Source organism: Triticum urartu, chromosome 5 (assembly GCF_003073215.2).
Source record: "Triticum urartu cultivar G1812 chromosome 5, Tu2.1, whole genome shotgun sequence".
NCBI lineage: Eukaryota > Viridiplantae > Streptophyta > Magnoliopsida > Poales > Poaceae > Triticum > Triticum urartu.
Genome location: NC_053026.1, coordinates 534172539 through 534244627, shown reverse-complemented (window position 1 = coordinate 534244627; position 72089 = coordinate 534172539). Strand labels below are relative to the sequence as shown.

General features: G+C 42.6%; 1 protein-coding gene and 1 long non-coding RNA gene across 4 annotated transcripts; both read left to right on the top strand.

The window, feature by feature from the left end:
• Positions 1-19667: 19667 nt before the first annotated feature.
• Positions 19668-54315, top strand: LOC125510450. 3 transcript variants are annotated; one of them, XM_048675630.1, is made up of 16 exons: positions 19668-19996; positions 21911-22180; positions 22264-22480; positions 22577-22819; positions 22905-23014; positions 49526-49621; positions 49704-49791; positions 50015-50244; positions 50478-50662; positions 50871-51070; positions 51307-51639; positions 51754-51855; positions 52518-52815; positions 53122-53270; positions 53346-53630; positions 53807-54315. In XM_048675630.1, the coding sequence occupies exons 2-16, from the start codon at positions 22068-22070 to the stop codon at positions 54005-54007; spliced, it is 2850 nt and encodes a 949-aa protein (XP_048531587.1). In that variant the 5' UTR covers positions 19668-19996; positions 21911-22067; the 3' UTR covers positions 54008-54315. The 3 variants fall into 3 exon arrangements, with proteins under 3 accessions (XP_048531587.1, XP_048531586.1, XP_048531585.1); XM_048675629.1 differs by lacking the exon at positions 22905-23014 and adding an exon at positions 48887-48996 and having other exon boundaries at positions 19669-19996; XM_048675628.1 differs by lacking the exons at positions 19668-19996; positions 21911-22180; positions 22264-22480; positions 22577-22819; positions 22905-23014 and adding exons at positions 42705-43230; positions 47724-48134; positions 48217-48442; positions 48545-48799; positions 48887-48996.
• Positions 24523-30048, top strand: LOC125510451. The gene is made up of 2 exons (XR_007284624.1): positions 24523-29480; positions 29610-30048. It is a non-coding gene; the product is annotated as an uncharacterized LOC125510451 (long non-coding RNA).
• Positions 54316-72089: the final 17774 nt, after the last annotated feature.

Sequence of the window (72089 nt, the reverse complement as noted above, 5' to 3'; positions counted from 1 at the left end):
AACTCCACCCATGAAAACTATGGGAGTAGACCCGGAACCTGTCCGTCAGGAGCCGACTGAACCCGTTGTTGAGCACGAAAGGGAGGTGCAACAACAAACTTTATAAGAAGTGCCAGAAGTTGAGGCACAGAATGTGCCAGAAAATGAGGCCCTTAGAAGGTCTACAAGACCAAGAAAGTCAGCTATTTCTACTGACTTTAAAGTTTATAACACAGAAATGGTTCATATGGAAAAAGATCCCACCTCATATGAAGAAGCCATGAGAAGCCCTCATTCATCGAAGTGGATGAAGGCAATGGAAGACGAGATGAAATCGATGAGTTCCAAAGATGTTTGGGACTTAGAGGAAATTCCTAAAGGAGCCAAAACAGTAGGCTATAAATGGGTCTACAAAATTAAGTATGACTCTAAAGGGAATATAGAAAAGTATAAAGCACGACTCGTGGCAAAAGGATTTACACAAAGTGAAGGGATAGATTACAATGAGACATTTTCTCTAGTCTCATGTAAGGATTCCTTCATAATCATAATGGCATTAGTTGCTCATTTTGATTCAGAGTTACATCAAATGGATGTTAAGACGGCATTTCAGAATGGTGATTTAAAAGAAAATGTCTACATGAAACAGCCTAAGGGTTTTATCATGGAAGGCAAGGAAAATATGGGATGCCGCCTGAAGAAATCCATTTATGGATTAAGACAAGCCTCTCGGCAGTGGTATCTAAAGTTTAATCAAATGATTAAAAGTTTTGGATTTAAAGAAGAGGATAATTGCATTTATGCAAAGTTTAAAAATGGGAAATATATTTTCCTAATCTTGTATGTGGATGATATCCTGCTTGCTAGTAGTGATGTTAGTCTACTACAAGAAACAAAGAAATACTTATCCTCAAATTTTGACATAACAGATCTTGGTGAAGCATCATATGTTTTGGGCATAGAAATTCACCGAGATAGGAACAATGGAGTCTTAGGACTATCGCAGAAAGCATATTTAGAAAATGTTCTTAAAAAGTATAATATGCATGCGAGTAAAGCCACACCTGCTCCTATAGTCAAGGGCGATAGTTTTGGAAAATTCCAATGTCCCAAGAACCAGTACGAGATCGATCAAATGAAAGCAGTACCATATGCTTCGGTAGTTGGCAGCTTACAGTATGCACAAGTGTGCACTCGCCCTGACTTAGCTTTTATCACCGGGGTACTCGGTAGATATCAAGAGAATCCGGGCATGGAGCACTAGAAGGTGGTAAAGAAAGCATTGCGTTATGCGCAAGGCACGAAGGACTACATGCTAATATACAGGAGAAGTGATTCCCTAGAGATAAAAGGGTATTCAGATGCAGATTTTGCGGGGGACAGAGATGATAGAAAATCCATGTCGGGATACGTCTTCACTCTCACTGGGGGAGCTATTTCGTGGAAAAGCTCCAAACTGTCAATAGTTGCATCATCCACGATGTATGCAGAATTCATAGCATGCTTCGAAGCCACGGGGCAGGCGATATGGCTAAAGAAATTTGTACCCGACTTGAAAGTGGTAGATTGTCTTCACAAACCACTAAAGATGTACTGCGACAACCAACCCGCAGTATTTTACGCTCACAACAACAAGTCGAGTAATGCTGCCAAAACAATAGAGATAAGGTATTATGTTGTGAAAGATAAAATCCAGGATCAAACTATAAGTCTCGAGCATATAAGGACGAAGGATATGCTTGCGGATCTGCTAACTAAAGGCTTACCACCCAATGTGTTCAAGGAACACCTAGCCGGCATGGGTTTAAGTGAAAGCCTTATGATTTCTGGATAGGCCCAAAAGGAACAGAATTTGCTTCTGAACATAACGTATGTTGTAGCTGTATGATTCTATCGGCAATTAAGCTGTGACGATGAAACATGCTCTATGTACCAATATGTGATGAAACAAATAAACTAGAAAGTATAAAGTTAAAAGTAAAGTTGAGATCAAGGGGGAGAATGTTAGGTTGATCTCTCTCCCGTTCGAACCCAACGGGTCGAACAGGCCCCTGACTCGCGTCCTGATTGGGGGCGCCCAACCAAACCATGGTTGGTGGGCCCCTGTGACCCGCGCTATATAAACAGAGGTGGGGGCCGGGACACGACTTACGAGGTTAATCGCTGCCACAATCCCCACCTACAATCCCTACCGATCTAGGGTTAGCGCGGTACTCATGGGAAGCACACCACCGCCGCCATCTCTCCGCCATCACCGGCCCCTACTTCACCATGGCCGGCGCTGGATCGAGTTCATCTGCACCAGCAGAAGGTAGGTTCACCGGAAGATCTAACCGACTCGATCCAAAGCACTCTATCATTACCTTCTGGGTGTCATAATCATATCGGGGTGGACGAATGAAGAAGGCTTGAACTATCTCGGCTGTTTTGATGTGGGTGGGTCTCACTAGTCGTTGATTGTAAGCGTTGCAACTTTGTCATCATACTGGTGATGGGTTTTCCCACGTGGTGTATTCTTGTTCTTTTAAGTTGTTTGATGTTACATTTGAATAAAGAGTGGATATATGATCTTGCAACATTGCAAGATGCAGAGGCAGTGAGGGTGGCCTTCATTTTTTTTAGAAAAGGAGGATGACCCCCGGCCTCTGCATCTGGGCGATGCATACTCACTTTATTAATTATTCTCACAAGACCTTACAAAGTCATACAACAGTAAGACTAAAGCCACCGTCTAAGCAACAAATGTCTCTACACCTATCCAGTTGATGAAGGGCGCAGATAGCCTGGGCCTAATACCAAACAGACATCGCAGCCAAGCCTAACATCTAAGACCTGAGACCCCAACCTAGCCACTTGCCGGGTATGGGACACACACTGGTCCGGCATGCTCTCAGAGGCCGCCGCCGCCAACTGCCACCGCTCCATCTTTAGAACTGTACTGATGCATCAACCTTGCAGTGAGGGCGGCCTTCTGTTGTATAGAAAAATAAAAGAGGCTATAGTGTAACACATAGGCATATTGGAGCGCTCACTTGATGAACGCGGTGAGGGGGAGATAAATAAACTATATTCAAATCTCTTCAAGAATTTCATAGATTAGGGTTTCGTTGGTTTAGAGGAATTTATATGAATATTCCAATATAACCATTTGCTTCAAAATTCATTCAACACCCTATTTTCTTAAAGGCGCACAAAATATTTCATTGTCTATACAATGATGGGACGAATGATTAGATGCGCTATTATGTTGGCCACGACCAATCTCACCATCTGCATGAAGCAAGGTACACATGTGCATTGATTCATGGATGCATAACTCAGTATTCATCACATATTGTATATATATTTAGAAAATCGTAGTCATTCACGTGATATATAGAACAGACAACAAAAAGTTCAAGACACACCCACAACAGCCCATGGCAAAAAAAAACAGCCCATGGCATGGCCTTCATACAGCAGATAAAAACCAGAAGGTTTCACTGATTCGAGCTTGCCTACAAAAAATTTCACAAGACGAGTTCTTTTTAACTAGTTGGATGTAGGAGAAGATGTTAAGTGATACATATTTTGTAGAAATAGGATGCATTGGGAATGCGAGTTAGAGGCACAACCCTTCGCAGTTCAGAAGTCAGAGGTTAGTATTGTGGCATAGATAATCGGCCATGAAGTCTCCCTATGGGCTACTACCCTGGCAGGGACGACCCTAGGGAGGGGCGCAGCATGCACGATCGCGCCAGGCCCCCAAAAACCAATTAAGTGTCATGTTCTAGGTGAGCAGGTAAGCTCAACGGGCAATTGCTAGGCAGAGACATGGGTAGCTAGCACGCATAGTAGGTAGCTGTTCCAGTCATGAGTTTTACGGTGCGTTCTTTTTCCTTTCTATCACGAGTTAGCATCTGCCCAGGCGTTCACGAGTTTCGATCGCAAGAAATTTCACAATCGAAAGGAAAATTGCTTAGCAGTTTCAGTTTCCTTCCCAATTTTGTTGATTTGGGTTTGGTCCACATCGCTCTATTGCTGCTAGTTCTACCTCCGATATTCCTAAAAAGAACAAAGAATGCCTTAAAATAAAATGATCTACCTCCGCCAACCCATCATCGCACCGATAGTAATAACCTTTACGTCTCTAAGGGAAAATAATTGAGGGTCGACTTCACCAAAGATAAAATAGTTATTAACATAAACATACAAGGAGGATGACGAATCCTATTGGCGTTCCGCATTCAACACCTAAGCATACTAGGATTCCTCCATATCCACGAGAACTAGGGGTTTTACTTGGACATAGAGACAACAAGCATCAAAGGGATAATAATGATAATCATGAATGAAGGATCAAAGTAGTATATGTGAAAATCCACCTAAGGTTTGGTATTACAAAGAGATCAATAGGGGGGTGGTGATGCTGCTTATTGATGGCAGAGTCTCTTTGATCGGGTTGATAGTGTCGCGGAGCCCTTCTATCGATTCCCCTTCGGACCCCTTTCGGATGCCAGGGTTCTTAGTTTTTGATCTCTTTGGTGACAGCCCCCCGTCGTGAACCGAAGCCACTTGGGTAAAATAATTGAGCTGGGGATGTGACGCCACCTGGTACAAGAACTAGTACGAGCAGACACACTTTGCCATCGTCTCTCCTTCAAGTGCTAGTGTGGATGGTACCAGGCGCCATCATCTCTCCTTGAAGTGCTAGTGTGGCTGGTTTAGACTCCGTTTGATCTCTGCTTCTTAAGGTAGGTTCCCATCACGCCAATAAATATGATTTTCACCCATATACTTGTATTTTTTTTCATTTTAATGCTCCAGATTCCCTCCTCGGTCAAGATCCTGATGAAATAGGACAAAAGGGTGCACGGACGCGGTAAAATGCCTAAAAATACTATGACTACAACACAAACTAAAGGTAAAAAATAAGGCAATTTTGGACTCATCACGTCAATCAATTGAATAATGAAATACTACCACGAGAGTAGTCTTTAGTTCTCCGCGTGATGCGGACATTTGTCTAAACCTCCTCCTTTATTTAATTAAAAGTGGTGAATATTTTATTTTGATTCACAAGAACTTGCAGCAGATGATCACCGCAATCAAATAGAGTTTTGTCTCACACAGATCAATCGGACCACCAATCACCACTACACGGATTGGACCCGGGCAACTACAGCCCACAAGCCATCAACAGAGAAACGGTCAATTAACTTTCTTTTTTTGAGAAACAGAAATGGTCAATTAACTAGTTAACTAGTTGCCCACACCGCTTCCGTTTCTCTCTTTCGGCCCAACCCAGTCTCACCAAAATCACTTTGTATATCACGAGTTCTTTTATTATCTACTAAAAAGGTTAACTGTTTTTGTGGAGTCTACTAATCACTACCGGACGGTCTAAAAAACTAATCACTACTGTTTGAAAAATGTTTAAATGATTCAGCAGCAGCAGCAGCATCCCAGATTGTGTCGCCTTTATTTTCACTCCTAAACTATATTAACTTCTCATGCGGCACAATCTTTTTTTGGCTTGGAGATCACATGCCAAACTGAGAAGGGTGCGATATCGCTTGCTCCTTTAGAGAGACAATGATCGGATCGGATCAAAAAGGAGAGACATGCATGAGAGAATAAAGTGACCATGGATTACGTAGAGGAAACATGTAGAACACACTCCACAAGCTTCATTTCGTAGGCATAAGCATATATTCTCATATATATTCGTTAGCGCAGCTTCTCTGTATATGTTTAGATCGTGGGCATCTAAATGTAGCTAGCTACGTATGTGGTGATGCTCCACAAATATGTGCGGGACTAATGGATAGCAAGAGGAGAATCAGGTGCGCGATTATGACAATGCATTCTCTATTACAAAAAAGGGTTTCCCCCGCTTTGTATTACGAGATACAACCAACGATAGGTGATGGGGCGGAAGCAGCACAATCACGCCCAAAAGGAAAGAAAGAGAAAAAAAGAAAAGAAACAAATGCCGATAACGGCGGATCGACAAAAACGACGAAGCCTCGCGACTGCGTCCACTGGAAATCGCCCCCCCCCCATGTTCCGAGACTCCGAAGCGCAGGTACCCATCAACACCTTCAAGAAGGGACGCGACGATGATGACGCTGCTGTCAAGGGTTTCCCCCCGGTACGCGGTGAGAAGATAGGAAGGGTAGCCCCGACACCCTCCAGGAAGGTCCGGTGGTACCCTCAGGCGCCACCGCGTCGGTGTCGGCCAAGCCAACAGGGTTTTCTCCTGATCACATCCTCCACCTCAGGCACACCGGAGCTCGCCACCAAAGCGACCACCTCCCTGCGCCAACACGGACACGAAGCTTCCCACGCTGTCTCACCACGACACCGTGAAGATGGCGTGCACAACGAGGAAGGGGAACCGGGACTAGGGCAGCAGCACCGTCAGCATACTGGAGGGCCCCACCTCCACCGTCCACGACGGGAGCCGACCGGACGCCAAAGCAGGAGCTTACCGGGCCCGTGGCCCCACAGGCCCGGCCCGGCCCTCAAAGGCCCGGAAAACTCCCTCCTTCGCGCCGCAGCTGGCACGCCATCGACATCGCTGCCCCCCGTCCGAGCTGCTCCTCCTCCTCACCACATAGACGACGACGAAGCCACGCCGGGGGCCGGACGGCAAGGACCCAGATGGGGCCCGCGGGCCCCGATCTGGGACGGGGGCGCGCCACCGGCCAACCTGCACCACCACGCCGTCACGCCGCCAAGGAGCCACACCACCACCGCGCGTGCCGCCGGCCACCGCAGCCGGGACGCCGGGCCGTCATCAAGCCGAGGAGCACCGCCGCCGCCCCCATGCCCCGAGCAGGGAGCCGCGCGCGTGGGGACAGGTAGGCCCCGCCGCCGCCAACACCACCCGGCCAGCGCCGGGGGCGCCCGTCGGCGGTGGCAGCGAGGGGAGGAGAAACTGGGGCGGCCAAAGGGGGGCGGGCTCGCGCCGCCCCGGCCACCTCCCGGGGAGGCGGCTCAGAGCGAATCCGGGGGAAGGGAGAGGGAGGGGGAGGAGGGGGGAGGTGGGCGGGGACGGCCGGCGGCCGGCGGTGGCGGTGGGGCCTAGGAAGGCTGGCGGCGGCGGGGGAGGGACATTCTGTATTAATGAACGAGCAGGGGTTTTCGATGTTGGCGCCGCCTCTCCTTGTAGCGCCGCTTCTTCTTCCTCCTCTCAACTCTCTCTTGTGGTTTCTCTCTATCTTCTCTTGTCTCACACAAGAACACACACACACATACACCAAGGAGAAAACTAGTGTTGCTTTGCACGACAGGCTCTCCTCCTCAATGAACACAAAAGACTACATTTTTTGCCCAGCCCTCTCGGCCTCTTCTCATTTCTCATTGTAGCATATATATATACAAACGGCCAGACTCATGCCACTAACCTACGCACGCACGCACTAGGCTGACCGGCACAATCGGCCACTATCCTACACACGTCTGCATAACATCATCTCCTCCTAGAATCTCTTCAGGATATGCATCACCTGCTAACTAACTCTACACTCGGTCATGCACAAACAGACTCAACGCATGCACGGCTACATGACCAACCTTTTAGCTAGCCCACTAACCAACCTATACATGCAGCTAACGACGACTCCATGCATGCAAACTAACCCATCGTCCAGCCGGCCAGTCTCGCTTCAACCATCTACGTGTGTGCCGTATCACACGACCTTGCCGCCTCGTGCAGCACTGCGGCTTCACGCCGCCATCGGCGTGAAACTCCGACGACTAGCTAGTACGTAGACCCTCTAAGTTACATGCATAACAAAACTAAATATGCAGATACATGAAATCAAGATTAGTGCCAACATTCACCCCCTAATGTTGATATCCTACTCTTCAATGCGGATCACCCACCGCCACTTGACGACGCCATCGCATCGCCGTTCACCATGGACGATGTTGCCGTGGATGATGTCCTCGCGACGCCGATCACACATAATCTTGTCACAGACGACGCCCTCGCAGCGCCGATCATGAGCACCTTGTCGTGGACGACGCCATCGCCGTGCCGTATTGAATTCATGCTCCAGCCAGTTGCTCCAAAAGTCCGAACTGATGGAGGGAGATGGGCAATATATTTCAACACTTCCCCTCACGTCTAGACTATTTTAGTCCTTAGACGTGGGATCGATGTAGGCCGCAGAATCGTTTTATTTAATACTGCGTTGCCAAGACCTCTTAGCTCGGATACCATATTAAATTCATGCTCCAGGCAGTTGCTCCAAAAGTCCAAACTGATGAAGGGAGGTGGGCAATATATTTCAACAGACATTACCATCATGGCGTCGACCACGCCATCACAGGAGTGGTCACCACTCCGTCTTGGACCATCTTGCCGTGGTCGACGCCGTCGCAGCGCCTGCCACCACACCGAATTGCCGCACGCAGAGATCACCTCTTGAAGTGGACGCCACCTTGGCGACACTGACCACCTCGTCATCATCATGTGGCGGCATCGCACCGCAACCGGCCACCAGCAGCATCGCGCCGCCGTCGGCCTCCACCTCACATAGAGTCGACCGCGCCACCGTCGCCGCCTCGGATCAACCTGGCTCTGTAAACCAATTGTTGGCGCCGCCTCTCCTCGTAGCGCCACTTCTTCCTCCTCCTCTCAACTCTCTCTTGTGGTTTCTCTCTATCTTCTCTTGTCTCACACAAGAATACACACACACACACACATACACCAAGGAGAAAACTAGTGTTGCTTTGCACGACAGGCTCTCCTCCTCGATGAACACAAAAGACTACATTTTTTGCCCAGCCCTCTCGGTCTCTTCTCATTTCTCATTGTAGCATATATATACAAACGGCCAGACTCATGCCACTAACCTACGCACGCACGCACTAGCTGACCGGCACACTCGACCACTATCCTACACACGTCTGCATAAAACGGAAAAGAATTCTATGAGGGCAGGTCTCACGCGAGACTCATCCTGATGGATGACACGTGGCATTCACAAATCACAAAGCATCCCTTGTGATTTGTGAATGCCACGTGTCATCCATCAAGACGGGTCTTATCTGCTAACCGTGAGACCTGATCTCATATAATTTTTTTCCGCATAACACCATCTCCTCCTAGAATCTCTCCAGGATATGCATCACCTGCTAACTAACTCTATACTCGGTCATGCACAAACAGACTCAACGCATGCACGGCTACATGACCAACCTTTTAGCTAGCCCACTAACCAAGCTATACATGCAGCTAACGACGACTCCATGCATGCAAACTAACCCACCGTCCAGCCGGCCAGTCTTGCTTCAACCATCTACGTGTGTGCCGTATCACACAACTTTGCCGCCTCATGCAGCACTGCGGCTTCGCACCGCCATCGGCATCTCGCAGGACTTGCTGTATCTCACGGCGGTCTGACATCTCGCCTTCTCCACACATCTTCATTGAAGCTCCGACGACTAGCTAGTACGTAGACCCTCTAAGTTACATGCATAACAAAACTAAATATGCAGATACATGAAATCAAGATTAGTGCCAACATTTCGAGGTTTATCCTTCACCATGAGCAGGGCACACGTTCCCTATGGCAAGCTGCTGCCGATGCATCAACAGCGAGATGGCCTCGTCCTTGCAGGTCAGATCACTTGAACGGGAGGGTAATCATCAAAAGCGATTGTATGGAGAGACAGGCCACAGGTAGCAGACCCGGAAAGAAAAAAAGGCCCCAGGTAGCAGACAATAATATAGGTGTTTTTACTGATCAATCAAGCCGCCATGAAGGTTTTACAAAAATAAAACAAAACAAGCAGACGAGCTTCTCTGCCGGTGTTTATTTTTACAAGGTTTATTACTTTATTTAACCCCTTGGTGATAGCTGGCCCTTCCCAACCATTCATCTTTTATCATCAGGTGGAGAGATGAAACAGCAAGCAAATGTACCAGCACGACATTGCCGCATTCCAAAAAAGAAATCTGGATCAAGTTGAACATGAACTGGTGGCTAGCTTGTGAGGTTATCCTTGGCGTCCTTCACTGCATAGTCTGATATATTATATTCACCATGTTTGGCTGCTAAGAATGATGCTCGAAATCAAAGAACAAGAATTGAAATTTGGTAACGAGGCTGCTTGATTGCAAGTAAATATGGAACTGCAGATTCTAGGGCCGATTCTGGGAGACATAATAGAACTAGAGGCAATTCAAACCTTCTAGGCGCATTAATCGGTGGGTCTCACTAGTTCTTGATTGCAAGTGTTGCAACTTTGTCATGATACTGGTGACGGGTTTCCCGTGTGCTGTATTCTTGTTCTTGTAACTTGTTTGATGTTACGTACATTTGAATAAAGTGTGGATATATGTATATTTCAATTGCAAGATGCAGAGGCAATGAGGGTGACCTTCAGTTGTCTAGAAAAATAGAAGAGGGGCTATAGTGTAACGCATAAGCATATTGGAGCACTCGCATGAATGCGGAAAGGGGATATAATTAAACTATGTTCAAATCGCTTCAAGAATTCTATAGATTAGGGTTTCTTTGGTTCTGATGAATTTATATGAATATTCCAATATGACCATTTTCTTAAAAATTCATTCAACACCCTATTTGTTTAAAGGCGCACAAAATCTTTCATTGTCCATTCAATAATGGGACCAATGATTAGAGGCTTCATTATGTTGGCCGTGATCAATCTCACCATCTGCAGGAAGCAGGGTACACATGTGCATTGATACATTGATGCATACCTCAGTATTAATCACATCTCATCTATATATTTAGAAAATCATAGTCATTCACATGATATATAGAGCAGACAACAAAAATTTCAACGTGCACCTACAACGACCCATGGCACGGCCTTCATATAGTAGATCAAAACCAAAAGGTTTCACCGATTCTAGCTTGCCCACAAAAAAATCACAAGTACTAGTTATTTTTAACAAGTTGGGTGTCGGAGAAGATGTTAAGTGACAAAGATTTTGTAGAAATAGGATGCACTGGGAATGCGAGTTGGAGGCATAATCTTTCACAGTTAAGAACCCCGACGTTCCAAGGCATCCTCTCAAAGCTGAGTAGTGTGGCAAATATAGTCGAGCATGAAGTCTCCTTATGGGCTACTACCACTCTTGCAGGTACGACCCTGGAGAGGGGCAGGGGGTACGACCGCCCCAGTCCCCCAAAAACCAGGAGTAATATTCCAGGCAAGCAGGTAAGCCCATTGGGAAAGGGCTAGGTGGAGACATCTAGGTAGCACGCCTAGTAGGTAGCCCTTCTGGTCACGAGTTTTACGGTGTGTTGTTTTTCCTTTCTATCAAGAGTTAGCATCTTTCGATGCGTTTGTGAGTGTGGATCGCAAGAAATTCACGATCCAAAGGGAAGGTGGGTAGCAATTTCAGTTTCCTCTTCCTAATTTTGTGAATTTGGGTTTGGTTCACGTCGCTCTGTTGCCGCCAGGTCTGCCTCCGATGTTCCTAATGAGAACGAAGAATTCCTTGAAAGAAAAATGATCTGCCTCCGATCTCCTGATTGCTATGTGATTATTTTGTCCGTCCTCTCCATAGCTTCATGCTCTTCTGCGCAGGTGAATCTTAAGCTCTTTTTTTCTCAATGGTTGTTTGGTCGTACTGAGTCACCATGTTGTGTTCTTTTCGTTGAAATTCTTGCTTGGTCAGTCAAGGATTCGGAGTGATTATTTGGTGCGGAAGCGAAACAACTTTGGTAGTCTTGGAATGTGGTTGTTCCTAAGTGTTTGCTGGCTTCTCGAAGCATGCATTGATCGAGAATTTGCGGTAAATTAGAGTGTGATAAAAAGTTTTGGTTTTATAGGTTTTGGCTAATAATTACAATATGGCTCATGTGGTCAATGTGTTAGGTCTTGTTTTCTTAGAGGGGATCGACTGGGATCTAGGTCCAATTAATGTCGATCTGCCTGCATGGTCACAGTTTCACAATGAGGGCATTTTCATGTTTGGCCGAGGCTAGGGTGGGGAAGTTCCCATCCTAATCGTCGTCAATCAACGCGGCATAGAAAAATTGTCTCAACCTGTGTAAGGGCTCGCAACGAGGAACAACAAGGCATAAACCGGTTCCATAGACAGAACAACACAGGGCAAAGCCCACCCTAATTGACGACATGTCGACCTGCAGCCATACAACGCAGCTCCGACTCTAACTAAGAACTCAGAAAAACGAAACCAGGCATGGCTGGCGCCATGGAAGATCGCCGAAAGTGCCGCCTGCAGCCAGTCATCGTACATCATAGGGCCCCGCCGCCGCAGTTTCGACTCCACAGCAACAAACAAAACCGAGGCAATACCATGGACACGCCGGAGAAGAGCCGACTATCGCAACCATTGCCGCGTCGCCGACATCGCTCCCGCCATCATCTTAGCCACAGAAGTCTGGTCGCCACAGTGATTCTCTCGGGGCCGCCGCCCCGACATCCACCGCTCCGTCGCGCCCAGCGCAATCCACCGGCATCGCCTTCTGGGGCCGCCGCCCCGACATACCACCGCTCCCCACAAGTAGCAACGCTGCACAACCCGGCTGCCCGCAGCCCATGCTGCTCAGGGCAATCGGTCGCAGACCACGAACGTCGCACCACATCCGGGGCCGCCGTCCCGACATGAAGTCAGACCGCCCCCTCTGGAGCGCGTCGACCGGACCGACAAGCCTGCCACCCAAGTGGCCCAAGATTGCCACCCAAGCAAGGCCGAGCCGTCGCCCCGCCCCATGGAGCCGCCCCGCGCATCACTTTCCGAGGCCGCCGCCTCGACACACATTAGCCGTCCGGGGCCGCTGCCCCGGCATCCACCAAACCCGACGTAGGGGAAAACCAGACACATCAAGTACAAGCTGACTCTCCCAAGCAACGCCCCCAAGGGGGAAACGACGAAGACGCCACCGCCCGCCCACTCCGGAAACATCTGGAGCTTAGGTTTTCACCCGGAGAGCCCAAGCCCCACGTAGAAGAAGATGAGTTTCACAACGGCGCCTCCAAGGAGGGAAAACGACGCCCGAGAACGCCGCCGTCGACGGCACCAGCAAAGTCAGGTCAAGGCTTTCGCCCGGAACACACACATCAATGTCATTATGGCTTTCTCTCCACCACCACGGTTGGAAGCAATCATATTCAATGGCCATCATGGGCTGATAAAGGGGGGAGCACAAGGATGAGAAAAGGTGTCTCATTTAGATGGGATTGGGATGCATGTGTCGTCATTACATGTGATCGGGAGTGGAGGAGGAAGACAAAGAAATAAGCAGCGGAAAAAATGCAAGCATGGTAATGGAGTCGTTAAGAGAGGAGAGGTGAAATGGAACATACAATGAGAGGGGTTCCAACGGAAAATATCACCACAAAACAGGAATTTGCGAGTAAATTGTTTTTTTACAAAAGAAAATGTGAGCATGAAAAAACGCAGAGCAAATTGAAATTAAGGGAGTACTGTTTGTGCTAAAGATAGAGTGTCAACGTATAATTAATTAAGACAGTTGGACCTGACCGAAAAACGAGTTAAACCATTGAAACTGTTCCTAGCTTGTGGACTCCCTCGTAGCACCAAAGCACAACCAGCACCAATGAACAGGATGGCGATGTATACTAATAATGAAGAATCAAAATATCAATTCAAAACTGCTGCCAAGGTGGGTTCATCGGCACTAGTATGAAATTAAATTGAAGGGGTATACGCCTTTTATTTTTTTTCATGCATGCACGTGCAAACTTGGATGACGATAGGAAGAATGGAAAAGCAAGCAATGACATGGGTCTATACTCTGTGCATATTTGGCGAGTGGCGGATACAAGGGTGGGCGAACATTGCATAGTACTTCCTCCGTTCCTAAATATAAGTTTTTATAGAAATTCTTGTATTTTTATATCCCTGCATAGTGTGCGAATAACTTTGAAAGATGGTCATTGGATGAAGTCAATCTGACGGTGTAGAGATGACGAATCCAAGCACTACTGGCCGTTGGATATCATCTATATTTCATTAGATTCTGCCACATGTACAATTTAGAAGACTATGGTTGAGCTTAAGCATAATGCACAAATCTCAAAACACAAACACTTCTCCTTTGTTATAGAATCTTCCATATCATAATTGCCCAAACTTTTTTCTAGATGAATTGCCATTATTTGTTTTACTTTATGCTTTACAATGCATAATTTCATGAATCTTAAAATAGATTAGCTTTTTTATTAAAATTAATTGATTTTGAATTAGATGAACTATAAGGATTAAATGAATCATCTACATCATGCATATATTACTCGAAGCTTACATGCTATAGTATGGTATTTATTCATAATTTGGTTGCCAAATCTTATGCGTGCAATGCACGTGTACCTTAATAATAGGAACAGAGGGAGTACAAATTAGTTAGCGATATGATTGCACGTACGTAAGTACTTGGCCCCGACAAATCCTATTGCGCCCACAGCTTCCAATTGTCACACAAATGCACAGTCAGCTAGCAAGTGATGCCTTTTTGGCTCTACGGAATCTTTGTTTCGGGAACCTTCTAAAAGGTTCCTTTTGGGTTTTTTCGGCTTCATTTTACAGTTATTTATTTTATTTTATTTCAAGAAATGTTTTCTAAATTTCAAAACGTTCAAGATTCCAAAAAAAAATCACCAATTTTTAAAAAGTATTCATGTTTTGGAAAATGCATTTTCAGAATTTTTCAAAATGTTCTCATTTTTGCAAAACATTTAGATTAAAAAATTAAAAAAAATAGTGCTCTTATGGAAAACCAGTAAAACCAAGAGGAAAACAGAAAAAAAACAGATTGGCTCCCCTAGCTTTTTTTTTAGCATCTGTAACCTTTATTAAATCTGGATGTTCATAGGGATACAGATGATGTCGGGCGTATTAACGAGCCACAGGTGGCGCCCGAGAGACAGAGAAGCCGTAGCTTTTGCAAGAGCATGCACTTCAAAATTATGCTTTCTATTCTCATGAACAAAACGGATATTAGGGAAATTTCTAGCCCTATGGTTTATCTCACTCAAGACCGAAGCGAACTGACAAGGAACTTCCCCGCCGATCATAGAGATCACGGTGGCACAGTCTGACGCCACGCAAACAGAGTTGAGATTGAGATCCGTCGCCAACGCCAGGGCTTCACTGCATGCTTGTGCTTCCAAAGAGGGCGGATCCGTGAGACCGTCGAAAACTCTGGCAGAAGCTCCCAGAAATAGTCCCGCTCTGTCACGGCATACCACAGCTGCTGCGCCTCTGTTACCAGATCTGGACACGGCCCCATCTGCACCCCTAGCTAGACCGATTGTCCGCTTCTAGCGAGACCTAGGGACCCCTCACTGCAGGGGAGAGCGAGATGCGCCGGCCAGGCGCGTGGGAGGACATAGCCTCGTTTTTTCCGCTTTTATGTTTTCTGTTTTCATTTCTTCCTTTATTATTTTTATTATTTTTTCTATTTTAAGATATTTTAAATAACAAAAATCACTATGAAAAACCATTTCAAAATGTTGACCAAGCATTTGAAAAATGTTAAATATGTATAGAGAAAAAGTTTATCACATATACGAAAAATGTATACAAAAAACAGTATGTATGAAAAAAATTGATCAGGTATTTAAAAAAAATTAATCAAGCATTTGAAAAAATGTTGAATAATTATTTGAAAAACGTTAATCAAGCATTTAAAAATGTTAAATATGTATAGAAAAAATGTTGACCATAAATTAAAAATGATGAGAAAAATGTGATTATGTATATCCAAATGTTAATCAAGCTTTTGAAAATAAAATAAAATATTAATAAATAATTTGGAAAATGTTAAATGTGTATAGAAAAAATGTCGACCATGTACTTAAAAATGGTGAATTTTTTATCATGTATATAAAAAATTTAATCAAGCATTTTAAATAATGTTGAACAAGTATTTCAAAAATGTTTATATTTCCTTTGAATAGTGTTAGTTAAACATTTTAAAAAATGTATAGAGAAAATGTTTACTATGTATTAAAAAATTTAATGTTGTAATTTAAAAATGTTAATCAAGGATTTAAAAAGAGTTGATCATGTATTCAAAAAAGTATTGGACTTGTATTTGGAAAATGTTAAGCGTCTATTAGAAAATTTGATTACATATATACCAAAAATGTCTATTGAAAAACAAGGAAAGCAGAGGGGAAATAAAAAGAAAAATAGATGAAAACAAGAAAGAAACAAAAGAAAACCGAAGAAAAATGAAGAAAACTAAAAAGAAAGGAAAAAACCAAGAAAGAAACAAAGAAAAATGAAGCAAAACAAATAAAAAGAAAAAACTATGAGAACCATGAAAGGAAATAAAGAAAGCCAAAGAAAAATAAAGAACCAAAAAAAATGAAATTTGAGAAAGGAACGAAGAAAAATCGGTGAAAAAACAAAGGAAAAAAAACTGAAAACCCAATCGAAAACCGGTTCTTTTCCCCTTAAGTAGGTTGCGCCCTACTATTTTCCGCAAAGCCGTAGCCGTCGCTAACTCACTGGCTTGCAGCGCTGCCTATCATGCCAAAGTCCTGTGTTCGATTCCAGGGTTGCTCGCCTTTTTCTTCTCCCTTTCTTATAAAGGTGCACTATTGGGCCGGCCCGGAACTGTAGATGCTTAACGCAAGACATCCTACCATCTCGTTGAATGCGAGATATAGTTCCACTCTGCTTTCGCTAACCTTCAATTCTTTACTATGGAGGTTGATTCAGTCATCAACTCTTTAGGCTGCCAATGAACCAACAAAGGCTAACACATCACGTTGTCTACTAATTTCTCTCAACTCTCATGTTGTAACATGTCGAACTTATACATTAGATTACCTATTTTTTATTGTCTGATTTGTGATGCATCACCGCATTAGGTCATAGGCATCCGCGATCGTTTGAAAGCTCGGACCAGTCGATGCCTCGTTGAACATTGGTAAGCACAGATGGTTGTTGCATGGCTGCCAAAGATGACTAAGCAATCAGGTTTCTCCTAGCAGTAGAGGGGATGGGCACGGGCTAGATTTTCTCTAGGTATGTATTCTAGCAACATTGATAAAAAAAATCTTAATATAACAAAAAAATTCCTATCACTGTTGATTTTTCATTAAACCTGTATAGATACATGCTAAAAGTCATTAAGCCATCAATTTGGTTATACAATGATTGTTATAGTTCGTATATCTTAAATTCCTTTTGATAATGTTTTGTAGCAAGGCATTTAATTCATGTAATATTTCGGAGTAGTTTGATTATGATATTCGTCTACTTGGCACGTAGAATTATGAACCAAATTAGCTATAGCTAGACAAGCTCCAACTTCAAGAAAAAAATTGTGAATCTACTGTCTTGGCAAGCCTTAGCTATAGCTAGATATAAACTATTGAGTAGTTTGTGAGGACAAAAAATGACTTCACCAATATCTTGCCTCCCTTATGTCTAAATCCTGACTCGGCCCTTGCTACTAGCTAGCATGTGATGTTGTTCTATGCATGCTTGCTGGATGCACAAGTTCATGCTACCTGTTCGGCATCAAGTGTGTAATGCTACATGAAACAATTTATGCACACTATTTTGTTATAGGTTAAACTTGGAAGGCTCAAATAACTAAAAGAATGTTTAATATACAAGTCTGTTTTATAGTATCGGAGTCACAATATACATATCAGCAGTAGGTGATTGATCAGTCATCGGTCATCGCTAGTTGCTTCTTGCACCTACTTACATTTCTACCGTTACACGTACCTTATCAACTAGTTTTCTGTCGTATTGGTAGACACTCAAAATTGTATCCTTCATTTTTTTTTTCAAAAGGGGGTGTACCAACAAAGTTGATGCACATAACCAATTTGTTAAAAAGAACAAAAGTAGTTCACCAACTTCAATTTTTTTTTACTTAAAGTTGATACAAGTAGCTCAAAAAAATTATTTCAACTTATTATCTTCTTTTGATGGTAGTGCTGTCACATGATATATGCTTGCACTGCTACTGCTACACACAATGACCCGTCACTAGATTCGTAGTTTGGCTTTCAAGCTTCATGTACCATAGCACGGATGAACGCCTCTCGTCTAGTTGAGTTGGATGCATATGGGATATTAACTAGCTGCGAACATGAGGATGATGCTGGATGGAGCGTATCAATAGTTCATCGGAGGATTCGATATTAGTAGCATGAATGGGATACATCAGGGATACAAATTCAAGCTCAGGAACATGAATATGAGTTCAAGCTCAAACAGACGCATCTATATGATAGACAGGCTCTCAATGATAGACATCCTCTGTGTAATTGACAGGTGACAAGTGAGGGCCACATGGGAAATATGCTAGCAACACAAAGTTGAGGAGTAACATCTAGTCGCTCCTTACGTCTCCCTGCACTAGGAAGCAGTGCACGCCCAGCCCTATGAACCACATGAGCTGGCCGGCGCTAAGTGGAGTCCCCAACAACAGCCACCGACGACAAGCATATTATCTTGTCACTAACAGAGGAGTAAAGGTCAGATGGCCAATTTGATAGTTTAATCAAGTACTTCCTCCGTCCGGAATTACTTGTCATAAAGATGAATGAAAATGGACGTATCTAGAACTAAAATACATCTAGATACATCTATTTTGCCGACAAGTATTTCCGGACGGAGGGAGTATTAAAAGACAACCTGGTAGTTATTATTGTTGTAACTTCTATCATGTCAGTTGAGTCAATTGAAGAGTTGGATCATGGCAAGATTTAACTGAATTGGTGGTATGGAATATACTGGGATTTGGATTCTTCTCAGCCTGCAATATCAAGGGATTTTGGTTTGTATGAATATTTACATAATTTATACCTGGCCATGGCAAGATTTAACGAATTGGCAAATTTCTGCAACCAATTCACAACCACTGAACCAAACAAAATAAAAATATTACATCAGAAGTTTCGAAGAGTTGCATCTGAATTTATTACTAGAAGAGAATACCCTGTACATAGTTGCAATGAACAACACAGACAAGGATTGGACACGAGGAACTAGACCCAGGACTCCCATCCAGATAGCGAACACGCTGAAAGTCTGAAAACAATGCTCCAAAGCATTTTATCGCTAGCCAGCATAGAGTTTACGTAACCAGGTACATTACAATGCCAAAGCAAAGTGCCACCAAAGTTCTCATCAGTTCCTCTAGCAATAAAGTGAGACCAATGACCTCTTAGATTGGCCGCATGCATCTTTCGAATGCAGAGGCCGGGGGATAACCTCCTTTTCTATAAAAAAAAATGACCTCTTAGATTGGGATTAGCGTGCTCCAGCCATGTCTTAGTGAATAACAGCAAAATATGTTGTAGCTGCTGTGGCAAGCGAACCAGTAACACCTGGACTAATTCCCTTGTAAAAACCTGCAAACAGGTCAAACAGTAGGAAACATCAAAAAATAGAAGGCCAGGAATACTTTGTTTATAAAGATTACTACTAGTGCTGTGAACAAGTTGAATCATTTGGCTATCCTTTACCTTCGGGATCAGGCGGTATGCATTTTCGCCGAGTACAAAAGCTGAAAAACATGCATGAAATCAGTGCGGTGCGAGAGAGGAGAGGAGAGGTGGCATGCATGGGGAGAATAATGGCGAGACAAGCCATGTGCGCAAAAAGGAAGATGAATAAAGCTTCCATGGGTATAAGTCTAGAGTCTAGAGTAGATGTGGATTAGCAGGAGAGGCTCTGAACTTTCCCCTCCTGTTCTCTCAGCATCTCACCTACTGTATTGTTCCCTCATCTCGTCCCACCCAATGAATCCTTGCTGTATCCTGTACCAAAAGTCAAGAGAGTTTGGGACATGGCAGAAAAGTCGGTGAGGTTTGGAGATTAGTGAGTTGGGCTCCGGACGCTGCTGCTTTATTCGGACGTGACACCACTGTCCCGCCACCGCAGCCAGCAAGCTACAAGAGAGGCGCAGCGGCAGCGGGGAGTAAACTCGGGCAGATTCCGCTGCCAAAGATCTCCCCACCTTCCCGAATTTCGCCGCAGGCCAGAGGCCGTTCGTCCCCTACCCGGCCGGATCATTACTTGGTAAGCCGCCTCCCTTTCCTGCTGCGATTGCTTGTGTGCACGCGCGCGCGAATTCAGTTCTGGTTCCAGTTTAGTTGACTCATACCTGCAGTTTCCCTCCTGGATACCTGTGTTGTTTACTCGCTTCGCTTTCTCGTGTTCGTCGCCGGCATATCATCAGGGGAAAACAAAAAGGCTAGCCATCTGTGTTCCTCTCCTAGATACTGTCTGTCTATTACTACCTCCGTCCTATAATATAAGATTTTATTACATCCAACATGTATAAGATCTTATACTATGGGGACAGAGGGACTATATATAAACAAACTTGCTACCCCCTTTATTTGTCTGTCTCTTTTGGCCAACCAGATTTGTCCCTTTGTTCTCTGTAGTTTCTTGTACTAGAGCACAGACCTCATTGCACACTGTAATTTCCTACTGCTCCATCCGATCTAAATTAATCGACGCGACTTTAGTACTACAACTTTAGTACAAAGATGATAGTGCTGAAGTTGCATCAATTAATTTGGATCGGAGGGAGTAGAAGATTTGTTGGCCTGGCCATGTCCATTTTGCTGCAAGTGCTGGACAGTGGATATGCTTTCAGAGTTTGACTTCTTTCTTCTATGTAGCCGTGGTCTTATCAAAGATTTCAGGGGGAAATTGCGGGGTGGGGGGACAAATCCCATCCTTTTAGATCTGCCTTTGCTTCATAATAATGTCTTGATTAAGGCTAGGTTTCTGGCTCTCCTAATGATTGCCTCCTGTCCCTTTCCCATGGGATCCATGTGCATGTGCTTAATGCGTTCCTGCAGTTTGTCTCTCCTAACTAGAGTATCTTTTTTTGGTTCGCTTGTCTCTGTATCCAGTTTCCCCTCCTGGGATTCGTTTATATATTGCATATGGGATGGATGGCTGTTAGTATTTACTCCCTCTGTAAACTAATATAAGTAGTGATCTAAACGCTCTTATAGTAGTTTACGGAGGGAGTACTACATGCTTTAGTGTCGGGCTGCTGAGATAACTTGTAGGATGTCATGCCAACATGGTCAGGGTACTACCTGTTTACTGTGTGCCTGTGGCACTATACAGAGGATACTCTGCATAACTTCTACTCCCTCTGTACCTAAATATAAGTCTTTTTAGATATTTCAATATGAACTACTCCCTCCGTCCCATAATATAAGAGCGTTTTTGACACTAAGGTAGTGTTAAAAACGCTCTTATATTATGAGACGGAGGGAGTACATTTTGCTTCGTATGTAGTCCATATTGGAATCTCTAAATAGACTCAGATTTATATACATGAATGAGATGCATCTGGAATCAGTGGCGGAGACCCAAGAGAACACCCAGTACGTGTGTGCAAAATATTTCTTCCTCTGCGCCGAGCCATCTGCCGAAACCCTCCTAATTCTCAGATCAAAAAAAAAACCCTATATGAAAAACTTATGACTTCCTTTACATATCAATTTGGGCAGCCAAATTTGTCCTTTGTTCGCTGTAGTTTCCTAGATTTACCGGCCTGGCTATGAACATTTACTGCACTACCGGGCAGTGGATGTTTTCAGTTATGTGTTTCTGGGAGAAGTTTCGTCCTGGTAGAGCTACCTTGACTAAGAGTAGTTGTGTTTTGCCCCTGGTTATGATTGCCTGCCTGCCGTTCCCATGGAATCCATGTGCTTAATGGGCTCCTGCAGTTTGTCTACGCATACTTTTTATTTGGTTCCTTTGTCTCTATCTCCTCGTATTCGTTTTACGTAAGCGACTTAAGTATTTACATGATTTACTTTGGAGCTACTGAGATAAATTTGTAGGATATCCCCGTATGTCCACTTTGTAGCTTGGGACTTCTTTCAGAAGTTAGTCTTGATATTGCTGTTCTGCAGGTTTATCGCCATTTAGTCAGATTGTGACAATTGTTTCTTTATGCAGATCTGGCCACGGTTCTGGAATTTTCACCAGTGAGAGAGGGCCCGCTCTGCTTGCTTTGACTAGGAGTATGAACTATCACTGACTTGGTGAGAGTATTTTTGTGGTCAGAGAAAAGCTCCATAAGCAGCCCTCTGGTCGTCTGGTTGAATCCCTTCTAATGGAGAGGGTTAGGACCATTCTGACTCATGGATACCCATACCCACATGAGCATTCGAGACATTTCATGATTAGGAAGACTATCAAGCCACACTATTCACACTTTAGTCGCTGGTAAGCAATCTCGGGAGTCTTTGAAAAGATAATTGGAAGCAAAACAAGATGTATAAGTTCCCTGATGCTGTTTCTGAATACAGGTACGTTGCTTGGATATTCTTGGCAGCATTATGGCATCTCCCTAGTTTTCAGTCAATGGGGTTGGATTTGAGGATGAATCTTTCCCTCTTCCTCGCTGTTTATATTTCCTCTCTAATCATCTTCCACGTCATATTTCTTGGACTCTGGTATTTGGATCTTGTTTCTCGCATGGCAGAGAAAAAGCCAGAGATGCTTACTATAATCAAAAATTGCGCAGTAAGTTTTTTGGCATACAATGATTCAGGTGTTCCGTTCATGTTCTCTTAGATACTTGTGATTTTTCTAAGATTTGCATTTTCTGTCACATCACAGGTGGTAAGTATAGCTTGCTGCGTGTTCTACGACCACTGTGGTAACAGGACCCTTTCAAGGGACAAATCTATTGATCATAGAACTGCATTTTCACTGTGGATAAAGCAAAATGAGTACAATACACTGATTTCAAAGCTATGGCGTATGCATAAGTTTAAAGATCATATTTGCTCGCCCTGGTTTGCTCCGGTTGGCTCTGCCAGTGATTATCCACTTCTATCGAAATGGGCCATTTATGGAGAAGTTAGTATACTTCACCTTCTGTTCATGCTTGGATATCTCTTCGGTTTATTTACTGCTTTATTGTTATCTTGTATGTTTGCTCCAGTTAGCTTCCAATGGATCCAAACGCTCCAACATCATTTCACCTGTCTACTCTTTGTGGGATACATTCATTGGTCTTTACATGGCCAATTATGTCGTGGAGCGGTCAACTGGGTATGCCTACTGTCTGCACACATCCATCTGGTAGAATTTCTTTTTGATGTATTATAAACAAGTCAACAAGCCTGCCCCAACTTGTTTGGGACTAACGGCTTTGTCGTCGTTGTTGTTGTATTATATAAACAAGTCAACAGATAAGTTTGCATTCTGTCATCTTCAGAGGGAACTTATGGTGATGAAAAGGAAATGCAATATGTTCGTCATGGTTTCATCTACGTAGAACTATAATATGGTATTCAACGTCCATAGCCCCTTAACAAAATGCCAATGGTTGTTGGCGAGCCATGGTACTGAAGAGTTTATTACCTATATGTCACATGAATATGCTTTAGTGAATAACATGGTGTGACTGGGTAAGATATCCTGAGCTCATTATTACTTATTAGGGTACTGAAGAGTTGGACATGATGATGACCACTTTATTTGTCTTTTTTCACATGTTTGTCTAGCAGATAAGAAAATAGGGTACTGAAGAGCTGAACATGGTGTGCATACTTTGATCATTTACATCACTTGAAGTTTTCAGTTCATGTTTGCTGATTAATGACTAGTAAATGTTTTGCTTGTCATATGCTAGTTTATCACGAGTTGCATTCCATACATGGATGATGCCACATATTAATTATCTTTGCCAGCTTGTTATATTGGATTTTGATTTTTTTCTGCCCTTTTGAGTATGCTCTCCAGCCTCCTGCTTGGTATACGCCTGAACACGTAACATTGGAAAAACCTGAACTTCCTCTTGGAGTTTCTGAGCTCAGGCAGTGTAGCTGACCACAATGTTTTATGATTCCTGGAAACCACGGTAAATATTACCTACCTATGATCTGCACTGTACTTTATGTATTATGACATTCATATACATGTCTTCTTCCTTGCCCATCAGTGTTACAATTTTTTCTTGGCATCGGAGAAGTTAAACTATATATTTTTTAATACAGTATTGTGACGAGAGCTATGTAAATAAGGATGACAAAAGCTGCTCCACAACATGGGCTTAGCCCCAGCCTCTGTACGTATGTGCCTCCAGTCACACTGGTTGAGCATGAGCCGGGTAAGGACGTGCTTCGTGTAGATGCAGATGCGCCTGAGGACTGTGTAGGATACACCGAGTTTTAGCACCACAAAGATATCCTCCAAGTGAGCCAAGTCGCGGATATGCTTGTCCATTTTTTCTTTGGTTAAATAGCATCCTGTAATACCTTCCATGCCCATTCAACCAAGCTTTCTCCACCTCCAGTGCCCTTGGCAACCACGCCGATTGGCAGCTCTAGCAGAACGACACCAAAACTGTAGATGTTAGTCTTCTCGCTCGCCCTTCCATTGTACTGAAAGTATTCTGCAAAATTCGTATTTAGTTAGCATTTGATGAAAATGTTTGAGATTCCTTGATGGATTTGAGACCCATCAGGGGGTCATGTACCCGTGTATAACACAAATGGTTGACATGTTGTGGGACTGGCCTGGGTTGATAATCATTCGAGTAAGGCCAAAGTCGGCGATCTTAGCATGGAACTCTGGGTCAAGCAAAATGTTGCCTGACTTGATGTCCCGATGGATAATAGCATCTCCCCACTCTTGGTGGATGTAGTTGAGGCCCCTGGCCATCAATAGCGATGGTCAACCTCCTCAGCTAGTACAATGGTGCAAGGGCGCCCTTGCGGTAACGGTGGTGCAACCAGTCGTCGAGGCTGCCCTTCTCCAAGTGCTTATAAACAAGCAGCTTGGCATCTTAGCTGGAGATTATGCAGAGCAGCTTAGTGATGTTCTTGTGATTGAGCCCAATGTCTTCACCTTCGAGCTGAGTTGTTTGTGGTCCGGATTTCCCGTGTTGCATATCTTCTTGACAACCACTATTTTGCTGTTGCGGTCCTTAGTGCCACCATCAAGGCTAGGAGGTGGACACGGTACACCTTTCCAGACCGTCGCTGATGATAAAATTATCCTCAGATATGTTGTTGACCACGTCGGATTTCATGAAGTCCAGAGGTGTGAATGGTGTCCTTTTCCAATCAGTCACGACTTCTTTCACCACTTGTGTGTTCTTCCGGCGCCGGAAGTGCAGCCATATGATGATGCTCATAGAAGTGATGATGACCGTGACATTAAACACTAACAAGATTATCACACACTTCTGGAGGTGGGTGCCTCTGTGGCATTTTGGCGGATTTATCCTCGAGTCCCGCTTGTCACAAAGCCCACGATTTTCATGGAAGTTGTGGTTGTACTTTGCACTTTGCAGAGAGAGGGACACGTCCCCATTGAGCTGGTTAAATGACAAATTGAGGGACACAATTGAATGGTTGCCAAAGTCAGGCAGAATTTTGCCTGTTAGCTCGTTGTTGGACAAATCAAGGACTACCAGTGATGAAATTGTCTCAATGCTCCATGACGGTATTGCACCTGATATATGATTGTTGCTAAGGTCAAGTGATTTGAGATTTTGCAACAATTTAATTGATGTTGGTATGGATCCAGGTATTTTGTTCCCACTTAGTGAAAATTCAGAAAGCTTGTGGAGATTGCTCATGTTGACAGATAGCTCTCCTGAGAGTTAGCTATTATGCACCATCAACACCAATAACCTAGTTCCAAACGTCGGGATCGAGTCGGAGAAGTGGTTGTTTTGCATCTCAATTCGAGAGATATTCGAAGATATGTTTCGTCATAGTGCTAGTGAAGTTGTGCGATATTAGCACTGTATGCACCAATAGCAACCACCATATATTCATCGGAAACTTCCCTGAGAAGTTGTTACCGAGCATAATATTATCCAGTGAGAGGTAGTTGCCAATGCTTGCCGGAGAAACCGTTGTTAGAATCTACTATGTCGAATAGTTTCCCATGAGCGCAAAACTCCTCCAGTAGTGAGCTACACAAGTTTTTGTTGTAGACCTCAATATTTCCAAGCGGCGAGTCCTTCCCAAGTTCTTGTAGCACCTCACCCCGAGAGCATATTGTCGAAAAACTAGATGTATTGGAGGTTGGGAATGAGGTCAGTGCTTCTAGGGATGGGGCCTATGAACTCATTGTTGTATAGGATGATAATGGTTAGTTTCTTGAGAGTCCCAAAGTCTTCTGGTATGCAGCCAGTGAGTTTGTTTGCCGACAAGTCTATCTTAATCAAATTCACCATAGTGATGTTGCACGACAGCTCCTCGGTGAGTCCATTGTCATACAAGTACAAGATCTCGAGCTTTTGGTGCTGCCAGATCCAGACATGGATTGAACCACTAAGCTTGTTGCCCCATGGGTCCAACATGGTTAGTTCCTTTAGGCTTGAGAATGCCTCTAGAATCTCGTCGGTGAAGTCATTCGTGTTGAGAATCAGGTTCTGGAGTGCCGAAAGCTCGGCCATCAGCATTGGCAGAACTGCAATAAAGTTGTTGTTAGTTAGGTTGAGGTGCTTCATAGATGGTGATAACCGGCTGATTTCTTGAGGAGGGAATCCATGGAAGCCATTGTAGGAGAGATCGATCAAGGTATCGAAGCCAGGACCGGGTGTAGAGCGTGATGCCGGGGAATCTCCCAGTGAACTTGTTGTATGAAAAGTCAAGGTGGATCGGGTACTTGAGGTTGCACATAGATGGAGGGATGTTGCCGGTAAGATTCAAAGGCTTGAATGAAAGCCCCATAAATAGGCCTCCACCGCTTTCCACACAGCTGACTGGGCTGGTGTCAGCTGCGTGGCAGTAGGTGGAGGCCTAGTTACGGGGCTTTCCTTCAAGCATTAGAATTTTATCAGGAACATCCCTCCATCTATGTGCAACCTCAAGTACCTGATCCACCTCGACGTTTCATACAACAAGCTCACTGGGAGATTCCCTGGCATTACGTTCTACGCCTACTCCTGGCTACGGTACCATGATATCTACTACAACAGCTTCCATTGAGTGCTTCCTCAAGATATCAGCCGGCTATCACCATCTATGAAGCATCTCTACCTGACTAACAACAACTTTTGTGGTGTTTTGCCGACGGCGATGGCCAAGCATTAGGCACTTCAGAACCTACTTCTTGACACGAGTGGCTTAACCGGCGAGATTCCAGAGGCATTCTCAAGCCTAAAGGAACTAACCATTTTGTACATGTTGCACAGCAAGTCAGTGCTTCGATCCTTGTTTGGATCTGGCAGCACCAAAAGCTCGAGATATTATACTTTTATGATAGTGGACTCAACAGGAAGTTGTCTTGCAGCATCATTGTGGTGAATTTGATTAAAATAGACTTGTGGGCAAACAAACTCACTGGTTGCATACCATAAGACTTTGGGACTCTCAATAGACTAACCATTATCATCCTATACAACAACGAGTTCCTAGGCCCCATCCTCGGAAGCATTGGCCTCATTCCCAAACTCCAATACATCCAGTTGTTTGACAATATGATCTCGAGTGAGGTACCACAACAACTTGGGAAGCACTTGTCGCTCAGAAATTTTGAGGACCGCAACAACTTTTCTAGCTCACTACCGGAGCAGGTTATGCGCCCATGAGAAACTATTCAACATTGTAGTTTCTAACAACATCTTCTCCAGTGAGCTCCCGAAGCATTGGCAACTGCCTATTGCTGGATAACATTATGCTTGACAACAACGACTTCTCTGGGAAGTTTCTGGTGAATATATGGTGGTTGCCATTGGTACATACATTGCTAATATCTGACAAAACTTCGCTAGCACTGTGCCAAAAGATATATCTTCGAATATCTCTCGAAGTGAGATGCAGAACAACCACTTGTCCGACTCGATCCCGACATATCAGACTGGGCTATTGGTGTTGATGGTGTAGAATAACCAACTCTCGGGAGAGCTACCTGTCAACAGAAGCAATCTCCACATGCTTTCTGAATTGTCACTAAGTGCGAACAAGATATCTGGATCCATACCAACATCAATTGAATTGTTGCAGAATCTCAAATCACTTGACCTCAGCAACAATCGTATATCAGGTGCAATACCGGCATAGAGCAGTGAGATTATTTCATCACTGGTAATCCTTGATTTGTCCAACAACGAGATAACATGCAATATTCCGCCTGACTTTGGCAACCATTCAATTGCATCCCTCAGTTTGTCATTTATGACCAACTCAATGGGAAGATGCCCCTCTCTCTACAAAGTACAATTGTGGCTTCCTTCGAAACCGTGGGCTTTGTGCTAAGTGGGGATCGAGGATAAATCTCCCAAAATGCCATGGAGGCACCCACCTCTAGAAGCATATGATAATCTTGTTAGTGCTCGGTGTCACTGTCATCACTTGCATGAGCATCATCATACGGTTGCTCTTCCAGCATCAGAAGAACACACAAGTGCTGAAAGAAGTTGTGACTGATTAGAAAATGACACCATTCACACCTTTGGACTTCATGGAATCCGGCATGCTCAACAACATATTTGAGGAGAACATTATCAGCAGTGGAGGGTCTGGGAAGGTGTACCGTGTCCACCACCCTAGCCTTCATGGTCTCATTGAGGATCGCAGCAGCAGAATAATGGTTGTTAAGAAGGTATGCAACATGAGAAATCTACACCACAAGCAGTCTGACTCGGAGGTGAAGACATTGGGGAGCATCAATCACAAGAACATGATCAAGTTGCTTTGCAGCATCTCCAGCTAAGATGCCAAGCTGCTTGTTTACGAACACATGAAGAAGGGCAGCCTCGACGACTGGCTGCACCATCATGACCGCAAGGGCGCCCCTGCACCATTGGACTGGCTGACAAGGCTAACCATTGCTATTGATGCATCCAGGGGCCTCAACTACATCCACAAAGAGTGCAGACAGGCTATTATCCATCGGGACATCAAGTCAGGCAACATTTTGTTTGACCCAGAGTTCCATGCCAAGATCGCCGACTTTAGGCTTGCCCGAATGGTTGTCAACCCACGCCAGTCCCACCACAGGTCAGCCATTTTTGGGACACACGGGTACATGGCCCCTGATGAGAATCTCAAATCCAGCAAGGCATCTCAAACGTTTCTGTTGAGATCTAACTGATTGCAAATTTTGCAAAATACTATTAGTACAATGGAGGGGCAAGCTCTAGAGGGCCGATATCTATAGTTTTGGTGTGGTTCTACTAGAGCTAACAACCGACATGGTTGCTGAGGGCGTTGGAGGAGGAGAAAGCCTGGCTGAATGGGCATTGAAGGTATTACAGGATCCCTCTTTAACGAAAGACAAAATCATCAAACATATCCGTGACTCGGTCCATTGAGAGGATATTTTTATGGTGTTGAAACTCGTGTTCCCTACACGAGTCCTTAAGCATATCTATGGCCAAGCATGAAGCGCGTCCTTACCCAGTTCATGCTCATCCAATGCGACCGGAGGCATGTGTGTACAGAGGCTGGGGCTGAGACCATGTTGCGGAGGAGCGTGTCCGAGAGGGGCACCAACAGCAGTCGGTATGGCCGCCGGCGCAACTCTGTAGCGCATACATGGATGAGTTATTAAGGTACGGTCCCTTTATATCACTCGACCCAATTTTCTCGTTGTAGGCAGTCGAGTTTACCAGTTAGCTGTCTAGCCAGACTTATTTATTGCATTTGTAGTTAACATTTGATTGTTTTCTTATTGTAACCAGAACAGGTGGATCATGTTGCCGCTGGTGATCACTTGGCTCCTTGTCTGTCTAACCAGGAGATGGTATGGCTTGCGTCGCTGCGCCAGCGTATCATGTGAGCGGCCGTAACACTGGATATTTTCCTGTCTAACCAGCAGATGGTATGGCTCGCGTCACTGCGCCAGCTACAGTTGCGTTCGGCATTCACGTGACCATGTCCTAGATGAGTTTGGGCTTGTAGAATGCACATCAATAATTGTGTTTGCTTTTCTTTTTCTGATAATAGTGTAGTGGAGTGGGGCAGTGACGCAGTGGAGGAGTTCATTTCTTCAGTCCAAGATGTTGTAGCTAGCTTGTGACTTGACGCCTTTGCCAAATGATTGCCTAGCGATAGCAAATTAAACAATGTCGCAACGATACTAAGGTACTTCAAAAAAATCCAGTCTCCTTATCAAACGAATATACTAGCATGTCTGGATGAGGTTTAGATGTGATCTCATATGGGCTGCTTTCCTAATTATTCACTACCTACAAGTACTAGTGGATGATCCGAAAAATACTTCTATTTGCAAAGACATCTTATATTAAGGGACAGAGGTAGTAACTAATTGTTTTTAATAACACCAATCCTCTATATACCCAATGCCAACTCATATCATCATGCATGGAAAATGACACATCCTTAATGCACCTTCTATTTGAAATATGCCACCAAGAGCTTGTCTTGGTTGGTCTCATCTCATGTTAATACTCCAGCTGCATTGCCATCTGTTTCTTCATAATTTCACAAATATGTTACTAGTATTACTATTGCGTACCTTTCATTACATTGCGTTGCACAATTGATACCCAAAGGCAACCTGTGAGTACGGAAAGTCCTAATCTCTACCGTGTGAGGTTGACCTACGCGTCGCTCCTTTATTATTGACTGCCAGATTTTTTCTTCTTAATGATCATGGGTTATAGAAGCAAATCATAACACCAGGTCATTTGGTTTGAGCGATCACAGGACCGCAAGCATCTTGTTTTTTGTAGCAATGTCAGTTCATTTTGTTACACGTGTAACCAATGGATTGATAAGATATAAAAAAACTACTCCCTTCGACCCATGATATGAGAGCGTTTTACACTAGTGTGGTGTAAGAAAGCACTTATATTATAGTACGCAGGGAGTACTTACTTATTTAATAACCCGTCGATGTCTCGCCCGTCATGCTTTCAACTCATCGCGTCTTAGCTGATGATTAGTTAGTGGGCTGATTACTGCCTAGCCTAGTGTGTGTTGGGACCCTAGCGTTCACCCTTTTGTACTCCAATTTATCGACCAATTATTTTCTGCCTAACTAACAAAACAGCAAACATTTTCATCTCATTGAAGAAAAAAACTAAACAAATCTTCTCGGCTATGACCGAATCAACCCCAACTCGATTACTTGTTTTATGTGTCTTTGCTTGTGTAGCATCGACCATGACCGAATCAACCCCAGCTCGATTACTTGTTGAATAGAAAGATAGGTAAAACAGTAGGAGATGACGTGTTGCTGATCACGCCCCAAGTGAAGACCGACTGAATGTATAGGATCAATTTGATGATGCAACCAGTAGCAGCAAAAATTAACATTCAAGTAGTATAATTTTATATTGTATTTACTTGATATTATTGATATTCATGTTTTTCTCTATAAATTTGGTCAAACTTTATTAATTTTGACTTCAACAAAGATCCATACACATTGTTTTTTTAACATAGGGAGTATCAATTATACGATAACTCTTGTTTCCTCATAATGATTACTTGATTAACTACTTCACCTACAAAATAAGATTTCCGTTTCAAAAAACAAAAGATTTGAACGTATAAATGAATGTAGATATATACCAATAAAATTTCCTCCGTCACTAAGTCAAGGCGGTTGATTACGTATGTGGTATTATTAAAATGGAAAGGCATAGACGTGCAAATGTTGCTAATCTGAAAATTCCTACCACTTCATGACCAAGCAATATTACAGCTGCACCGTCGCTTGTTTCTTCATAAATTCGGCAAATTTATTATTAGTGTCCACCCACCATTACACTGCATAATTGATATATGAAGACAACATGTAAGTGCTATAAAATAAACCTATAGTAGACTTGACTATAAAGTCTATTGTATGAGGTAGTATTTGTCTCACCATGATTTCCATCTTTACGTGACTTCATTTTGGGATAAGACACACCCATGCACACAATTGTAAGAGAAATTTGAATTGCGTCAATGGTGAAAGTTCATACTGGTGGTCTAGGACTGGGATGCATCTAGAACAGGAATTCAAGCATCTGTTGTCCAGGACGTACGACTTATGCATGTGTTTGATGTGAAATATAGAGTTGTTCATCTATGCTGCCATAGCGGGCCCTCCCTTATCCATTTGCATTAGTTGTTTCATGACACTCGTGATGTGTGTTATGAGAAGAGCCAGGATCCATCGCTCTTTCATGCCTCTAAGGTCACAGGAAACGAGGCAGATTGATAGCGGTGCATGCAGGAGGCAGGAAACCCTAAACACCTAGCGGCCGCTTGCCCGGAGGACGCAGACCTCCATTTTGCAATAATTGTAGCCTAACCTCATGGCGTGTGCCTGTTTTACTACTAGTCCTCTCACATTTAGAACCTAGTGGACTCATGTGCCTGTTTGGTTTGGAACCAAGCGCAATTTCACAAATCACTGGTACTATCCTTGCACTTGTTGCAAGCTCTGTGTCTAATTTTTTTTTTTGACAAATCAAAATAAAAAACGAGACCAACTTGGGTTGGCTGCTAACTCCCGCGCCTAGCCAACTGAGCTGCGCAGCGGGCACAAAACGAACTATTCTTTCGCCTTTTTTTCACAAATCACATTGATATACTTGTGTAGGCTTCAGCTAGGCTCGATAGAGTTGCTAAGTCGTAAAGAAAATCATTGTCCACTCATACAACAAATTAGACCAGTATAGTTCGAATATGCCCGAACTTCTTAGCAAAATCATAAAGAATATAGATCAATATTCATCTAACTAAGCGAGCTTTGTCGAGCTCAGCTAGAAAATATGCTTCTCTCTCTAAAATAATAAGGGGAGTATTTTGCCATACAACATACTAGTACTACAAAAGAAGGAAAATTCCACGCAAGAAAAGTTACATGAAGGATCGAACCAAACCTGCATGGGCGACGTTCTTAAAAAACTTACACCTGCAGCAGCAGCAGCTGCTGCTGCATTTTTTCAGGTACTGTTTGCATGTGGGGGCCGGGGCCCACGTGGTGAGCGGCTCGAGTAGAAGAACGTCCACGCGTTGGCATGGGTTCCTTCTAGACGTTGCCACAAAGATGCCTCCATCGGTGGCCACCGGTGCTGGTCATGGACGCGTGGACCGAGCACACGGACGCATGGGCCTCATGGACCGCCAGCTTTCGGCAACGGACGGCGTGGACGCCTGGATACCCATAACTCTGGTTGTTTGATTTCTGACTAACTTAGTTAAAGATTGTCACAATTAAGATTAAACAAGTTTAATCAATTTAAATAAGTGTTTGGTTTAAGCCACATTTTAAGGAAGTCATACTTGGATTCCACATAACAAGGTGTGGCAAGATTCTTTTAGACTTGCTAACGTGTGACTTTTATTCTAATGAACTAACCTTAAGCAAGCTTGATAAAAACGTAGACAAAATGTGACAATGCTAGTCCTAAAACCAAACGGCAGTCCGTATATAATTCGCATCCGTACAAATACGCCCTTCTGTCTGTATATGTACTACAAGTACGTAGAGTACTACTTTGTCCAAAACGACGCAGATTAGTCCAACATGTTGTAGCTGTAGCTAGCTACTGGCTTCACGCCTTCGCCAAATAATTGCCTAGCTATATCAAACTAGCATAGCTTGCGCGGCGGCACGCCGCGCCTGGTGATGCATTATATTTAAATAGATCGTAAAGGCCATTGTTATATTTTTAATGACAAAATTGCATAACTAAAATCCAGAAAGAGTTCTAAAAGGTGGAAAATGAGTACATTTATTGCAGCCATGTATGATAAATACTGATGAACGAAAGTATACACGCTAATAATAAGGTTTACTTATTGGCACATTATAGAGACCGTTCTATGGAACATACCATATACAATGATACAACTGCATGAAAGTAAATGATTGCGGATGGCCTAGTTGAGTTAAATCATCCTAGTGTAGCCCCCTGTAAGATAGTTTGTAATGAAGTAGTCAAGAGCTTTTGCAAATTCCTCTACCTGTTAGTCTAACGGGTGTCTTAGCTCCTTTGTATGTAATGATGGGATCATCTCTCTGAGAACGTTGGGGTACATGCGAAGAAGTGCCACGTCGGAGAAATCATTGCATATTATCGCCAAGATCATTGTTTGTCTTGCGAATTCATTATGTTAGGTACTTACTTGCTAGCGAGCCATGTTGAATTTTCATGCCTGTGCGGTGGCACGCCGCGCCTATTGATACTTTATGTGAGAAACTCTATGTACAATAATATTAAACTTCATATACCAATTATTTTATTATTTTATTCACTTTTTATGTGTTCACTTCAAATTTTATATTATGGTGTATGTAAAAAAAATATTGGTACAAATGCTATAATCTTTCATAAAGAAAAGTTTTATTGAATGAAAAGAGTCAGTACATTAATTGTACATAAAGAGAATACATATTGATATTGCATGATAAATTTCTGATTCCTTGGTAATTCAAGGCATCCTTGTTTGACCGCCCATTGGTTTTGTGTTCGTAATGAAATGATAGCTGAGGAAGCTCACATCAGTAGTTAACATGATAGAGCTTGTATATGGGGCAGTTGTTCAGCTTCAGTAAAAAAACATATTGTTAATGCCTTGCAATTGCTTCCGGCTTTTCACCCCGTAAGGGTCTTATTATGTAAGTTAATAGTATGTTATCCAAATTCATCATAGCTTGATGCATCCATACAATAAATATGAGAAGGGATCGTTCAAAAAATTAAATATGAGAAGGGGTTAAAACCATATGTCTAGTATTGATGCCTACATACAACAAATATGATAAGGGGGTAAACCCATATTTAGTCTTGATGCTTGCATAGAACAAATATTAGAAGGGAGTAAATCATGGTCATCCCAAAAACCATATCATCAAATTAACAGCAGATGCAGCAAATGACACGGGACCATGAAGAATATATCCCACACTGGAACCACCGTGGGTTTAACGGTTGCAAATTCCTGCACCAAGGACAGATAGTAAATGTTTGCAGCAATGATGGAAGGGATACCATACCTTAAAAGCACAAAAATGAACCTGAAGCTTAATAACACCAATCAATTAGTGGCCATCTCTGAACCTTTAGTCACAAGAAAAGGCTTCAAAATAATCGACAGAAGCAATCCCTATATGGATTATCAAGAAGAAAGAGGATCAAGAGAAACCTTATCTTATTACATAGCAATGATAGCACCAGAATTTTGACCACTTGCAAATCTCCCTCGCTGTTGAGCTGCACAAAAAATATGAGAGAGAGAGAGATGATCACACGAACCTGGACGTATGCGAAACCTCGTCGCACCATGCAAGGGGATACAACGCCGATGGCATGCATCGCGGTTTGAGTGCACTTCATGTTCAACAGCATCACATAGCAGTGCAATGCGCAACGCCAGGCCGTGCCTTACTGATGGATGTTTCACGTTGAGATCAACGTACTCATCCACATGCCCGCAGCATCATCAGCAACAGCCGATCCTGGCTAACAACGGACCACTCCGGCTCCAGCCGCTCCTGCGCAGTGTGGCCGCCTTCGACACCATCCTGCTGTCTGCTGCACCGCCTCCCCTCCGTCTCGACGCTGCAACCTAACCCCTTGTCGGCCCATATGTTGGGTTACGTAGTAATTTCAAAAAATTTCCTACGCTCACGCAAGATCATGGTGATGCATAGCAACGAGAGGGGAGAGTATGATCTACGTACCCTTGTAGATCCACAACGGAAGCGTTTAGTTGATGTAGTCGTACGTCTCCACGGCCCGACCGATCAAGCACCGAAACTACGGCACCTCTGAGTTCTAGCACACGTTCAGCTCGATGACGATCCCGGACTTCGATCCAGCAGAGTGTCGAGGAAGAGTTCCGTTAGCACGACGGCGTGGTGACGATCTTGATGTACTACCGTCGCAGGGCTTTGCCTAAGCACCGCTACAAATATTATCGAGGACTATGGTGGAAGGGGGCACCGCACACGGCTAAGAATATGATCACGTCGATCAACTTGTGTTCATGGGGTGCCCCTTGCCTCAGTATATAAAGGATGGAGGAGGAGGAGGCCGGCCAAGGCAATTGGTGCGGCCAGGATGTGGAGTCCTACTAGGACTCCAAGTCCTAGTAGGAGTCCACCAAGAGGGGAGGAAGGGAGAAGGAAGTAGAGGAGAAGGAAAGGTGGCCGGCCCCCTTTTCCCTAGTCCAATTCGGACTAGAGGGGAGGGGGGGCGCAGCAGCCCCTTGGCCCTTTTTCCTCTTCCCACTAAAGCCCATCAAGGCCCATTGCTTCTCCCGTAACTACCCGATACTCCGAAAAATACCCGAATCACTCGGAACCTTTCCGATGTCCGAATATAGTCGTCCAATATATCGATCTTTACGTCTCGACCATTTCGAGACTCCTCGTCATGTCCCCGATCTCATCCGGGACTCCGAACTCCTTCGGTACATCAAAACTCATAAACTCATAATATAACTATCATCGAAACCTTAAGCGTGCGGACCCTACGGGTTCGAGAACAATGTAGACATGACCGAGACACATCTCCGGTCAATAACCAATAGCGGGACCTGGATGCCCATATTGGCTCCTACATATTCTACGAAGATCTTTATCGGTCAGACCGCATAACAACATACGTTGTTCCCTTTGTCATCGGTATGTTATTTGCCCGAGATTCGATCGTCGGTATCTCAATACCTAGTTCAATCTCGTTACCGGCAAGTCTCTTTACTCGTTCCGTAATACATCATCCCGCAACTAACTCATTAGTTGCAATGCTTGCAAGGCTTTAGTGATGTGTATTACCGAGAGGGCCCAGAGATACCTCTCCGACAATCGGAGTGATAAATCCTAATCTTGAAATACGCCAACCCAACATGTACCTTTGGAGACACCTACAGAGCACCTTTATAATCACCCAGTTACGTTGTGACGTTTGCTAGCACACAAAGTGTTCCTCCGGCAAACGGGAGTTGCATAATCTCATAGTCATAGGAACATGTATAAGTCATGAAGAAAGCAATAGCAGCATACTAAACGATCGGGTGCTAAGCTAATGGAATGGGTCATGTCAATCAGATCATTCAACTAATGATGTGATCTCGTTAATCAAATAACAACTCTTTGTCCATGGTTAGGAAACATAACCATCTTTGATTAACGAGCTAGTCAAGTAGAGGCATACTAGTGACACTCTGTTTGTCTATGTATTCACACATGTATTATGTTTCCGGTTAATACAATTCTAGCATGAATAATAAACATTTATCATGATATAAGGAAATAAATAATAACTTTATTATTGCCTCTAGGGCATATTTCCTTCACCATAGAGCAACCTGCTGTCTGCTGCACCAGGAGCATCCGCCCTCGCAACTGTCACACCGCTCGCACTGGCAAGTGATCGTTATCCGGCGGTGGTGATGCCGTCATCGTTGTCGTAGAGGTTGTTGTCGAAGGATCTATGATCCCCGAACAGGGCGTCCTACTACGTCCGAGCGGAGACCATGGCCCCGCCAAGGGGATACGCAAGCGCCGGCCGCCGGGACACCCGGTTTCCGCGCAGCCCGTAACCAATCGACAACATCTTCGACGTAGTCACCGTCGGCCGCGGACGACCGGTTGGACGGACTCAGGGCGATGCCGGAGCCAAAGCTGTGGCTGATCCTCACCAGGCCCACCAGCACCGCAAAGAAGGTCAAGGGAGATTAGGAGGCCCGGGGCAGCAGCAGCGAGTTGCCGACAGCCAGGGCATAGCGGCGGCAACGGCCGATCATCAGAGGGCGAAGCATGCTCCATACATACGCCGGCCAACCAGAGCTCCCCGCGACGGAGGAGGCCGAGCAGGACACCGCGGTCCATTATGACAGGAAGAATGATAATACCATAGAAACAGTGTAGGCTAACCCAAAGAAAACCTAGCACAATGATATGAGAAGAAGGACGATCTATTTATAACCCCCAGGACGTAAGCGATGGTGGTATGTGGCGAGGTTTCGAGATCAAATGACTACAGCGGCGCAAACCAGAAACAAAAAGCAGATTCTAGATCGAAACATGAAAGCGGCACCGATCAAAAAACGCAAGAACCCTCCAGATCAGGTGATGGAAGCGGCACATTTTTCACCATAGAGCGGCAAAATCGCTAACCGCACCCAAGAATTCAGCACACAAGTTCAAAAAATTTGAAACTAAACACCGAATCCACAAAGCGTTTGTACACAGCCATTTACCAAAATAATACCATGTGCCAATCCCAAAATTCACCATGGGTCACTTTCATCCAAGTAGATGAATGTTGGGGCAAAAACCTTGCCTGGAATAGAGGCTTGGGTATTATGCAATGTCAAACGTACTTAGAGCCAGGGCTCCGCCTCCTCCTCCTCTTTCAAGAAAGAAAGTTAGGGTTCGTGCCTCTCGTCGGTGTCGGGGCAGGTCCACCTCGTCTTCGGTGGCCCTAGGGTCATGAAGGCGCGGTGGATCCTGTCAAGGGCCGGCGGGAGGGCTCCGTTTTTAGAGGGTGTCTGTTTCCAGGGACTTATTGGTTTAAGGACTTAAAAAAGTCCCTATAAGTTCCATCTAAACCAAATAGGAGGGACTTATAGGGACTTAAAGTGGGTATTTGGGACTTATAAAATAAGACTCTCAAGGAGGGACTTATAGGGACTTATAGTTGTAATATGATCTTATAGAGACTTATAAGTCCCAGAAACCAAACAGGTAGGGACTTTTTAGGAACTTGAGACTTATAAGTCCCAGAAACCAAACAGGTAGGGACTTTTTAGGAACTTGAGACTTATAAGTTGGGACTAGAAAAAGTCCTAGGACTTATGAACCAAACAGGGCCTTAGTCTTTTTTCAATCTTGCTAAGGTTTGTGTCCTATTTAGGAAGGCGAGACGGCGGCGACTCTCTGAATATGGAATAAAGGTCTCCTCGCATAGCCCCGTTTCGACGGTGCGTCTAGCATCGTTGGTGGGCGTGTGGAGGTGTGTCTCCGGCAGATCTATCTTTGGTGAATTTGCTCGGATCTCACCGTTGCTCGTCTATATTCGTGTGTCTTTGGTTTGGATCCTTCCGATCTATGTTATTTTCATCGGCGGCGGTTGCTGTTCTGGGGTGTTGGTTCTATGAGGCCTTAGCACGACGACTTCCAATTGTCTACTACAACAAGTTATGTCCGGCTCTGGCGATGGAGGGGCGATGACGGCGGCGCTCCTTCGGCTCGCTTCGGTGCTTGTAGTCGTCGCTAGGTGGTTTACGGATCTGGATGTAATTTTTATTTCTGATGTTCGTTGTACTGTCATGATTGAAGATAAATAGATTGAAAATTAAAAAAATGCTACTTTAAAAAGAACCAAATTATGCAATGTCAATTGTACTTTAAAAAAGAATCAAATCTCCTTATCCATAGCTATGCCAAGGCCTGTAGATAAGGGTCGTACGGGGAAAAAATGTCAAGGCCGGTTGTTGAGTTGTTGGAATGCGTGCATAATTGCACAATGCTATAGCGAAAAACTTATCCATGAGACGCGTATTCTTCATGTCCAAGCAATGCAACAGGCTAGTAATGTACTCCCTCCGGTCTTTTTTAGTTCACATATAAGATTTGACTGAAGTTAAGCCTCGTAAAGTTTGACCAACTTTGTAGAAAAAAGTATCAACATTCATAATCTGAAATCAATACCACTAGATATGTCATGACTTAAAGTTTCATATTATATAACTTTAGCATGGCAGATGTTGATATTTTTTTATATAAATACGGTCAAACTTTGTAAAGTTTGACTTTAAAGAATTGTAATATGCAGAGTAAAAAAGACCGGAGGGAGTACTTTGGGCTGCCAGCACATTGTCATTGAACCGATCAATGATGCAGCTCCACGTAAGTTGGTGTGTGTGTGTATGCACAGTGCCATCTATTGCGCTGCACAGTGACGAATCAACAGCCAGCTGACCGTTGACTCTAGTGAGTAGTTAGCTTGTGAGGTTGTCTGACCAAAATGGCCAAGGAAACACATGCATTCGTCATTACCGTTAACATCAGCATGCAACTGTGGGGCCACGTCTCTACCTGGGTTCCGGTCGTGCTGGAAGCTCGTGGCTTGGAGGCCCAGGAGGGCACCACATGCAAGAAAAATGTTTTGTTTAGAGAGAGGTCCATCAACACGTGGGCTTGTGGAGCACAACATGTGAGCTAGTAGTATTGACCAGAGGGTCGACGTGTGAGCCAGCTAGACCAGCCAAGGAAAAACGAATATACTTCTAGCATGTCCGGATGGGGTTATTAGATGCTTGATTGATGCTTTCCTAAGAAAATATTAAAGCCTTTTCTTAGAACCAGCGTCGACTCATTCCATGACTTTTAATCCAACCAACACCAAGAAATTATTTGCATACATAATAACACGTTCATGTCTTGCTCGAGGACGGTTTTGTTTCGGTCCATACATTAATTAATCACATGAAAACTTGTGTGTTTCTGCGCTAATGGTTAGTTTATTAATTGCTAAGGAAGAAAATAAGGTTTCCACATGAGTCAATGAATATATCTATAGAAAACTATAGTACTATGACATACTTCATCCGTTCCAAAATAGATGACCCAACTTTGGTTGAAACGGAATGAGTATATGCCAATCAAGTTCCGTCTGTCACCCAGTCAAGGCAGATTTTATTATGTGTATGATATCATATAAAAATTGGAAATGTATAGGCGTGCAAAAGTTGTTAACTGGAATTTTTATATTGCTAACTGAAAAAACTATACTACTTCATCACCAAGCAATAGTACAACTCTACTACCAGTTCTCATAGATTTGACAAATGTATTATTAGTGTCTATCCTCCATCTATTCACAATTAATGTGGAAAGACAACTTACACGAGTATTAAAAGACTTATAGTACACTTGATCATAAACTATATCTTATGAGTTTGATCTACGCGTCTCCATAGTATTTGCCTCACAAATGGCTACGCCTCTATGTGCTCCATAGTGGACACACACACACACACACACACATGCACACACACCGCAAAGGTCCATCCATCGGGGTACGATTTTATTGTGCAAACCATGTGATAGAAAGGGCACATTGTCCAGAAAAACGCGTGTGTGATAACTAATCTTAACACACACGAGTCATCAAGAATTGTGTCCGTTCTTTGACAAATGAGTTGTTTATATTGGATAAGATCACACTGTGTGCGAAGTTCTGCACACAGTTTTGTAAGGGCAAATCATGTGTGACAACTTGTGCCAACACATACGTTTGATTGCTCAGAATTGTGTACTTTTTGGCACGCAGCTGAGTTAATGGAAGTGTGTGCCATGCCGACAATCATCTTTTACAGTTTCGTCGATGTGACTTGCTTTGTCCGCAAGAACAACGTGCTCTGTTTAGAACAACAACATATTTGCCTATACTAAAAACATCATTGCACATCTCGTTGCATAATCAAACTAATAAACACCCATTACACAAGTAACTGAACATTATATTGCATATTTTGCTGCATAACGACCTAAACTATGAACATTATTAAAGCAAGTTACCCATCCTTGCTAAAGGAGCAGTGGTTGAAATACTCGTAATTTGGCTTCTTCATTGTCGGTGCTTCCTCGAGCTCAGTGGCCTTTTCGTTGAAATATTCCCTAGCCGCCTGCAACATCCTTTGTTCAAAGGAGGGACCCCTGTTCTTGCCCGCATAAACCATGTCCTTAACCATTTCGTAAGCACAGACCTTGCCAAGTGTCAAGATCGACTTCCAAGTTGGTGTGAAGAGAGATGTCGAAGTTTCCGCATCTTTGGCTGATCATGTTGCTGCTAGGGGAAGGCTGTGGATCGTTGATGCTGCTGGTGCCCGAAGTGGATGAGTGGATTGGGCCTTCTCTTAGTCTATTGCATGTACGTGTTGGGGTCTCCTTTTTTGCTCGCTGGGGTTTGATGCCCGCTGAGTTCGCCGCTTTAGCTCATGCCTAGACTATGTTACTGTGTCACGGTCTATCTTTTGTTGGTGGTTGATGGTGTTAACAGGTTTTCGCCCCTTCGATAGTTGCTCGCATTTGGGGCATATGTGAGGTGGTTTTCCTGTTAATGCTTCACTACTGTCTCCTTTCCCATCTGTAAACGGTGCTAGTTATGACGTTCTGGAACACTTGTACAGAATATTTCTGTTAATAAATTAATGAAAAGGAACAAGGGCCAGATTAAAAAAAGCCTCACAAATGATCAAGGCTAGAAAAGGTTGCACTTGCCGTGTGAAGCGTATGCTGAAAGAACCGTAAAAAAATGTAGTACTCACATATAATAACCCATCGATGATGCCTTGATCAAGCACCCTTTCAGCTCATCGTGCTTTTGCTAATGATTAGTGAGTGGGTTGATTACCGCATAGCATGATGTAACCCTGCCTTTCACTTTTTGGTTTTCTCTAATTGATCAAACAATACTTTTCGATATTTTGCGCCTTTAGATAGCTTACCACATATACCATGTGGCGGTTAATCTAATAATTCTCTTTTGCTTAATTGTTGTTCACTGCTCAAATGACGGCACGTGAGAAAGGGGCGTCGACCCGTTGGCTAGGCAGTTGGGGTAGCCGCCGGCCCGCCCGCGTTCGAGCCTCGGCTCTAACGCCCGGTGCTCGCGGAGTCTTCTTCTATAAAAAAGAAGCCAATAAGGATTAGCCTTGGGTTGGTCTAATTTTTTTTTAAATAGAGTGTGTAGCCTTAAAAAAAGAGAGAGAGCCACCGGCCGTGACCGAATCAACCCACCCCAATTTCTTTGTTAGTGAGAAAGATAGGTAGAACGGTGGGAGATGACGTGGGAGTAACCACGCACGCCGACCGCATAGGACCAATTTGACGACGCAATGGCCCAAATTCAGCACCTTCTGCTGGAATGATGCGCGTCCGGCCATGGATCGATGTGGTTGCTTTCCTTTCCTCCATTGCTGCTGAAAGGAAGGAAAAGACTCTGGGTCAGAGTCGGACCACGCCGCCACCACCATCGGCAGGGCAGGGGAGGGAACACCAAAACCGCAAGCATTTCCTTCCTTCTCCCTCCAATTCTTTCCTCCTTCTTTAATTAATTATTAATCCCCCGCGGCCGCTCCCTCCCTGCGTGTCCTGCTCTGCTCGCTCCCCTTCTCCCTCCCCCCACCTCCCCACCACCGATTTAACCACCACCACCACCAGGCAGCAGCCAGCAGCAAGCTACAAGAGCAGAGCGGCGCAGCGACGGCAGATTCTACCGCCAAAGATCTCGCCTTTTCCCCCCACCCTCCCGAATTTCGCCGCCGGCCAGAGGCGGCGCGGCGCGGGCGTTAGCGTTCGCCCCCTTCCCGGACTATCAGTTGGTAAGCCTCCCTCCCCTCCCCTGATTGCTTCCTTCCTTTCGTGGCGCTCGGCGGGATCGGGGCTGGGATTAGGGGGCGCGGATCTTGGGGGTAGGAGCTCGTGCGCGCGCGCAATTCAGTTCAGTTGCTTCCTCTGCTCTCTACCCCCCACCAATTTAGTTTTACTGGCAGTTTCTACTCCTAGATACCCGTGTTGTTTATAGTAGTCTCACTCGTTTCTCGTGTTCGTCGCCGGAGTATCGAGGAGGGGAAAACAGAGTGCGTACTACTACTATGTTTGTTCCTCTGCGCCTAATGCTCCGTGTATTATATGATATAAAGAAACTTGCTAGTACTACTTCATCTATTTGTCTTTCTGGGCCAACCAGATTTGTCCTTCGTTCTCTGTAACTTCCCAGATTTATTGGCCTGCCCGTACATTTTATTCATTGGATTACTGGACAGTGGTTGGTCTCAGGCTTTCAGTTCTCTCTTCTATGTAGCTGTGGTCCTATCATCAAGGTTTCATGGGAGAATTGTACCGGGGAAAGTAGTTTTCCTCCTGTTATTGCTAGATTTGCCTCATAATAATGTCTGATTAGGAGCTGTTTTTTTAGTCTCCAGTAATGATTGCCTGCTGTCCCTTTCCCAAGGAATCCATGTGCTTAATGTGCTCCTGCAGTTTGTCTACTTGTACTTTCTTTTTTGCTCTCTTGTCTCTCTATCCAATTTTCCCTCTAGGGATTCGTTTATATATTGCATAATATGGGATGTAGGGATGCTTGTTAGATTAATGCCATTGCCCAATTTGCCACATGATATGGAGATTCACCCACCCTTTTACATGTCTGCATTCGCAAATTCCTGCTGCATCTGTCGAAAGCATCCTATACAGAAATACAATCTTATGTAGTATTAAGTATGTTTGGCCACTTCATTTTGGAAGAGGATTGACTAAGTGAGCAACCATAAAAGGGTCTCGGTAGGTGCTGCGAAAGTGACTCAAGTATTTACATGCTTCAGTGTGGAGATACTGAGATGATTTGTAGGATATCCAACTTGGTCAGGGTACTATGGGTTTTACTCAGTGGCTGTGGCAGTATACAGAGGATACTCTGCATAACTTCTAGGATTCTCTTCTTTCTTTTCGTTAAGTGCTCTACTGTTAGCTTTGAACGCAGAAAGGAAGTACCTTTACAATCACTGTAGATCATCTCTCTGCACTAGCACATCCGCATGATAAGCATCACAGCAATTAGGTGGTTGAGAACCACTATTGTCTGAATCCCTCCTTGCGCCACAATCGATTTCTTCTCTTTACAGCAGCGTAGTGATATATATATGTGCTTGCACTGCTGCTGCTTCACAATCGTCCTTCACTACTTTGGTAGTTTGGCCTTTGAGCTTCGTGTGCTCTATGATATATTAACATCTCTAGTTGCGATGGCCAAGTTGGATGCACAATTGAGGTTATCCAGCTGGATAACATATCAAGGGTTCATTGTATGATTCATTATTAGAAGCCTATCTATGAATGAGATGCGTCGGGAATAGGAGTCCATGTCCAGAACAAAGTGATGCTGCTAGAACGACACAAAGTAGGATAGGTACATCCAAAGGGCCTAAGACGACAGACCACTCCGATTCTTAGGTCTTTGTTCTGACGAAATCCGCCTAGTAGACATGGATCTGTGTTTCTATGAAGATTTTAGGGGGAAATTGTTGGGAAAGTTTCGTCCTGTCAGAGCCATCTTTCCTTGACAATGTCTTGATTAAGAGTGGTTTTTGTCTCTGGCGATGAAGACCTCCCTGTCCCTTTCCCATGGAATCTGTTAATGCCATGTGCTCCTTCAGTTTGTCTACTTGAACATTTTTTGTGTTGATTTATCTCTATATCCACATTTTCTGTCTTGGGATTCATTTATATACCATGGGAGGATGGCTACTAGATTCATACCATCGCCATATTTATGAAATGATATAAGGATTCAGCTTTGAGGATGTCAGTATTTGCAAAAGTGCAATGCATTCTTAGAAAGCATCCTATGCAAAAAGACAGTCGTATGTGTTTACTATAGGGCCACTTTATTTCGGAACGGAATTGACCAAGTGAGCAATCCTTGAAGGTCTCGGTAGGTTCTGTAAAGTGACTAAAGTATTTACATGATTTAGTGTAAAGCTGTGTGATGATTTGTAGCTGTGTGTACTGGCTACTATGTGATATTTTGTGGCTGTTAGTTATACTGGCTACGGAGCTTGTGTGTGTGTGCGCGCAATTCTGCTCTGGTTCCTCTGCTTTCTACACCCCACCAGTTAGTTATACTGCCAGTTTCTCCTCCTTGATACCTGTGTTTCTTAGTCGCACTGGTTTCTCGTGTTCCTTGCCGGCATATCGAGGGGAAAACAAAAGCAGGCATGATCTTTGTTCCTCTCCCAGATTTGTTGTCTGTCTCTTTGGGCCAACCAGATTTGCACCTTTGTTTTCTGTAATCTCTTTTACTAGAGAACAGACCTCATGTCACTCTCTAATGTCTTGATTAAGACTAGGTTTGTGTCTCTGCCAATGATTGCCTCCTGTCCCTTCCCCATGGAATCCATGTGCTTAATGTGTTCCTGCAGTTTGTCCACTTACAATTTATTTTTTACGGCTCTCTTGTCTCTATATCCAATTTCCCTCCTGGGATTTGTTTATATAGTATGGGATGGATGGCTGTTAGTCTAATACAATTGCCATACTTCATTTTAGTTGTCGCCATTTGCAAATCTACAATGCATGCTTCCTGCTGCATGTGTCGAAAGCATCCTATGCAAAAAGACAATCAATCCTATGCATTGATTATGTTGTGTGCTTCATTTTGAAACAGAATTGATTTACTGAGCAACCATTAGGGGTATCAGTACTTGGTAGGTGCTGTAAAAGTGACTTAAGTATTTCCTACATCCTTGAGTGTGGAGCTGCTGAGGTAACTTGTAGGATATCATGCCAACAGGGTCAGGGTACTACCTGTTTACCTGTGTGGCTGTGGCAGTATACAGAGGATACTCTGCATAACTTCTAGGATTCTTCTTTCCTTCCGTTGAATGTTCTATTGTTAATTTTGAATGCAGAAAATAAGTTCCTTTACATTCATTGTAGATCATCTCTCTTCACTAGCTCATCCACATGATAAACATCATGGCGGTAGGTGGTTGACAACTAGTCTGGTCTGAGTCCCTCCTTGCATCGCAATCTATTTCTTTTCTTTACAGCAGCATAGTCGACCTATTTATATATGCTTGCACTGCTGCTGCTTCACAATGTCCATCACTAGTTTGGCAGTTTTGCTTTCGACCTTCTTGTGCTCCATGGCAGATTAGCATCTTTAGTAACCAATGGCTGAGTTGGATGCATGATTGAGGTTATCCAGCTAGGTAACATATCAGGGGTTCGTTGTAAGATTTATTGTTGGAAGCCTATGTATGAATAAGATGCATCGGGAATAGGAGTCCACGGCTAGGAAGGATAAGAAGTAGGATAGGTACATCCAAGTGGCCTTCGTCGGCAAATCACTCTGATTTTGCTATATTTGTTCTGTCAAAATCCGCCTAGACACTTACTTTATTTTTCTGTTTGGGTTAGTCAGATTTGTCTTTTATTCTCTGTAATTTCCTAGCTTTATTTTGCCATTGTACATTACTAGATGGTTTCAGTTATTCGTTCTATGTGTAGACCTGAACTTGTGGTCTTATGAAGATTTTAGCGGAAAATTGTAGGGATAGTATTGTTCTTTTAGAGCCATCTTTGCTTGATAATAATGTCTTCACTAAGAGTAGTGTTTGTCTCTGGTAATGATTTCCTCTCCGTCCCTTTCCTGTGGAATCTGTTGATGCCATGTGCTTAATGTGCTCCTTCACTTTGTCTACCTGTACATTTTCTGTCTCCATTTGTCTCTGCATCCACATTTTCCCTCTTGGGATTCATTTATATAGCATGGGAGGATGACTATTAGATTAATACCATTGCCATATTTTGTGAAATGATATAAAGATTCACCTTTGAGGATGTCAGCATTTGGAAAAGTGCAATGCATTCTTAGAAAGCATCCTATGCAGAAAGACAGTCGTATTTATTTACTTTAGGTCCACTTTATTTCGGAACAGAATTGACTAAGTGAGCAATCCTTGAAAGTCTTGGTTGGTTCTGTAAAGTGACTAAGTATTTACATGATTTAGCGTGCGATGATTTCTAGGATAGCATGCCAATCTGGTGAGGGTACTATGTGATATTTTGTGGTTGTTGCAGAATACAGAGAATACTCTGCATAACTTCTGGGATTCACTCAAGCACCAAAGTACAATAAATTAGCTTGATCTTTTCGGTATAGAGCAAAAGAGGCACATTTAATCTTACCAGTTGTTTCCCACCCTATGTCTACTTTGTAGTTTGTGACTTCTTTCAGAAGTTAGTTTTAATATTGCTGTTCTGCACGCATATCGCTATTTTGTCAGATTTTCACAAATATTTCTTTATGCAGATCTGGTGGCACAGTTCTGGAATTTTCACCGGTGACAAAGGTCCCTCTGGTTGCTTTGAGTAGGAGTATGAACTATCATTGACTTGGGAGCAGTGTTTTTATGGGAAGAGAAAAGCTCCATAAGCAGCCATCTGGTCGTCTGATTGAATCCCTTAAAATGGAGAGGGTCAGGACTATTCTGACTCATAGATACCCATACCCACATGAGCATTCAAGACATTTCATGATTGCTGTGATTGTTGGCTGGCTTTTCCTCCTTTCATCAGATAACTTACAAACCCTTATAATGAAATTGGACAAGAATTTTAAATGGTGGTCGATGTATGCCTGTTTGATTGGTTTCTTCTATTTCTTCTCATCACCATTTATTAGGAAGACTATCAAGCCAAACTATTCAAACTTTAGTCGTTGGTAAGCAATCTCTGGAGTCTGTGAAAAGATCATTTAAGTAAAACAAGATGTATTAGTTCCCTGAGGCTGTTTCTGAATGCAGGTACGTTGCTTGGATATTCTTGGCAGCATTATACCATCTCCCTAGTTTTCAGTCAATGGGGTTGGATTTGAGGATGAATCTTTCCCTCTTCCTCACTATTTATATTTCCTCTCTAGTTTTCTTGATCGTCTTCCACGTCATATTTCTTGGACTCTGGTATTTGGGTCTTGTTTCTCGCATGGCAGAGAAAAAGCCAGAGATGCTTACTATAATCCAAAATTGCGCAGTAAGTTTCTTGGCATACAATGATTCAAGTGTATCGTGTTTTCATTTTCTTCTTTAGATAGTTTTGATTTATCTAAGATTCGCACTTCGTGTCACATCACAGGTGATAAGTATAGCTTGCTGCGTGTTCTACAGCCACTGTGGTAACAGGACTCTTTCAAGGGATAAATCTATTGATCGTAGAACTGCTAGCTGGGTTGCATTTTCACTCTGGAGAAAGCAAAATGAGGACAACACACTGATTTCAAAGCTATTGCGTATGCATAAGTTTAAAGACCAGATTTGCTCATCCTGGTTTGCCCCGGTTGGCTCTGCCAGTGATTACCCACTTCTCTCGAAATGGGCCATTTATGGAGAAGTCAGTATACTTCACCTTCTGTTTATGCTGGGATATCTCTTCTATTTATTTACTGTTTTGTTTTTAACTTGTATATGTTTGCTCCAGTTAGCTTCCAATGGATCCGAACACTCCAACATCATTTCACCTGTCTACTCTTTGTGGGCCACATTCATTGGTCTTTACATGGCCAATTATGTCGTGGAGCGGTCAACTGGGTATGTCGAATGTCTGAGCACATCCATCTGGTAGTTAGATTTTTAATCATGTACTGTATTATAAACAACTCAACAGATAAGTTTGTATTCTGTCATCTTATCAAAGTTACTTATGATGATGACAAGGAAAATGCAATGTATTTGTCATGGTTTCATCTAAGCAGAACTATACATATATGAATTTCAACCTTCACACCCTCTCAACAAAATGCCATGGTTATCGTGGAAAAATCTAAAGGGGTTGCATTCAGCTTATTACCTATATGAATATACTTTAGTGAAGATAACATGATGTGAGGGGATAAAATATCCTCAGGTCATTACTTACTGGGTACTTAGGAGTTGCACATGATGATGACCACTTTATTTGTCTTTTTTCACGTGTTTGCATGCTGATATTATCTAGCAGATATGAAAATAGGCCATAAAAAGGTGCTCAATATAATTGCTGAATAAACATCACATTACTAGTTTGTTCGTTCAGTGTTGGACTAATTTATTCACCTTGTTTCCTTGACTTGTTGTATAGATGGGCTCTAACTCATCCTTTAACAATTTCGGAGTATGAGAATCTGAAGAAACTGTTGAAACCGGATTTTGAGGACATGGTTCCTTGGTACTCTGGGTATGTTGGTGGTCTATCCATAAGCTCTTATTATCCACTTATGTTGTAAAAACGGCTGACTATTTTTTGGTATGTTCTGCAGGACCTCAACAGATTTATTCAAAACCGTTTTCGACCTCATGATATCTGTGACACTCTTTGTTGGTAGATTTGACATGCGTATGATGCAGGTACATGACCTGTGATTTCTAGCTTCAGTCCTCATTTTGGTTTAGCTTTTTTGTTTCATCCAGTTTTATCTTGTCATACCCTCCTTCCTAAGCTAAAAAAAAGAATATCCTCCTTCCTAGAATTTTGTTCTTCTTCACTAAATTCACATAGTTATTATTATAGTTCCTAGTTGATCCTATTGTTCTGTTAAAACAATTGACAATTTTTTTCTAACCCAACCAGGCTGCTATGAACAAAACTCCAGATGAATCTAAGAGCAGCGACCTTTTATACGATCATCTTGATGGGAAAGACGAACTTTGGTTTGACTTCATTGCAGATACCGGCGATGGTGGCAACTCTACATATGCTATAGCACGCTTACTTGCTCAACCTTCTTTAGTCGTAAAGTCTGATGATTCCAGGCTTATATTTCCCCGTGGAGAACTACTACTTATTGGTGGAGACCTCGCGTATGCTGCATACTTTGATCTTTTACATTATTAGAAGTTTTCAGTTCATGTTTGCTGATTTATGACTAGTATAAATGTTTTGCTTGTCATATTTATCACAAGTTGCATTCCATACATGGATGATGCCATCTATTAATTATTTTTGCCAGCCTGTTATATTGGATTTTCATTTTTCCATATTGATCTTGGAATAAGCTCTTAAAAAAATGCTGATTTGTTCCTTTCTTCTGCAGATATCCGAATCCATGCTCATTTACATATGAGCGGCGTTTTTTCTGCCCTTTTGAGTATGCTCTCCAGCCTCCTGCTTGGTACACGCCTGATCATATAGCATTGGAAAAACCTGAACTTCCTCTTGGAGTTTCTGAGCTCAGGCAGTATAAGGGACCACAATGTTTTATGATTCCTGGAAACCATGGTAAATATTACCTACCTGTGAACTGCACTGTACTTCATGTTTTATGACATTCATGTACCTGTCTTCTTCCTTCCCATCAGTGTTACATTTTTTATTTGCTAATAATGATGTCTTGGCATGGGAGAAGTTACACTGCATATTTCTGATACATCATTGTGAATGGACGAATGCCAATAAGAGTGACAAAAGCTGCATTGTTTTCGAGCAGATTGGTTTGATGGACTGAACACATTCATGAGGTATGTCTGTCATAAGAGCTGGCTTGGTGGGTGGTTTTTACCCCAGAAGAGGAGTTATTTTGCATTAAAGCTTCCCAATGGGTGGTGGGTTTTTGGTCTTGACCAAGCTCTACATGGCGACATTGATGTGTACCAGTTCAAGTTTTTTGCAGAATTATGTCAACAGAAGGTAATACATCCTTTCATCTGCACTCTATCAGGACATTGTTTTTTTTTCTGTTGGTGATATGGTTATCTTTTGTTAATTTGATGATTCAGTAGTAATAAACCAGTAGATGAAAATTGGGATCACTGCTAGTAGATCTTGTTATCTTAAGCAGAAAGCAATGCAGATATTTGTTATTGTGCATTAAGATTGCCGCATGTTCATTTTCGTGGTGACTAGTATTAGTCGAATTTATGCAGGTTGGAGAACATGATTCTGTAATTCTTATAACTCATGAGCCAAATTGGCTTCTCGACTGGTACTGGGGTGATAAAACTGGAAAAAACGTAACATATTTAATACGTGAGTACCTCAAGGGAAGGTGTAAATTGCGGATGGCTGGCGACCTGCACCATTATATGCGTCATTCTTGCACTGAGTCCAAAGAACCAGTACATGTGCAACACTTGCTTGTAAATGGTTGTGGTGGAGCCTTTTTGCATCCAACACATGTCTTCGAGAACTTCAAGGAATGCTATGGGAACAAGTATGAAACGAAGGCTGTATATCCTTCTTATGAAGATTCTAGCAAGGTAAGGTTGACTCTTACATTTGTTTATCTTTCTTTGATTCATTATGTAACAGGGTTGTTCTTGGAATAACCAGCCTTGTTGCCAACTGACTGCTTCTTTTGTTTGTCCATCTAGATTGCACTTGGTAATATTTTAAAATTCCGAAGGAAAAATTGGCAATTTGATGTCATTGGTGGTTTTGTGTATTTCGTGTTGGTCTTCTCAATGTTTCCACAGGTGAGAAACTAGATTATACTGTAGTTCTTAACTGTATAGTTGGAAATTATCGTTCCATTATTTGGTCGAGATGAGGCCTTAAAGCATCAAAATCGATTACTGGTTTTCTTGTCCACAAATGTTAAATTAGGAACTGCATCAAAATGATTGTCCATCGATGTAATAACTGGCATAACATTGCAAGCTTCCTTGTTGGTATACGAGTTCATCAACGATTATGCTGTCTTACTTAGCATTGACATTGAACATGACCTGAAATATTTTAGGACTTCAAACAACGCCGATGCTGTTACGCATTGTACGGCTATCTATTTCCAGTGTTAATTTTGTAAGATTTAATAAAATCAGGGTTTTACTGATATGATCAGATCATTCTAATTTTTAACCCTAACTCCTTGGGTACCTTAACATGTTCTCAGACTTAATGAAACTGTATTGTCCCGTAGGGTTTTGTACATTTTATGATAATTGTCTGTAGCTCTATGTACAAGTAAATTATGCTCCATCAAAATTATGCTCCTCCAGATGATGAATATGCATGGCCCATAAAAAACCACAGACGCGAGGGACACAATTATTTAGTTTACTTGTTATAATAGTTCTTATGTTTCTTAATTTCTATCTTTTGTGGCCTGATGTAAGTATGATGTTTTTTTCATCAGTGTGACTCATTTCGTATCTTGCATGAAGACTCTTGGGATGGCCGTGTGAATAGTTTCTTCAATGCAACGTGGAATGCTATTTTTGAGATTCTAGAGCATTCTTATGTATCCCTAGCTGGTGTTCTTACTCTGTTGACGGTATCATTTTTCTTTGTACCCACAAAACTATCACGTAGAAGACGTGCTTTGCTTGGCTTTCTTCATGCTGCTGCTCATATAACTTCGGCAGTACTACTGATGCTGCTTATGGAACTGGGTATTGAGATATGCATCCGCAACCATCTACTAGCGACATCAGGTTTGTGTTTCGTATTTCCCTCTGTGCATCATTGCTTGATTACCATGTTATGTTGTCATATTGAATCCTTATAAAAGTTATGAATTATAATTGTAGATTCCCTTTTCGTTTAAGAAGGTTACAAGTTACTTCTTTTCGTAGCAGTCAGATTCCTTTATAGCGATTTAGAGAAGAATGACAGGATAGTACTTGCTTGTTGTTTTGCGTCACCTCTCATGTGTGTCAAGAATAATGTACTAGTTAGTGACAGCTGCATTGTCTGTTGACACAGTTGTTTACTTCTTTTGTTGGATTACTCATTTACAGGCTACCACACCCTCTATGAATGGTACCGTCAGGCAGAAAGTGAACATTTCCCTGATCCCACGGGGCTTCGTGCTCGTCTGGAACAGTGGACCTTCGGGCTTTATCCTGCATGTATCAAGTACCTTATGTCTGCCTTCGACATCCCAGAGGTTATCCTTTGAACCATACAAACACCACTTCTTCTGATGGGCTGTACCATTGTTGACTGTCATTTTCTCTTTCAGGTTATGGCAGTAACTAGAAGCACAATCTGCAGAAAAGGAATAGAGTCTCTCCCTCGGGGAGGCGCCATCATCTACTATGTGTCTGTCTTTCTCTACTTCTGGGTCTTGTCGACGCCCGTTGTGTCGATGGTGTTTGGGAGCTACTTATACGTGTGTATAAACTGGTTCCATATTCACTTTGACGAGGCCTTCTCCTCCCTGCGCATAGCAAATTACAAGGCGTTCACGCGGTTCCACATCAAAAAGAATGGAGACCTTGAGGTGTTCACCCTGGCTGTGGACAAGGTAATGTCTCTGCTAGTTTGACTTACCAGCACCATCATTTTGCATGATTCTGGTTGCATTCACTATCTTTAATCGTCTCGACTCCTACCGAGTAATATGTATGATATGGTTTGGGTTTAGCTCTCCAAGCTTGGCTTTTTCCTGTGGCGTGTCTCACGTGTGTTGTCAATTACCAGGTGCCAAAAGAGTGGATGCTGGATCCAGACTGGGATATGGAGCCCAAGGAGCCATTGCAGATGAGCCACACCAGGAGGTTCCCAAGCAAATGGCGAGCCGCGTCGGGATGGTCGGATCCGACCAGCGTAGTTCGGGTTGTTGACCAGTTTGTCATTCCACGGACACCGGTAGATCCTCTTTTACCAGACTCTGCTCCGTGACCGACTTAACACAGGCCACGCTGTTGTAAGCTTGTATTGTAAAGTATGTAGTTTACCTTGTGCCATCTTCTTGGGAGAGGCTGGCTGTACATATCATAGAACAAGGTACAAGTTAGAAAAAGTTTTAAGAGAAAAGAAAATGTAGAATCAGCAGGAGGGAGGAATGGTGTATATCTGTTCTGGAATGAAGCCTTGACTGACCAACGTATGGTCTGAAGATGAAGCAATTGTGTACTAGCAAATGAACAAATTGCATGTGCGGGTTCAACTTTTCTCTTAAAGGAAAACAAAGGACTCATTGACCTTAAGAATCTTAGGCCTTGTACAATGCTAGGTGCTTAGGGAGGTGCTTAGAAAAATAAACAGGGTTTTTCTCAAGCATCGGTGCTTATTTCTACACGAGAGAGCCTAATTAAGTGTGTGCCTTGAACAAATAAGCACCGGTGCTTAAAGAAAGTCTGATTTATTTTTCCAAGCACCTCTCCTAAGCCCCTTGCACTGTACAAGGCTTAAGAAGATGATGGAGTTCCATGAACTAGAGGGGGTGAATAGTCCTATTGAATAAAATATAATGCAGTTTTTAACTGGTCTGAGTTGTAGCATTTTTAGTTGGAATGACGAGGCGGTGAATAGTTCTATCAAATTAAATCTACTTCAACTTTTACCTGGTCAAGTTTTAGCTACACTTGGTAAACTCCAACTGGAATGATGAGTATTCTTCTTATCCAGCTGCTGCTGTAGTAGGATCACTATCAGATCACATCTCTCGAAGTTCAGTTCTAGTCTTGCTAACACTATCAATCGAGTCTACACCTCTACGGTGGGTCATTTCATCTACATTTTTGCTGTTTTTACCACAGAAGTTATTCAGCCTTGTTGGAGTCGTTGGGCTTGACATTTTTGAGCTGGTTAAGTGTTTGCAACCATGATGAAGGATTGCCACACTGTTTGTTGTATTCAGATTCGTAACGTTTAGATCAAGAATAGTCTTTTTTGTAGGCGCACCATCTTCAGTGATCTTGTTTGTAGATTACCTCTGTTAAATTTGCATCATGGAGTTTTTATGCATTGGTGTTTGTGTATGTGGATATTTCAATTCATGCTAGGGATGAAGACATGTTCATCTTGTATGTAGCACGGACATCCAATGGAATTTTTTCAAAATCTAGTCTTGACTAGAGAGATAGGAGTGATGATGATTTCCTGCAACAAATGCAGTATTTATTTTCCCCTCTCACAAAAAATTGCACAACGCTCCTCACACAAAGGCGGTGGCCGTCGTTCCCCTCTGTCTCAAGTCGCCATCAAGGTGCAGGGAAACGGAGGGGAACTCGGTTCTTTGTTCGTGCGTTCGAGGCTGTGAAGACACCATATGGAGATGGAGTAAGTCCCTCTAGCCCCCTCCTCTCCCCGACGGTGTTCGTATAGTATGTAAAACTCAACAACATTTCTCCTTTTTGATACAAGAAGAAAATGAAAACTAAAACATCACGTGTAGAAAACCACATTGAAGACCCCAAACTACATACACCTAAAGCCAGGTAGGAATCACCAAATGCAATTAATGGATGTGCCCCATGTATCAATGAAGCTTCCATTGCCCTCACTACAAGTTACGTTTACATACTGGGGGCGCATGTATAAAAGCAGACTAGGATCTAATCTGGCTCGCGACATGAATTGAATGCATACATACTCAAACCGAACAAGGCGGCTAATTGTTCACATGAATAGTAACTTATATATTCTTATAGATGGACCAAAACCTGACATATCATGGGATTGGAAGGCGACGGGACTCAGATTTGTACTAGGGGGTGGCAATATCTAGATTCTTAGAGGCAGCCATGCGCTTCGAGTGACGTAGGCCCCTAGTGGCAGCGATGCACTGCAAATGACTGAGCTTCATGTTCTTATTAGTGCCAGCCATATATGCAGTTGTTTGGTTTGTCGGCCGTGTCAAGTCACCAACAGGTACCCGGAGGATTTCCTAGTTTTAAGTCATGCTACAACAAAACTGAAGGGATTGAGCCAAACCGCAAATTGATTCCTCCACATTTCTTAGGTTGTATTTTTGTTCCTGAAACAAAATCTTAACGACATTTTAGATTTTCGCCCACGTGTTAAGTTTCATGTTTGTCTTCTCGTCCAAACATTCACTTCGATCGTTGTGATGGAGATCTGATGTCAAATTGTCCCTCGAGTTTTCTAAAACTTTATTTTAGGTGTTCCTTGTTATGGTAGTTGACAACTGGTTTTACCCTCCAAGCATATTCTGAGGAGCAATTTCAACATGGTCCTTCTTACCCCTCTTTTCACATGGGTGGTATATTCTGAGACATAGCTTTTAGTGTGTGATGCAGCATGTCTCGTACGTATTTTTTCCAGTGTGACATGTAGCCTGAGCTATCAGATATTGGTCTAATCCGTCCCAAAGAACGAACTTAAGAAGGATCAGAGTCCGGAAGACTGACTCGAAGAAGAAGCGCCGCCATCCATCTAAACGCCGCCCTTTTGAAGACTAAAACCCTACCTATCTACTAGCCGGATCCGAGACACCAGAAATCCCCTCCCCGCCACCGGCCGCTGGAGCGGTGGGCGAAAGGGAGGCGAATCCATGGGCTTGACGGTGAAGATCGAGGGGAGAAAAGCTTTCCCTACTCACTTTGCGAGAGGGGAAAGAAAAGCTCCATTAAGCATTTCGGATTCAAGCCTAGCTATACCAGATTCCTAATCGGTGTACAAAATCCATATTGGACTGGTCTTTCTAATCGTGGTTAATCCCAACAGCATCAAGACACCTACGATGGCTCTAAGAAAGTGCAAGTTGATTCCATATATTTTCCCTCCAAAACACAAAATACCATAAAAAGTAGAGTATTTAGTTTGTGACCTATATATATGGTCGCGCTATTCGTCATTCTGGGCGAGAATAGTTATTCTTCACCCCCTCTATTTTACCATCAATGCACCGTAATTTTACGTTCCGTAAATTTTGTCTGATTTCCGACGCAAAAAGAGACCGTAAGAAAATATATAATCGCCGTAAAAATATTTTATGTTATGTAAAATTATAAACGTAAAAACACAGTCTAAAATACACATAAACTGCAAATTTTCTTGTCTTATGACTTATATTTTTATTTTCTTATGTCAAATTTTACGTAGTAAATCAATACGAATGTAACTATTTGAATTCCAAACATAATTTAATTATGAAATGATCGTAAGATTACCTCGGGTGAAGAATAACTTATTCTGCATCCTGGGTGATGAATAGTAACACTATATATATATATATATAATATTATGTTATGTAAAATTACAAACATAAAAACATAGTGTAAAATACACATAACCTGTAAATTTTATTGTCTTATGACCTATATTTTTATTTTCTTATGCCAAATTTTACGTAGTGAGTCAATAGAAATGTAACTATTTGAATTCCAAACGTAATTTAATTATGAAATGATCGTAAGATTACCTCGGGTGAAGAATAAGTTATTCTTCACCCGAGGTAATTATTCTTCACCCGAGGTAATCTTACGATCGCTTCCTAAATAAATTACGTTTACAATATAAATAGTTACATGCATATTGATTCAATATGTAAATTTTGGTATAAAAAAAATAAAGATATAGGTTATAATACCAAAAAAAATCACATTTTAAGTATGTTTTACATTATATTTTTACATTCGTAATTTTACGTAACATAATATATTTTTTACAGTGAGTACATATTTTCTTACGCTCTCTTTTTATGTATGAAATAAGACAAAATTTACGAAACGTAAAAATACAGTGCATTATATGAGCAGTTGGTCAAAGTGTGTGTGTGTGTGTGTGTGTGTGTGTTTGACGAAGGGGCGATTTTATTGGTTCAAAATGGAGCATCAAGAGAATACAAACACCATGAGCACACATTCGACCTCTACATAGTTAGGATGCACACAGCCAATACTAACGCACACATACAAAACACACTGGTAAATAGCAAAGTCATATAAGACCAAAAGAATGCGTAGGCGAGGAAAAAACAAAGTGATCAAATCCGCCATCAGCAAACTACAACACCTACCATATTCGCACCAACCATCTCATGACATCACATGAACGACGAGGTTCTTCGACATCAACGCCTTGAGGAAGGGAGCGAGAAGCTCAAGTGTCACACTAGTAGAAAAAAACCCATTTGTCTTGGTTCTGAAACCAGGACTGAAGGCCCTCCACGTGGCCGCTGTCTAGAGCTCCACCTTTAGTCCTGGTTGGTAACATCAACCGGGACTAAAGGAAATTTTACGATTTTTTATTTTATTTTTCAAATTTCTGAATTATTTTACAATTTAATCTCTAATCACTCCTCATCACTGCTCAATTTAACCTCTAATCTCTAATCACCCCTCATCATTCCAAATCATCTACCTTCTTGGCCTGTGACCCATCCTCTCACTACTCCAGCCTGAGCACGCTTAACTTCCGGGTTCTATTCCCCCTCGTTTTCAAGTCTGCACTTGTTGTTTCCCTGACAATACTAAGATGTCAATCCTATTAACCCTCAGGAGTTTAGCTTGAGCATGAACTCATACGTTTCACTGTTTGAGTTTGAAACTATTATTCTAAAAACAATTTTTATTTAGTAACACTAATATTTCTTGAATAAGTAGTTTGACCAAAGTTTGACTAGATTTGACCAAAATTCAAAAAAACTGAAATAATTATTTAGTAACACTAGTACTTCTTGAATAAGTAGTTTGACCATAGTTTGACCAGATTTAACCAAAATTCAAAAAAACTGAAATTTGAGCATAACTTTTTTCCTTTTAGAATATGAGGATTCTAAAAACTTGCAAAACGGCCTATGACAGTCAAAATCGGACGCGTATTTTCATGCTGAACATTTTGATATATTATATGTTTTTTCCGACATCGTATGCAAAAGTTATAGCTGTTTTACTTTTTCATAACACTTTTTGCAAAACATGTCCAAATTTAAGTTTTTTAATTTTCCTAAATAGTAGATGTAGTAATATAACTACATCTCGAAGGATCTTATTTTTTAAAGTTTTTATCATTTTCTTTTGTTTTTTTTTCAAAACTGAAATGGCGATACACCGGTGTGTGTGTGTGTGTGTGTGTGTGTGTGTGTGTAGAGTTTGAGACACGAACCGGGACTAAAGGGCATCGCACCCTTTAGTCCCAGTTCGTGTCTCAAACCGGGACTAAAGGGCATCACACCCTTTAGTCCCAGTTCGTGTCTTAAACCGGGAATAAAGGTCTCATTTGAACCGGGACTAATGCCTTTAGCCGCTCGAACCGGGACTAATGCTCACATTAGTCCTGGTTTGTAATGCAACCGGGACTAATGTGTATATTGAGCTGTGACCAAAGTTCTGTTTTCTACTAGTGTCATCTCGTCACTGGATCCAACCATTTAAGGCCATAATCTAGGTATTCACCGTGAAGAATCAGTCCGAGCATATCCGAGCAATGTTTTCAATAAGGTAACGACGTAAAAACGTCATCATTGCCAGATATAACCAACTAGTGTCAGATCTAGGCTTTCATCCTGGAGCTCAAGCCCTGGTGTTCGAGTAGCACCACCATCAACGTCACTTATATCTTGTCGCCACCACTTTTCCACGATCTTAGTAGCTACATACAAAATGTGACCACCGCTGTGCACAACCATCTTTCTGCATCAAGCCGTCCCCCATAGTTTGCATCTCATCGTCGAAGTAAACCATCAGATCTAGAGAGACGGACTCTCACTAAGACCTTTCGGTGATCACTACAATCTGCAGCGAGGCCGCCACAAGGACCACACCAATTACGGAGCACACCACCACCGCTACCACCTTGCCGAAGAGAGCTCTATCTAGGCCAATTGGCGAAAGGCAGATCAACATCGCCAACGTGTGATATGTCTCCAACGTATCTATAATTTTTGATTGCTTCATGCTATATTATATTCTGTTTTGGATGATTAATGGGCTTTACTAAGCACTTTTATATGATTTTTGGGACTAACCTATTAACCCAGAGCCCAGTGCTAGTTCCTGTTTTTTCCCTTGTTTCAGTGTTTCGAAGAAAAGAAATATCAAACGGAGTCCAAACGGAATGAAACCTATAGAAGAGTTATTTTTGGAAAGAAAGCAATCCGGGAGACTTGGAGTGCACGTCAGGGGATCAACGAGGAGAGCACGAGGCAGGGGGCACGCCCACCCCCCTGGGCGTGACCTCCACCCTTGTGGCTCCCCTGACCGACTTCTTTCGCCTATATATACCCATATACCCTAAAACCATCGGGGAGCAGAATAGATCGGGGGTTCCGCCGCCAGAAGCCTCCATAGCCACCGAAAACCAATCTAGACCCGTTCTGGCACCCTGCCGGAGGGGGAATCCCTCTCCGGTGGCTATCTTCATCATCTCGGCGCTCTCCATGACGAGGAGGGAGTAGTTCACCCTCGGGGCTGAGGGTATGTACCAGTAGCTATGTGTTTGATCTCTCTCTCTCTCATGTTCTTGAGGTGATACGATCTTGATTGTGATGGCCTGGCTTATTAGGGATGATAGACTACTCATATCAATAAGGAATTCCTTCTTTTCCGGGAGCCCATTCAGACAGAACTCCAAAGTTAAATGTGCTCAGCTTGGAGTAGTGTCAGGATGGGTGACCGACCGGGAAGTTGCTCCCGGGTGCGCACGAGTGAGGACAAAGTGCGCAGAAAAGACTAGTATTGATCTGTGGGGCCAGTCTAGATCCCGCCAGGAGTAACGACCACCGGCGGGTGTGTCCAGGGCGTTACAAGTTGGTATCAGAGCCGACCCTCGCGGTTACATGGATGGTTGCGGACAGGTGCGTGGTCATGTTATTCATGACGTTTGTGACCCGTCATGGCACACGGCATGGCACATGTACTGGACTGGAAGCACAGACGTATGTGCCAAGAGGGAACGTTCCCGTGGCCCGACAAGGACGTCGGTTCCTCTGAGTGGGGGTGTATGTGATAGTCTGGCTTATTAGGGATGATAGACTACTCATATCAATAAGGAATTCCTTCTTTTCCGGGAGCCCATTCATACACAACTCCAAAGTTAAGTGTGCTCAGCTTGGAGTAGTGTCAGGATGGGTGACCGACCGGGAAGTTGCTCCCGGGTGCGCACGAGTGAGGACAAAGTGCGCAGAAAAGACTAGTATTGATCTGTGGGGCCAGTCTAGATCCCGCCAGGAGTAACGACCACCGGCGGGTGTGTCCAGGGCGTTACAAGTTGGTATCAGAGCCGACCCTCGCGGTTACATGGATGGTTGCGGACAGGTGCGTGGTCATGTTATTCATGACGTTTGTGACCCGTCATGGCACACGGCATGGCACATGTACTGGACTGGAAGCACAGACGTATGTGCCAAGAGGGAACGTTCCCGTGGCCCGACAAGGACGTCGGTTCCTCTGAGTGGGGGTGTATGTGATAGTCTGGCTTATTAGGGATGATAGACTACTCATATCAATAAGGAATTCCTTCTTTTCCGGGAGCCCATTCATACACAACTCCAAAGTTAAGTGTGCTCAGCTTGGAGTAGTGTCAGGATGGGTGACCGACCGGGAAGTTGCTCCCGGGTGCGCACGAGTGAGGACAAAGTGCGCAGAAAAGACTAGTATTGATCTGTGGCTTTGCTATTATAGTTGGATCTTATGATGTTTCTCCCCCTCTACTCTCTTGTGATGAATTGAGTTTTCCCTTTGAAGTTATCTTATCGGATTGAGTCTTTAAGGATTTGAGAACACTTGATGTATGTATTGCGTGGGATACCCGTGGTGACAATGGGGTATTCTATCGATCCACTTGATGTATGTTTTGGTGATCAACTTGCGGGTTCCGCCCATGAACCTATGCATAGGGGTTGGCACACGTTTTCGTGTTGACTCTCCGGTAGAAACTTTGGGGCACTCTTTGAAGTACTTTGTGTTGGTTTGAATAGATGAATCTGAGATTGTGTGATGCATATCGTATAATCATACCCACGGATACTTGAGGTGACATTGGAGTATCTAGGTGACATTAGGGTTTTGGTTGATTTGTGTCTTAAGGTGTTATTCTAGTACAAACTCTATGATAGATTGAACGGAAAGAATAGCTTCATGTTATTTTACTATGGACTCTTGAATAGATCGATCAGAAAGGATAACTTTGAGGTGGTTTCGTACCCTACCATAATCTCTTTGTTTGTTCTCCGCTATTAGTGACTTTGGAGTGACTCTTTGTTGCATGTTGAGGGATAGTTATATGATCCAATTATGTTATTATTGTTGAGAGAACTTGCACTAGTGAAAGTATGAACCCTAGGCCTTGTTTACTAGCATTGCAATACCGTTTACGCTCACTTTTATCATTAGTTACCTTGCTTTTTTATATTTTCAGATTACAAAAACCTTTATCTACCATCGATATTGCACTTGTATCACCATCTCTTCGCCGAACTAGTGCACCTATACAATTTACCATTGTATTGGGTGTGTTGGGGACACAAGAGACTCTTTGTTATTTGGTTGCAGGGTTGCTTGAGAGAGACCATCTTCATCCTACGCCTCCCACGGATTGATAAACCTTAAGTCATCCACTTGAGGGAAATTTTCTACTGTCCTACAAACCTCTGCACTTAGAGGCCCAACAACGTCTACAAGAAGAAGGTTGTGTAGTAGACATCAAGCTCTTTTCTGGTGCCGTTGCCGGGGAGGTTAGCGCTTGAAGGTATATCTTTAGATCTTGCAATCGAATCTTTTTGTTTCTTGTTTTAGCACTAGTTTAGTTTATAAAAAAATTTACAAAAAAATGGAATTGAGTTCGCCGCATACGCTTCACCTTTTTAATATCTTTCATGAGTATGATGGAAAGGAAAAATGTGCCAAAGTGTTAGAAGAAGAATGCATTAAAATGTTTGGCACTAAATCTTTGAATGATGAGCATGATTGCAATGTTATTAGTATGAACTCTTTGAATATCCATAGTACCAATGATGATTGCACTAGTTATGATGAGAATGTCTCTTATAAGCATGTCAATTTTTGTGGAGTGCATAGAGTTTGCAAGTACACACCAATTAGGGAAGATAGATTTTGCAAGAGGCATAAGTACTTAGAAACTAAATGGTTACAAGAAAGGCTAGATGTTTGTGCTGAAAATTTAAATTATCTTAGCCGTACTTGTGAACTTTGCAATGAACGTGGTCATTTAACCATTCGATGCAAATTGTTTCATGATCTAATCGTTTCCAAAAATTGTGATGACTTGATTTCCCTTGCACATCATAATGAACTTAGTTTGCTTATGGGTTATGAAGAAATGGAACGTATAACTAACTATCTTCCAGTATTTGCCTGTGATAAACTTCTTGATTTTGATCTAGAGGAAATTTATATGTATTGTGCGGTGAATTGTATTGAAAATCCTCATATTGCCAATTACATAAAGAAATGAAAACAAATAGAATATGAAGAGAATACTAATGAAAGGGAAGAGACTTCCCAATATCCTCCTATTTTTTCTTATGATGAATCAGGTAACGAGGAGGAGCCTTCTATTCAACCAATCTCATTAATAAGGAGCTCCAAAAAGAGGGTTGAACCCACACATGATGTGAAGAAGAAAAAGAAAAGACGGAGAAGCAACGGTAAAAAGGTATCCCTCCCAAATGATGTTGCTCCTATTACTCATTGTGATGATGATAATTGCTATACTATCGGTGCTATCCATACTATTAATGATGAGAGTGATTATGCTTATGATATGAAAAGGCCCAAGCTTGGGGATGCTATGTTTGATGAGAATGACATGTTTGAGAATATATTTGCTGCAATTAATGTTTGTACCAAGCTTGGGGATGCTATGTTTAATGAAGATGATATTTCTAGCCTCCCAAGTTTTGATATGCAAATTTGTTATGATGATAGCATGCCTCCTACTTATGATGATTATTTTGATGAAAGTGCGTTTGGAAGAGTGTTAACTTTAGGAAGTAATGATCCCACTATTTTGGAGGATGTTGAATCTTATTGTGATAATTATTAAAGTGGATTTGGAGAGGTCATGACTTTCTTTAGTAATGATTCCACTATCTTGGAAGAGGTTTCAATTGATTATGATGAGAACAAAGTTGCTACTTATGATGATTATTGTGATGATACTTATGCTATAAAAAGTAGTGATGATTATATTTATAAAACTTGTCATGATTATGATTACCCCTTTTCTGAACATTACTCTTTTAGTATGGAAACAATTTATAATATTCGAGTTTCTTATGATACTCCCACTATTCCGAATGAGAAGAATTTTGCTTATGTGGAGAGTAATAAAATTTCTATGCTTGTAGATCATGAAAAGAATGCTTTATGTGATAGTTATATTGTTGAATTCATTCATGATGCTACTGAAAATTATTATGAGGGAGGAACATATGCTTGTAGGAATTGCAATAATATCAAGTTTCCTCTCTATGCGCTTAAAATCTTGAAGTTATGCTTGTTTTGCTTTCCTATGCTAGTTGATTATTGTTCCCATAAATTGTTTGCTCACAAAATCCCTATGCATAGGAAGTGTGTTAGGCTTAAATGTGCTAGTTATATTCTTCATGATGCTCTTTTTGTGTTTCAATTCTTATCTTTTATGTGAGCATCATTGAAATCATCATGCCTAGCTTAGGGGCGTTAAACGATAACGCTTGTTGGGAGGCAACCCAATTTTATTTTTGTTCCTTACTTTTTGCTCCTGTTTAGTAATAAATAATTCATCTAGCCTCTTCTTAGATGTGGTTTTATGTTTTAATTAGTGGTTGTGCCAAGTAGAACCTTTCGGAAGACTTGGGTGAAGTCTTTGTGATCTTGCTGTAAAAAACAGAAACTTTAGTGCTCACGAGATTAGCTGCCATTTTTTTACTGGAGAGTGCTATTAAGTCGATTCTTTTTGAAGAGGATTAATAGACAAATTCCCCAGGTCCACCAATTTATTTGAGAATTTTATGAGTTCCATAAGTATACGTTTGATCCAGATTACTACAGACTGTTCTGTTTTTGAAAGATTCTGTTTTCTATGTGTTGTTTGCTTATTTTGATGAATCTTTGAGTAGTATCGGAGGGTATGAACCATACATGAGTTGGAATACAGTAGATATTACACCAATATGAATTTAGAATGAGTTCATAACAGTACCTAAGTGGTGATTTATTTTCTTATACTAACAGAGCTTACGAGTTTTCTGTTAAGTTTTGTGTTGTGAAGTTTTCAAGTTTTGGGTAAAGATTCAATGGATTATGGAACAAGGAGTGGCAAGAGCCTAAGCTTGGGGATGCCCAAGGCACCCCAAGGTAATATTCAAGGACAACCAAAAGCCTAAGCTTGGGGATGCCCCGGAAGGCATCCCCTCTTTCGTCTTTGTTCATCGGTAACTTTACTTGGAGCTATATTTTTATTTACCACATGATAAGTGTTTTGCTTGGAGCGTCATTTTATTTTATTTAGTTTTGCTTGCTGCTTGAATAAAATACCAAGATCTTAAATTCTTAAATGTTAGAGAGTCTTCATATAGTTGCATAATTATTTGACTACTCATTGATCGTCACTTATATCTTTTGGAGTAGTTTGTTGTTGCTCTAGTGCTTCACTTATATCTTTTAGAGCACGGTGGTGGATTTGTTTTATAGAAACTATTATTCTCTCATGCTTCACTTATATTATTTTGAGAGTCTTAAACAGCATGGTAATTTTCTTAAATTGGGAAACTAATCCTAATATGCTAAGTATTCGAGACTAGTAAAAAACTTTCTTATGAGTGTGCTGAATACTAAGAGAAGTTTGATCATTGATGATTGTTTTGAGATATGGAGGTAGTGATATTAAAGTTGTGCTAGTTGAGTAGTTGTGAAATTGAGAAATACTTGTGTTGAAGTTTACAAGTCTCATAGCATGCACATATGGTAAACGTTATGTAACAAATTTGAAACATTAGGTGTTCTTTGATTGTCTTCCTTATGAGTGGCGGTCGGGGACGAGCGATGGTCTTTTCCTACCAATCTACCCCCCTAGGAGCATGCACGTAGTGCTTGGTTTTTGATGACTTGTAGATTTTTGCAATAAGTATGTGAGTTCTTTATGACTAGTGTTGAGTCCATGGATTATACACACTCTTACCCTTCCATCATTGCTAGCCTCTTCGGTACCGTGCATTGCCCTTTCTCACATTGAGAGTTGGTGCAAACTTCGCCGGTGCATCCAAACCCCGTGATATGATACGCTCTTTCACACATAAACCTCCTTATATCTTCCTCAAAACAGCCACCATATCTACCTATTATGGCATTTCCATAGCCATTCCGAGATATATTGCCATGCAACTTTCCACCATTCCGTTTATCATGACACGCTCATCATTGTCATATTGCTTTGCATAATCATGTAGTTGACATCGTATTTGTGGCAAAGCCACCGTTCATAATTTTTCATACATGTCACTCTTGATTCATTGCTATCCCGGTATACCACCGGAAGCATTCATATAGAGTCATACCTTGTTCTAGTATCGAGTTGTAATCATTGAGTTGTAAATAAATAGAAGTGTGATGATCATCATTCATAGAGCATTGTCCCCCAAAAAAGAGAAAGGCCAAAAATATATATAAAAAAGGGACAATGCTACTATCCTTTTTTCCACACTTGTGCTTCAAAGTAGCACCATGATTTTCATGATAGAGTCTCTTGTTTTGTCACTTTCATATACTAGTGGGAATTTTTCATTATAGAACTTGGCTTGTATATTCCAATAATGGGCTTCCTCAAATGCCCTAGGTCTTCGTGAGCAAGCAAGTTGGATGCACACCCACTTAGTTTCTTTTGTTGAGCTTTCACGCATTTATAGCTCTAGTGCATCCGTTGCATGGCAATCCCTACTCCTTACATTAACATCAATCAATGGGCATCTCCATAGCCCGTTGATTAGCCGTGTTGATGTGAGACTTTCTCCTTTTTTGTCTTCTCCACATAACCCCCATCATTATATTCTATTCCACCCATAGTGCTATATCCATGGCTCGTGCTCATGTATTGCGTGAAGGTTGAAAAAGTTTGAGATTACTAAAGTATGAAACAATTGCTTGGCTTGTCATCGGGGTTGTGCATGATGAGAGCATTCTTGTGTGACGAAAATGGAGCATGACTAAACTATATGATTTTGTAGGGATGAACTTTCTTTGGCCATGTTATTTTGAGAAGACATAATTGCTTAGTTAGTATGCTTGAAGTATTATTGCTTTTATGTCAATATTAAACTTCTATCTTGAATCTTTCGGATCTGAATATTCATACCACAATTAAGAGGGTTACATTAAAAAAATTATGCCAAGTAGCATTCCGCATCAAAAATTCTATTATTATCATTTACCTACTCGAGGACGAGCAGGAATTAAGCTTGGGGATGCTTGATACGTCTCCAACGTATCTATAATTTTTTATTGCTTCATGCTATATTATATTTTGTTTTGGATGATTAATGGGCTTTACTGACCACTTTTATATGATTTTTGGGACTAACCTATTAACCCAGAGCCCAGTGCCACTTCTTGTTTTTTCCCCTTGTTTCAGTGTTTCGAAGAAAAGGAATATCAAACGGAGTCCAAACGGAATGAAACCAATGGGAGAGTTAATTTTGGAAAGAAAGCAATCCGGGAGACTTGGAGTGCACGTCAGGGGATCAACGAGGAGAGCACGAGGCAGGGGGCGCACCCACCCCCTGGGCGCGCCCTCCACCCTCATGGTGAAGGAAATATGCCCTAGAGGCAATAATAAAGTTATTATTTATTTCCTTATATCATGATAAATGTTTATTATTCATGCTAGAATTGTATTAACCGGAAACATAATACATGTGTGAATACATAGACAAACAGAGTGTCACTAGTATGCCTCTACTTGACTAGCTCGTTAATCGAAGATGGTTATGTTTCCTAACCATGAACAAAAGAGTTGTTATTTGATTAACGGGATCACATCATTAGGTGAATGATCTGATTGACATGACCCATTCCATTAGCTTAGCACCCGATCGTTTAGTATGTTGCTATTGCTTTCTTCATGACTTATACATGTTCCTATGACTATGAGATTAAGCAACTACCGATTGCCGGAGGAACACTTCGTGAGCTACCAAATGTCACAACGTAACCGGGTGATTATAAAGGTGCTCTACAGGTGTCTCCAAAGGTACATGTTGGGTTGGCGTATTTCGAGATTAGGATTTGTCACTCCGATTGTCGGAGAGGTATCCCTGGGCCCTCTCGGTAATGCACATCACATAAGCCTTGCAAGCATTGCAACTAATGAGTTAGTTGTGAGATGATGTATTACGGAACGAGTAAAGAGACGTGTCTCGGTCATGTCTACATTGTTCTCGAACCGTAGGGTCCGCACGCTTAATGTTACGATGACAGTTTCATTATGAGTTTATGTATTTTGATGTACCGAAGGTTGTTCGGAGTCCCGGATGTGATCATGGACATGACGAGGAGTCTCGAAATGGTCGAGACATAAAGATCGATATATTGGAAGCCTATATTTGGATATCGGAATCGTTCCGGGTGAAATCGGGATTTTACCGGAGTACCGGGGGGTTACCGGAACCCCCCCAGGGATTATTGGGCCTACATGGGCCCTAAGGGAGAAGAGGAAAGGAGGCAAGAGGTGGCCGCGGGCCCCTCCCCTCCCTAGTCCGAATAGGACAAGGAGAGGGGGGCGGCGCCCCCCTTTCCTTTCCCTCTTCCTCCTCTTTCCCACTTCTCCTTCTCCAACTAGGAAAGAAGGGAGTCCTACTCCCGGTGGGAGTAGGACTCCCCCTTGGCGCGCTCTCCTTGGCCGGCCGCCCCCTCCCCTTGGCTCCTTTATATACGGGGGCAGGGGGGCACCCTAGAACACACAAGTTGATCTTCGTGATCGTTCCTTAGCCGTGTGCGGTGCCCCCCTCCACCATATTCCACCTCGGTCATATTGTAGCGGTGCTTAGGCGAAGCCCTGCGACGGTTGAACATCAAGATCGTCACCACGCCGTCGTGCTGACGGAACTCCTCCCCGAAGCTTTGCTGGATCGGAGCCCGGGGAGCGTCATCGAGCTGAACGTGTGCCAAGAACTCGGAGGTGCCGGAGTAACGGTGCTTGGATCAGTTGGACCGGGAAGACGTACGACTACTTCCTCTATGTTGCGTCAACGCTTCCGCTTCGGTCTACGAGGGTACGTAGACAACACTCTCCCCTCTCGTTGCTATGCATCACCATGATCTTGCGTGTGCGTAGGAATTTTTTTGAAATTACTACGTTCCCCAGCAGTGGTATCAGAGCCAGGTTTTATGGTTTGATGTTATATGCACGAGTAGAACACAAGTGAGTTGTGGGCGATATAAGTCATACTGCTTACCAGCATGTCATACTTTGGTTCAGAGGTATTGTTGGATGAAGCAGCCCGGACCGACATTACGCGTACGCTTACGCGAGACTGGTTCTACCGCCGTGCTTTGCACACAGGTGGCTGGCGGGTGTCAGTTTCTCCAACTTTAGTTGAACCGAGTGTGGCTAAGCCCAGTCCTTGCGAAGGTTAAAACAGCACCAACTTGACAAACTATCGTTGTGGTTTTGATGCATAGGTAAGATTGGTTCTTGCTTAAGCCCGTAGCAGCCACGTAAAACTTGCAACAAACAAAGTAGAGGACGTCTAACTTGTTTTTGCAGGGCATGTTGTGATGTGATATGGTCAAGACGTGATGAGATATAAGTTGTTGTATGAGATAATCATGTTTTGTTGAAGTTATCGGCAACTGGCAAAAGCCTTATGGTTGTCTCTCTATTGCATAAGATGCAAGCGCCCAATAATTGCTTTACTTTATAACTATGCGATAGCAATAGTTGCAAGAGCAATTGTTGGCGAGACGACCACGTGACGACACATTGATATAGATCAAGATGATGGAGATCATGGTGTCATGCCGGTAACTATAGAGATCATGACAATACTTTGGAGATGGAGATCAAAGGCGCAAGATGATGATGGCCATATCATGTCACATATTATGATTGCATATGATGTTTATCTTTTATACATCTTATTTTGCTTAGTTTGACGGTAGCATTTTAAGATGATCTCTCAATAATTATCAAGAAGTGTTCTCCCTGAGTATGCACCGTTGCGAAAGTTCTTCGTGCTGAGACACCACGTGATGATCGGGTGTAATAGGCTCTACGTTCAAATACAACGGGTGCAAAACAGTTGCACACGCGGAATACTCAGGTTAAACTTGACGAGCCTAGCATATACAGATATGGCCTCAGAACACGGAGACCGAAAGGTCGAACGTGAATCATATAGTAGATATGATCAACATAGTGATGTTCACCATTGAAAACTACTCCATCTCACGTGATGATCGGACATGGTTTAGTTGATTTGGATCACGTGATCACTTAGAGGATTAGAGGGATGTCTATCTAAGTGGGAGTTCTTAAGTAATATGATTAATTGGACTTTAATTTATCATGAACTTAGTCCTGGTAGTATTAGCATATCTATGTTGTAGATCAATAGCTCGCGTTGTTGCTTTCATATGTTTATTTTGATATGTTCCTAGAGAAAATTGTGTTGAAAGATGTTAGTAGCAATGATGCAGATTGGATCCGTGATCCGAGGTTTATCCTCATTGCTGCATAGAAGAATTATGTTCTTGATGCACCGCTAGGTGACGGACCTATTGCAGGAGCAGATGCAGACGTTATGAACGTTTGGCTAGCTCAATATGATGACTACTTGATAGTTTAGTGCACCATGCTTAATGGCTTAGAATCGGGACTTCAAAGACGTTTTGAACGTCATGGAGCATATGAGATGTTCCAGGAGTTGAAGTTAATATTTCAAGCAAATACCCGAGTTGAGAGATATGAAGTCTCCAACAAGTTCTATAGCTAAAAGATGGAGGAGAATCGCTCAACTAGTGAGCATGTGCCCAGATTATCTGAGTACTACAATCGCTTGAATCAAGTGGGATTTAATCTTCCAGATAAGATAGTGATTGACAGAATTCTCTAGTCACCGTCACCAAGTTAGTAGAACTTCGTGATGAACTATGATATGCAAGGGATAACGGAAACGATTCCCAAGCTCTTCGTAATGCGGAAATTGACGAAGGTAGAAATCGAGAAAAACATCAAGTGTTGATGGTAGACAAGACCACTAGTTTCAAGAAAAGGGCAGAGGGAAGAAGGGGAACTTCAAGAAGAACAGCAAGCAAGTTGCTGCTCAAGTGAAGAAGCCCAAGTCTGGTCCTAAGCCCGAGACTAAGTGTTTCTACTGTAAAGGGACTGGTCACTGGAAGCGGAACTATCCCAAGTGATTGGCGGATAAGAAGGATGGCAAAGTGAACATAAGTATATTTGATATACATGTTATTGATGTGTACTTTACTAGTGTTTATAGCAACCCCTCAGTATTTGATACTAGTTCAGTTGCTAAGATTAGTAACTCGAAACGGGAGTTGCAGAATAAACAGAGACTAGTTAAGGGTGAAGTGACGATGTGTGTTGGAAGTGGTTCCAAGATTGATATGATCATCATCGCACACTCCCTATACTTTTGGGATTAGTGTTGAACCTAAATAAGTATTATTTGGTGTTTGCGTTGAGCATGATTATGATTTGATCATGTTTATTGCAATACGGTTATTCATTTAAGTAAGAAAATAAATTGTTGTTCTGTTTACATGAATAAAACCTTATATGGTTACATACCCAATGAAAATGGTTCGTTGGATCTCGATCATAGTGATACACATATTCATAATATTGAAACCAAAAGATGCAAAGTTAATAATGATGGTGCAATTTATTTGTGGCACTGCCGTTTAGGTCATATTGGTGTAAAGCGCATGAAGAAAATCCATACTGATGGGCTTTTGGAATCACTTGATTATGAATCAGTTGATGCTTGCGAACCATGCCTCATGGGCAAGATGACTAAGACTCCGTCCTCCAGTACAATGGAGCGAGCAACAGATTT

Coding starts and splice junctions, on each gene's coding strand:
- LOC125510450 (XM_048675628.1), top strand. CDS start 47,824: ATGGGAAGAGAAAAGCTCCATAAGCAGCCATCTGGTCGTCTGATTGAA. Junction 49,792..50,014: donor TTGACATGCGTATGATGCAG/GTACATGACCTG, acceptor TAACCCAACCAG/GCTGCTATGAACAAAACTCC. Junction 53,631..53,806: donor TCACCCTGGCTGTGGACAAG/GTAATGTCTCTG, acceptor GTCAATTACCAG/GTGCCAAAAGAGTGGATGCT.